This window comes from Onychostoma macrolepis, chromosome 16, assembly GCF_012432095.1.
Source record: "Onychostoma macrolepis isolate SWU-2019 chromosome 16, ASM1243209v1, whole genome shotgun sequence".
Classification (NCBI taxonomy): Eukaryota; Metazoa; Chordata; class Actinopteri; order Cypriniformes; family Cyprinidae; genus Onychostoma; species Onychostoma macrolepis.
Genome location: NC_081170.1, coordinates 6,158,525 through 6,230,613, shown reverse-complemented (window position 1 = coordinate 6,230,613; position 72,089 = coordinate 6,158,525). Strand labels below are relative to the sequence as shown.

The 72,089-nt window shown below is 34.8% G+C and overlaps 5 protein-coding genes across 12 annotated transcripts in view; 2 read left to right on the top strand and 3 right to left on the bottom strand.

Moving 5' to 3' along the window:
- Nucleotides 1-15,077: 15,077 nt before the first annotated feature.
- Nucleotides 15,078-32,770, bottom strand: hpn (hepsin). Of its 2 annotated transcripts, none has more exons than XM_058746656.1 (13): nt 32,567-32,770; nt 31,764-31,870; nt 25,804-25,905; nt 25,589-25,630; nt 25,204-25,333; nt 24,962-25,078; nt 24,433-24,473; nt 24,184-24,349; nt 22,862-23,058; nt 22,009-22,104; nt 17,300-17,442; nt 16,990-17,154; nt 15,078-16,909 (listed from the first exon to the last, which is right to left on the bottom strand). In XM_058746656.1, the coding sequence occupies exons 2-13, from the start codon at nt 31,780-31,782 to the stop codon at nt 16,856-16,858; spliced, it is 1,272 nt and encodes a 423-aa protein (XP_058602639.1). In that variant the 5' UTR covers nt 31,783-31,870; nt 32,567-32,770; the 3' UTR covers nt 15,078-16,855. The 2 variants fall into 2 exon arrangements, with proteins under 2 accessions (XP_058602639.1, XP_058602640.1); XM_058746657.1 differs by having other exon boundaries at nt 32,573-32,770.
- Nucleotides 32,771-32,863: 93 nt separating this feature from the next.
- Nucleotides 32,864-37,784, top strand: LOC131521704 (sialic acid-binding Ig-like lectin 14). Of its 4 annotated transcripts, none has more exons than XM_058746662.1 (4): nt 32,864-32,918; nt 34,471-34,866; nt 35,980-36,079; nt 36,165-37,778. In XM_058746662.1, exons 1-4 carry the CDS (start codon nt 32,909-32,911, stop codon nt 36,187-36,189), a joined length of 531 nt encoding a protein of 176 aa, XP_058602645.1. In that variant the 5' UTR covers nt 32,864-32,908; the 3' UTR covers nt 36,190-37,778. The 4 variants fall into 4 exon arrangements, with proteins under 4 accessions (XP_058602645.1, XP_058602644.1, XP_058602643.1 ...); XM_058746661.1 differs by lacking the exon at nt 32,864-32,918 and adding an exon at nt 34,248-34,317 and having other exon boundaries at nt 36,165-37,776; XM_058746660.1 differs by lacking the exon at nt 32,864-32,918 and having other exon boundaries at nt 34,254-34,866; nt 35,983-36,079; nt 36,165-37,784.
- A 43-nt stretch (nt 37,785-37,827) lies between these two features.
- si:dkey-33i11.1 (B-cell receptor CD22) lies at nt 37,828-46,907 on the bottom strand. Of its 2 annotated transcripts, none has more exons than XM_058746653.1 (12): nt 44,351-46,907; nt 44,217-44,266; nt 43,640-43,996; nt 42,599-42,856; nt 41,860-42,129; nt 40,509-40,778; nt 39,489-39,758; nt 39,033-39,114; nt 38,899-38,947; nt 38,716-38,814; nt 38,062-38,186; nt 37,828-37,970 (listed from the first exon to the last, which is right to left on the bottom strand). In XM_058746653.1, exons 2-12 carry the CDS (start codon nt 44,257-44,259, stop codon nt 37,844-37,846), a joined length of 1,950 nt encoding a protein of 649 aa, XP_058602636.1. In that variant the 5' UTR covers nt 44,260-44,266; nt 44,351-46,907; the 3' UTR covers nt 37,828-37,843. The 2 variants fall into 2 exon arrangements, with proteins under 2 accessions (XP_058602636.1, XP_058602637.1); XM_058746654.1 differs by having other exon boundaries at nt 38,085-38,186.
- A 312-nt stretch (nt 46,908-47,219) lies between these two features.
- Nucleotides 47,220-52,765, top strand: dnase2 (deoxyribonuclease II, lysosomal). The gene is given in 7 exon segments (XM_058746658.1): nt 47,220-47,259; nt 47,262-47,310; nt 48,369-48,528; nt 48,959-49,052; nt 49,157-49,321; nt 50,839-51,051; nt 51,847-52,765. Coding segments are annotated over 7 exon segments (1,119 nt in total). The 3' UTR covers nt 52,245-52,765.
- Nucleotides 52,766-55,242: 2,477 nt separating this feature from the next.
- The window catches only part of rgl2 (ral guanine nucleotide dissociation stimulator-like 2), a 31,345-nt gene continuing 14,498 nt past the window's right edge, over nt 55,243-72,089 (bottom strand). For all 3 annotated transcript variants that reach the window (XM_058747071.1, XM_058747072.1, XM_058747073.1), the window contains 17 exons: nt 71,699-71,782; nt 71,452-71,618; nt 70,645-70,698; nt 70,367-70,560; nt 69,240-69,349; nt 68,850-69,065; nt 68,671-68,774; nt 67,190-67,274; nt 66,528-66,587; nt 62,942-63,028; nt 62,685-62,717; nt 62,479-62,600; nt 62,301-62,390; nt 60,561-60,654; nt 59,072-59,299; nt 58,752-58,866; nt 55,243-57,987 (listed from right to left, as the gene is read on the bottom strand). In XM_058747071.1, the coding sequence (XP_058603054.1) occupies nt 57,806-57,987; nt 58,752-58,866; nt 59,072-59,299; nt 60,561-60,654; nt 62,301-62,390; nt 62,479-62,600; nt 62,685-62,717; nt 62,942-63,028; nt 66,528-66,587; nt 67,190-67,274; nt 68,671-68,774; nt 68,850-69,065; nt 69,240-69,349; nt 70,367-70,560; nt 70,645-70,698; nt 71,452-71,618; nt 71,699-71,782 (2,025 nt within the window). In that variant the 3' untranslated portion in view covers nt 55,243-57,805. The remainder of the gene's footprint in view (nt 57,988-58,751; nt 58,867-59,071; nt 59,300-60,560; nt 60,655-62,300; nt 62,391-62,478; nt 62,601-62,684; nt 62,718-62,941; nt 63,029-66,527; nt 66,588-67,189; nt 67,275-68,670; nt 68,775-68,849; nt 69,066-69,239; nt 69,350-70,366; nt 70,561-70,644; nt 70,699-71,451; nt 71,619-71,698; nt 71,783-72,089) is intronic.

Here is a 72,089-nt window from a genome sequence, read left to right as displayed (position 1 = left end):
GGCCCGACTTAAGTTTGCCAATGACCATTTGGATGATCCAGAGGAGTCATGGGAGAAAGTCATGTGGTCAGATGAGACCAAAATAGAACTTTTGGTCATAATTCCACTAAACGTGTTTGGAGGAAGAAGAATGATGAGTACCATCCCAAGAACACCATCCCTACTGTGAAGCATGGGGTGGTAGCATCATGCTTTGGGGTGTTTTTCTGCACATGGGACAGGGCGACTGCACTGTATTAAGGAGAGGATGACCGGGGCCATGTATTGCGAGATTTTGGGGAACAACCTGCTTCCCTCAGTTAGAGCATTGAAGATGGGTCAAGGCTGGGTCTTCCAACATGACAATGACCAAGCACACAGCCAGGATAACCAAGGAGTGGCTCTGTAAGAAGCATATCAAGGTTCTGGCGTGGCCTAGCCAGTCTCCAGACCTAAACCCAATAGAGAATCTTTGGAGGGAGCTCAAACTCTGTGTTTCTCAGCGACAGAAGATAGAGAAGATCTGTGTGGAGGAGTGGGCCAAAATCCCTCCTGCAGTGTGTGCAAACCTGGTGAAAAACTACAGGAAACGTTTGACCTCTGTAATTGCAAACAAAGGCTACTGTACCAAATATTAACATTGATTTTCTCAGGTGTTCAAATACTTATTTGCAGCTGTATCATACAAATAAATAGTTAAAAATCATACATTGTGATTTCTGGATTTTTTTTAGATTATGTCTCTCACAGTGGACATGCACTCACGATGACAATTTCAGACCCCTCCATGATTTCTAAGTGGGAGAACTTGCAAAATAGCAGGGTGTTCAAATACTTATTTTCCTCACTGTATATATTTTTTATATATATATATACACACACACACACACACACACACACATACACACATATATATATATATATATATATATATATATATATATATAGCCTATATATATATATATATATATAAATACATACACACTGTAAAAACTATTTTATATACTGTAGATATAGAGCATAATTCTCATTACAATATTTCAATATTCTTATTTTTTCCATAAATGTGATCAAATTTCTTCAGAAATGTAAACAATCTCACATATATCTTGTCTCTCTACACATTCATACATATTTATGTATATACAATATATTGCAAAATATTTATAATATTTTATAATGTATAACATTATTATAATTTTTATATTTCTATTTATTTGTTTATCATACATAATATATTATATTTAATTACATATTTTGTAAAAAAAAATATATATTAGTGCTGTCAAAGTTAACGCGTTAATGCAAATTAATTTTAACGGCACTAATTTTATTAACGCACGATTAAAACTCTCATCCATCCCTCCCGAACCGATGACAAAAGTGTCCCTCACGGGTCAAATTGACCCGAAGACCCTCAACGTTATATATAGCCTTTTTTTTTTTTTTTCAGTCCTGAATTTTTTTTTTCTCTATTGTTTTTGTTTTCTAATTATTTATGTAGGTTTTGTTATTATTTTTGGTGATTTTTTATTTTATTTTCCTTAAATTCCGGATTTTTTAATGAAAATTAGCATATTTTCATATATTTTTTCACAAAAAACAAAAAAAACAAACAAAGACACAATTTCTACTTTAAACAACATTATCCATCAGGAACTAGGTCACTGAGTGTCTCTGAGGCCATCTGGCTGGGAAAAATGACAAAAAACTGCATTTATAGTTTCAGCCACTAGATGGGCCTATTGAACCCTATGGAGATTCTCAACTGAGCCCAAAAAGTGAAATCTTGAAAACTACACCAACTTGAGGCTTCATTTAGCTTTCAGATATATCTCAAGGCTTTCAGATATATATAAAAACATTTTAAAAACAATATTTTGTAAAATATATATATATATATATATATATATATACTGTATTTTAATCCAAACACATGCATATCCATACATTTTCATAAATATGTAATAAATATAAAAGATAAATTAAAAATATAAAATGATATAAAATCATTGGTCCTCACCTCATCACTCAAATTTAACTGTTTTTTTGTCAAAAAAAAAGTCAAAATGATATTCATTTCCCAGCAGAAACATTATTTATGTTATAATGTATGTCTATGGGAGTGAGTGTACCATGTGTGTGTTTGTGTGTGTATGGGTATGTAAGTTTTTTCTGCATTGGGGACATTCTGCCGTCTCAGCCCTTCGTTTGAGTATGCATCTTTCCTGTGTCAGATTTTGTAAATAACACCCCCCACCCCCACCCCCAGATTAACTTTTGTGCAGATTAACATCTTGAAAGGAGAACTGGTTATGTAGTCTCAATGGGTCGCGTTTCAGTCGCTATTTCATATTCATTCCGTTGTCTGACAACAGAAGCAGTGAAATATATCAACGAAAACAGTTTTATTGAGAATTTAGCTGTATCAAAATACAGTATGTGGGCACAGAGAGGCAAACAATTTTGCATGTTCAGAATAAGTGAGCTGCCTTGTCATGCAAAAATGTAAACAGGTTTGTGTAAGTAAATTTCTCAGTGCAAAGAAAGAGAAGTAATGGGAACCTGGTATTTATTTTTTCATGTGCCTAAAAGACATGAACAAGTTATTTGAAAAACATCTATGACCTTTGAAACATGTCTAGACTTCATGCTCTATGTTGACTATGGTTTCACTAATAATAAACATATATTGCATAAAGCATCCATATTTGTCCATGTCCATGTTGATTAGAGTATTACAAACCTGAAAAGTATTCATTTAAGGTACATTTAGAACAAATAAAAATGTGCAATTAAGTTGCGATTAATCGCAAGTTAACTCATGCCAATCATGCGATTAATCACGATTAAATATTTTAATCGATTGACAGCTCTAATATATATACATATATATATATATATATATATATATATATATATATATATATATATATATATATATATATATATATATATATATATACAGGTGCATCTCAATAAATTAGAATGTCGTGGAAAAGTTCATTTATTTCAGTAATTCAACTCAAATTGTGAAACTCGTGTATTAAATAAATTCAATGCACACAGACTGAAGTAGTTTAAGTCTTTGGTTCTTTTAATTGTGATGATTTTGGCTCACATTTAACAAAAACCCAAACAAATTAGAATACTTCATAAGACCAATAAAAAAACATTTTTAGTGAATTGTTGGCCTTCTGGAAAGTATCTTCATTTATGTATGTATATGTATATGTACTCAATACTTGGTAGGGGCTTCTTTTGCTTTAATTACTGCCTCAAATCGGCGTGGCATGGAGGTGATCAGTTTGTGGCACTGCTGAGGTAGTATGGAAGCCCAGGTTTCTTTGACAGTGGCCTTCAGCTCATCTGCATTTTTTGGTCTCTTGTTTCTCATTTTCCTCTTGACAATACCCCATAGATTCTCTATGGGGTTCAGGTCTGGCGAGTTTGCTGGCCAGTCAAGCACACCAACACCATGGTGATTTAACCAACTTTTGGTGCTTTTGGCAGTGTGGGCAGGTGCCAAATCATGCTGGAAAATGAAATCAGCATCTTTAAAAAGCTGGTCAGCAGAAGGAAGCATGAAGTGCTCCAAAATTTCTTGGTAAACGGGTGCAGTGACTTTGGTTTTCAAAAAACACAATGGACCAACACCAGCAGATGACATTGCACCCCAAATCATCACAGACTGTGGAAACTTAACACTGGACTTCAAGCAACTTGGGCTACAAGCTTCTCCACCCTTCCTCCAGACTCTAGGACCTTGGTTTCCAAATGAAATACAAAACTTGCTCTCATCTGAAAAGAGGACTTTGGACCACTGGGCAACAGTCCAGTTCTTCTTCTCCTCAGCCCAGGTAAGACACCTCTGACGTTGTCTGTGGTTCAGGAGTGGCTTAACAAGAGGAATATGACAACTGTAGCCAAATTCCTCGACACGTCTGTGTGTGGTGGCTCTTGATGCCTTGACCCCAGCCTCAGTCCATTCCTTGTGAAGTTCACCCAAATTCTTGAATCGATTTTGCTTGACAATCCTCATAAGGCTGCGGTTCTCTCGGTTGGTTGTGTATCTTTTTCTTCCACACTTTTTCCTTCCACTCAACTTTCTGTTAACATGCTTGGATACAGCACTCTGTGAACAGCCAGCTTCTTTGGCAATGAATGTTTGTGGCTTACCCTCCTTGTGAAGGGTGTCAATGATTGTCTTCTGGACAACTGTCAGATCAGCAGTCTTCCCCGTGATTGTGTAGCCTAGTGAACCAAACTGAGAGACCATTTTGAAGGCTCAGGAAACCTTTGAAGGTGTTTTGAGTTGATTAGCTGGTTGGCATGTCACCATATTCTAATTTGTTGAGATAGTGAATTGGTGGGTTTTTGTTAAATGTGAGCCAAAATCATCACAATTAAAAGAACCAAAGACTTAAACTACTTCAGTCTGTGTGCACTGAATTTATTTAATACACGAGTTTCACAATTTGAGTTGAATTACTGAACTAAATGAACTTTTCCACGACATTCTAATTGATTGAGATGCACCTGTATATATATATATATATACATAATATGTGTGTGTGTGTGTGTGTGTGTATACAGTATACCGATGCATTATGTACTATACAGTATGTACTGTACATTTAAAAAAAATATTCTTAGGACCTTTCTACAAGAATGTACAGTAATGTATTAAATTTTATATATAAAGTCATATATTAAGTCATTTTGATTTTATATTTGGCAGCTTGAAAAAATAATTATTCCTCAATGTATTTCATATAGTTGTGGAAGTCTCTAGAAAGGCTTCAAGTGAAGTAACCAAGTAACCAAAGCGGTGGTTATAAGCAAAGTAATGTCACTTTTTAGAGTGTGTGCTTGAGAAATCATCTTTATCACTGCAAAGACAATTTTGTGAAATTTTTAAGTCCAGGAATAGTTTATTTATTTTTTTTTTTACAGTACCAATTACAGTCATGAACATAGAGAAGAAAAATCTGCCCTACTGCACCATTACAGAAGAAATTATATGTCCTAACCGCAGTATTCAAGCCTGGACAGGCAGTCAGGGAGGAGCTGCTCTCTGGGGCATCTCCAGCAAACACATGGATCAGGAGCAGTCAACCGAAAAATTACAGGCAGAAACTCTCAGCTTATGCGACTCTTTCATCATTATTTTGCTGTGATTGGCCCAAACACCATAAAAAAAATAAAACTAAATATTAAAAAATGTAACATATACCAAGACTTACAAAATATTAAGATATAAATCTGCTGACTGATTTGAGCATAACATTTTCAGTTTAGGGTGACTTTTCTGAACCTTTTAAGAACTGGTTATGAATAACATTTGAACGTTAAAATTCTCCATGAAAAACTATTATCTATCAGGGGTCTTAGAAACACCTTTAGTAAACGCAATGAATTTTCACATTTTATTTTTTTAGTTGGTGTACACACCGTAGAAATACACACCTGCCACTTGTTGATTTTTATTCATTTTATTGTATTATTCTAAAATATATTTATACCGAGGTCAAACTGACCCCAAACAAAAGTCTCTATACAAGATAATCACCTTTATGAAAGTACATGCTGATAAAACAGAGAGTAGAAGCCTCAATAATATCTGTCTACTGGGTTTTGATAAGGTCAGTGGAACATATTACAAGAATTTGAAATGAAAATAATAGGCTAATTCAATTACTATGATTATTTTTACACAAACAGCGTTGGAATCTCTCACGAGAACAGAAAGCATTAAAATAAAATCAAAATTAAACCATAAATAACATAAAATAATTGTTTTAGATTTGACTGTCTAATCTGATTTGAAATGCTCTCATCTACATTTCAGATGTTTACAAGGACGTTTACATTTTTAATTGATATGAGCACATTCTGAAAATATCATACAACATTAAACTTAAGTGTGACTGTGAGCTAAAGCAGATGGTTGTTGTGCGCTGTAATGTGACTTCTTGAGTGTTTACAAATGCCAGAGCACATATGCAAATTGTCAAAGCTTCAAAACAGGCTTAAATGCATAGTTTCTGAGCCTTTAAAACTAAATGCTCACAGACTGATATCTACAATGAAATGCGTAGTAGAATAGAAACACGGCCGTTCCAGGGTGCAGCAAACCACCTGTGTCAATATTGACCCATCTACTATTGATCTACTCAACGCAACCCAAAAGCCTCATTTGTGTGCTGTGAATTTTGTCATTTAGCCTCTTAAAGCAGTATGAAATTAAATTAAATCAGTCAAAATTGTGCGTAATTTACATTACACTGAAAATAAAAAACAACTAACTAAACTAAATGCATATTGTAAGCAGCATGACAATGACACAGAGTACTTGACTATTCATTAAACAGCAGATCTACGATTAAATAACCCTATCTTTGTATTTGTATGATAAAGCTTGATGCTTAAAGCAGATTAGCCAATAGAACATATTCCTGGATCATATGCCTCTGATTTTAGTGTAAATTAGGGTTAGTTATTGAAATATAGTTATGATAGTAACTTAAAATGTTTCTCTATGACCAAAAAAATTTTGAACCAGGAACATGAGAAACTAAAACATTAATGGCGGTGAACAGAGAAGTGAAGGCGCCCTCTACTGGACAAGACTGAAACTTGAGAAACACAGGCCTTCATTCAAATCTATAGAAACTAATTGTATGCTGTATATTACATATATTATATTACAATGTTTGTGCTATGTTATTATTAGCCCTTCAAATCCACATTTGTTGGTAAGGAGCATGTGAGGGGTTTCAATATTGCTTAGATTGTGGTGATTGCACATCATCTTGGATTCCACCCACTGACCCTAAAAACGCAGAACAAGACCAAACTTTAGAAACTATCTGTCTTTATCTCTTCCAGTGAGTAAAACATTTAGAATCTAATGTGCAAAGTACATGAGAAATGAGAAACTTACTGAAGCAATGCTGTACTTTCTCTGATCTTTTCAACAGGACATAAACCACAACGATGGTAATGAGGGCAGCTAAAAATCCTCCAATCACATATCCAATGAGCTTAGCATAGTATGAATCATTCTCTGAAAGAAACACAGAGAGACCGAGACTTGAAGGCAAGTGTCTGTTCACATTGACACACACTTTTAATTGCTAGTAACATACCGTACACGTAAAGGTGTCCGATTGTTTCATCTGCACCACTGACTTTGCACAAAAAAATAGTGCCATTGTCATCTTCTGATGTTCCTGCGACTTCCCAAGCAGCTACGTCTCCATTAGATTTTGTATAACAGTAGGCTTTCATTGACTGAAGAAAAGAGGAAGATTAATGGTTTAATATAATTTAAGGGCACTATGATTTTACAACTGAGAAATGAAAATAACTCTATTTCTTAAATAATTGTTTAAAAAATATATTAGATATTATAGTCATACAAACATGTTATGTAATTTTTTTTTTTAAAGTTCAAATATATAAAATATATACAAAAACGTGTTAAAATATGTTATAAAAATTATGAAATTTTGATTATGAAAAATATTTAAAATGAAATTATTAAAAAAATATTAAAATTAAATTAATAAAAATTCAATATTTCATTTTTATATTTCATTTACAAATTACACATTCCATAAATTTATGACACTAAGGAAATGACAGTAAATAATATTTTCTTACACAATTTGTTGTGTTCAGCAGTTTTTGTCAAGCTCATCCATTTACACTCGTTATTGTAGAAAAATGATTTTTTTTTCCCCCTTTGACTTAAAGTTTAATTCATATGTTCATTAATAACTACAAATTATATATATATATATATAAATAATAATAATAATAATAATAATAAACAGTTTAGACTTTACTGAGGTTAGTTTGGAATAATTGTAATGATTTTGAATTTTCTGAAGGTAAAATAAGTAAGTAAATAAGTAAATAAATAGAGTGTTGAGCCCTATTTTCATGGAAGTTCATTCAAAAAGTATCCTTGGATGCACCATATGACTGTGCAGAGACGTAATCTACACTCTTAAAGATAAAGGCTCTTTTTGGCATTGATGGTTTCATGAAGAACTTTCAACTTTTCCAGAACCTTTCCATTCCACAAAAGGTTCTTTATAATGGAAAAAGGTTCTGTATTTTATTAAAATGTTTTTTACACCAAGAAAAAAAAAATGTTTTTTTAAGAACTGATCACCGAAATGTTTCTTTGGAGGAAAAATTTTTTTTTTTTTTCTATTTCACTGCTATGGATACACCCAATTGGAGCCTTTATTTTTAGGAGTGTAGGCAAAGTCTGGCTAATTTATCATCTGGTTTCGATTGTTAATCACTCCATTTGTGTTGTTTGAAGAGAGTCAAAATGATAGGTGTCCAAACTCGACTGCTAGTGTACAGTGTGTGCACCACAATAGTTTAAAGAGAAGTCACCTGAGCAGGCAAGTACTTGGTTTTGCCTCCTGGACAAGACACAGAATCATTGACCTTTGAACCCATAATGTAAAACTGGATTTTTCCCCCATTCAATTCACCAACACCACATTCAAAGGTGACAGTTTTTCCGGTCTCCGAGGTCAAATTCTGAGGATGTATAAAGTACTTCACGCCTAAAGCAGAGCAGAGAAGCAAAAGTGTAAGGAGGAGGGTTTCACTCATTTGACTAAGAAATGATGAACTTGACTATTCTAATGACCACACCTGTCAATAAAAGTCCAAATAAAATAAAACACTCTCATTTTGAGCCATTGAACAATACAAAAGATTGAAACATCCTTCTTTACCAATAGCTGTTTGTATTGTTCTATTAAACGCAACAGCATATTGAACTTAAGTTTAAAAGTCTAGGAATGTGAATTATCCATATCTATCATAAAACAGTCAACTGTAAGCAAATCTAAAAACAGACCTTTTGTAAGCGAAGCAAACTGTAGCACTGAAATCAGAAGCCACATCAGATGGACAGCGGTTTGGGTCTTCATCCTTCTCATTTCATCAGTTGTCACAGGGCCAAGAAAAGCCCTCTCTGCTGGTCCAGTCCCTCGGGCGATATCTCAGTAGCGGAGCGGATGAGAGCTGTGCTCTTTCTCAGTAGACAATGTGCTGAAAAACACCCTGTCGGATGGAGGATGATCATTTGCAAGGAGCTCTTCCAAGAAAGTTTTAGGCTGGGCTGGAACATACCCTGTACCAACCTTTACTGCCACGCGCACGCTCTCTTTACACTTCCTTGTGTGCTTAGCACTGATTTCTTTATGCTTTCCCTTCCTCCTAGCATTACTGGACTGCCATTTGAGTATAAGGCATTTTACTGCCAAAACTAAAATTTACATCAGCCAGAAAGACACATTTTTTCCACCCAGCAATGGGTGATATGTGTTGCATTCATTTGTACAAACCTTTAATAAAGATTAAACAGAATTTAAAAAATAATAATAAGAAGAGTCTAACGTTAGAGCTGTTAACAGGATTGCAATAACTAAAATACACATATACCTTATTATTATTATTATTATTGTTGTTGTTATTATTGCTTCTACAACTGCATTAATAACAATATTAATAAAAAGCAATTAAGCAAAGATTAATATAAATATATATATATATATATATATATATATATATGTGTGTGTGTGTGTGTGTGTGTATATATATATATATATATATATATACAGGGTTGCTGCAGGATTTTTAAGCTCAAATTTAAGACTTTTAAGACCTTTTTAAGACCTAGGAAATGTCTATGGTAAACTGTAAAATGAATGTAAAAAGCATGATTTACAGTTCAGATAGAAGTTTTCACAAAACAAAAAGTTTTATAAAATTATACACTTCATATTTCAGCCTTTAAACAATTTTTTAAGAAAATGGATGAGTCAAAAGTATTAATTATATTAATTTAAACAATTATCAATAAATTATTATATGTGACCCTGGACCACAAAACCAGTCTTAAGTCGCTGGGGTATATTTGTAGCAATAGCCAACAATACATTGTATGGGTCAAAATTATAGATTTTTCATTTATGCCAAAAATCATTAGGACATTAAGTAAAGATCATGTTCCATGAAGATATTTTGTAAATTTCCTACTGTAAATATATCAAAAGTAAATTTTTGATTAGTGATATACATTGCTAAGAACTTCATTTGGACAACTTTAAAGGCGATTTTCTCAATATTTAGATTTTTTTGCACCCTCAGATTCCAGATTTTCAAATAGTTGTACCTCGGCCAAATATTGTCCGATACTAACAATGGAAAGCTAATTTATTCAGCTTTCAGATGATGTATAAATCTCAATTTTGAAAAATTGACACTTAAGACTGGTTTTGTGGTCCAGGGTCACATATTAATTAAATAACATACAAACACATTTTAGTGTTTAGATTTTTATAATGAATTATGTCCTTATCGATCCACCAGTTCACATTTACATCTCTGCGTGTTTACAGGGTAAAAACATGGGTCGATTTTTGCATTGGTCTGAACAAAAACAACCCAATGTTCCTGCAATACTGGAGGCTGCAGTTCTAGGACTGCATAGGACCCTATTTTTTGGGACAGCACCATCTATTCCAACAGAGGAGACCTGATTCAAACATCAAACAAACAGATGCAAACAAACAGCACATCAGACGTGAAGCACTGCAGCTAATTAACTGAATTAACTAATTAACTCACACAGACACAAGTCTTCTTTCCAAGAAAACTGAATTTTAAACCAGAATATATTGAATATTGAAATAAATTAGGTTAAATATTTCAAGAGGGTTACCAACGGGTATGTTTAGAGTTAGGAGTTGGTTAGGACAATAATTAAGTGTATACAATTAAATAACTACATAATTCCTTAAAAATAATAATATACAGAATTGAATACCAAGTGCTATAAAATGGTATGAGCCACTAATATTCAGTCATTTAGCAGATGCTTTTATCCAAAGCGACTTATAAATGAGGACAATGGAAGCAATCAAAATCAACAAAAGAGCAATGATATGCAAGTGCTATAACAAGTCTCATTTAGCCTAACGCAGTACATGTAGCAAGAGATTTTTTTTAATTATATAATAAACAAAAAGAAAGCATAGAATAGAAAAAGAATAGAGAAAGCTAGTGTTAGAAGCCTTTTTTGCTTTTGTTAATTGTATAATAAATAAAAAGAAAACAGAATACAAAAAGATTAGAAAAGCTAGTGTTAGTTAGTTTTTTTTTTTTTTTTTTTTAAAGAATAGAATTAGAATAGAGAGAGGTGTGACGTTCTTCATTCTCTCTTAAATTCTTTTTGGCTCATTAAAAAATAATCTTGCTGCCACGTTCTGGATTAATTGTAAAGGTTTGATAGAACTGTCTGGAAGACCTGACACAATACATACATGCAAAAAATAAATAAATAAAATAAAACAATTAAAAAACAAACAAACAAACAAAAAAACTATAGGGTCCTAGAAATCCAGTTCTGAAACTACAGCCTCCGGCTACTCATAACAACAGCCCTATTGAACATGCAGATTCATTCTCTGCCAGCAGGAGGCGCGTTCGAACGGTTTCCCCGGTAACAGCAGAACACAACGCAGCGCAGCACCGGACTTTGAAACGTGCAGCGCTCATATTTATTTATAGCCTTTTGAAGTTTAATCGTCACATTAAGCTGTATCGCGATTCTGGTCTGTACCCAAATTTAAGACCTCTTGAAATCATAATTAAGACAATTTAAGACTTTTTATGACCTTAAATTTGATAAAGTAAATTTAAGACCTTTTAAGACTTTTTAAGGACCCGCGGGAACCCTGTATATACAGTGGGGCAAAAGTATTTAGTCAGCCACCAATTTTCATCATAGGTATACCTCAACAAAATGAGAGACAAAATGAGAAAAAAAAAATCCAGAAAATCACATTATAGGATTTTTAAAGAATTAATTGGTAAATTCCTCTGTAAAATAAGTATTTGGTCACCTACAAACAAGCAAGATTTCTGGCTCTCACAGACCTGTAACTTCTTCTTTAAGAGGCTCCTCTGTCCTCCACTCGTTACCTGTATTAATGGCATCTGTTTGAACTCGTTATCAGTATAAAAGACACCTGTCCACAACCTCAAACAGTCCAACTCCAAACTCCACCATGGCCAAGACCAAAGAGCTGTCAAAGGACACCAGAAACAAAATTGTAGACCTGCACCAGGCTGGGAAGACTGAATCTGCAATAGGTAAGCAGCTTGGTGTGAAGAAATCAACTGTGGGAGCAATTATTAGAAAATGGAAGACATACAAGACCACTTATAGTCTCCCTCGATCTGGGGCTCCACGCAAGATCTCAACCCATGAGGTCAAAATGATCACAAGAACTGTGAGCAAAAATCCCAGAACCACACGCGGGGACCTAGTGAATGACCTGCAGAGAGCTGGGACCAAAGTAACAAAGGCCTCAAATCCTGCAGTGCCAGACGTGTCCCCCTGCTTAAGCCAGTACATGTCCGGCCCGTCTGAAGTTTGCTAGAGAGCATTTGGATGATCCAGAAGAGGATTGGGAGAATGTCATATGGTCAGATGAAACCAAAATATAACTTTTTGGTAAAAACTCAACTTGTCGTGTTTGGAGGAGAAAGAATGCTGAGTTGCATCCAAAGAACACCATACCTACTGTGAAGCATGGGGGTGGAAACATCATGCTTTGGGGCTGTTTTTCTGCAAAGGGACCAGGACGACTGATCCGTGTAAACGAAAGAATGAATGGGGCCATGTATCGTGAGATTTTGAGTGAAAACCTCCTTCCATCAGCAAGGGCATTGAAGATGAAACGTGGCTGGGTCTTTCAGCATGACAATGATCCCAAACACACCATCCGGGCAACGAAGGAGTGGCTTCGTAAGAAGCATTTCAAGGTCCTGGAGTGGCCCAGCCAGTCTCCAGATCTCAACCCCATTGAAAATCTTTGGAGGGAGTTGAAAGTCCGTGTTGCCCAGCGACAGCCCCAAAACATTACTGCTCTAGAGGAGATCTGCATGGAGGAATGGGCCAAAATTCCAGCAACAGTGTGTGAAGACTTACAGAAAACGTTTGACCTCTGTCTTTGCCAACAAAGGGTATATAACAAAGTATTGAGATGAAATTTTGTTATTGACCAAATACTTATTTTCCACCATAATTTGCAAATAAATTCTTTAAAAATCCTACAATGTGATTTTCTGGATTTTATTTTTCTCATTTTGTCTCTCATAGTTGAGGTATACCTATGATGAAAATTACAGGCCTCTCTCATCGTTTTAAGTGGGAGAACTTGCACAATTGGTGGCTGACTAAATACTTTTTTGCCCCACTGTACATGTCAAGATTCTAAAGCACAAACAAAAATTACTAAACTATAAATAAAATGAATTTTATATTTGTATATACTTCAAATTGAAAATGAAGTACTTTATTTATAATATATAAATGTATTTGTTTATATATATATATATATATACACATTTACAGGTGCATCTCAATAAATTAGAATGTCGTGGAAAAGTTATATATATATATATATATATATATATATACTGTGTGTGTGTACATACAGTCATGGCCAAAAATATTGGCACCCTTGGTAAATATGATCAAAGAAGGCTGTGAAAATTCACGAAAATCTAACCTTTCATTGGATAATAAGAATTTAAAATGGGGAGGGAAATATCATTATGAAATAAACGTTTTTCTCTAATACACATTGGCCACAATTAACGGCACTCTTTTATTCAATACTTTTTGAAACCTCCATTTGCCAGTTTAACAGCTCTAAATTTTCTCCTATAATGCCTGATGAGGTTAGAGAACACCTGACAAGAGATCAGAGACCATTCCTTCATCCAGAATCACTCCAGACCCTTTAGATTCCCAGCTCCATGTTGGTGCTTCTCTTCAGTTCACCACTCATTTTCTATAGGGTTCGGGTCAGAGGACTGGAATGGCCAGCAGAAGCTTGGCACCCATTTTTGTGTTGTTTTTGAGGTTTGTGTTTGGATTATTGTACGGTTGGAAGATCCAAACATGGCCCATTATAAGATTTCTAACAGAGTCAGTCACTTATTGATTTTTTTTATCTATTGGTATTTGATAGAATCCATGATGCCATGTGTCTAAACAAGATGTCCAGGACCTCCAGCAGAAATATAGGCCCACAACATCAAAAATACAGCAGTATATTTCATTGTACACATGGGATACTTTTTATCCCTGTGTGCACCAAACCCATCTTGAGTCTTTGCTGCTAAAAAGTTCATTTTTTAGTTTCATCTGACCATAGAAGCCAGTCCCATTTGAAGTTCCAGTCGTGTCTGATAACTGAATATACTGGAGTTTGTTTTTGGATGAGCGAGGAGAATTTTTCTTGAAACCCTCCCAAACAACATGTGATGATGTAGGTGCTTTTTGACAATTTTTTAAAAGCTTTTCTGACCCAGAGACTCAACTATTGTCTGCAATTCTCCAGCTGTGGTCCTTGGAGAGTCTTTAACCACTCAAACTCTCCTCCTCACCGTGCATTAGGACGATATAGACACACATCCTCTTCCAGGCTGTTTCGTAACATTTTATGTTGATTGGAAATTCTTAATTATTGCCCTGATGGTGGAAATGGGAATTTTCACTGCTCTAGCTCTTTTCTTAAAGCCACTTCACTAATTTGTGAAGCTCAATTATCTTTTGCTGCACATCAGAAATATATTCTTTTTTTTTTCTCATTGTGATGGATGATTAAGGGAATTTGGGCTTTGTTTTCCCTCCTATTTATATTTCTGTGAAACAGGAAGCCATGGCTGAATAATTTATGTTCATAATCACCCTGGAGTGCTCAAAATTGTGAATATGAATGGGAATATACTTCAGAGATATTTTACAATAATTGTGTCCACCATGTATTTGAGAAAAAAAAACATTTATTTCATAATGATATTTCCCCCCATTTAAAATTCTTATTATCCAATGAAAGGTTAGATGTTTGTGAATTTGTAAAATAAAAGATCAAAAGGATTTATTTATTTAATATATCTATAAGTATATATTTAAATGTTTACATGCTTAGATGATTTTATGTCAAGTTTCTAAAGCACAAACAAAATAACCAGAAACGATTACTTTTTTTATATAAAAAATTAAGTCTTTATTTCAGCATTTAAAAGTAATATTATGGATGCAGCATTTGTATTTGGTTGAAAAGAACTGAAAAGAAGAAGTAGTGAGATTACTATATATCAAAAGTCAGAATTTCTGTATTGTACATATATTCATAACAATTTCATGAACATGAAAACAGAAAATAAGCATATTTATAGAATAAAAGCTAAATGCTGTTTGAGTTTTATTGTTGTCATATTCAGCAGTCCTAAAGAGCTACCAAATTATTACATAATGTAGGTTATGGTACAAAATCTGGATAACAATATAGCAGCTTAACATACAATTAGATATAAAATTGAATTAAACAGTGCATCGCATAGTATGGAAGCTATTCATATGTACAACAATATAAGCAACAATACTGACTGCCACAGCGATGAGTTTATTTATACTGCTTTCTAAACCAGTCTTTGGTTTGTATCTTTACATTTAGTGCTCGTCACATCAATGCTTAACCCATCTTTCAAGAAAAAAGAAGAGAAAATAAAATATATTACATGTAAAACACATGAAAGTGAGGTTTTCATGAAGCATTTTCAAATGTCACCGTTCTGGCCATTTCAATTTATAAAACCTATTTAAGTACAAATTTAATCATGGCACATTTCACAAAGGCCTGTATTATTCGGCAAAATCCTTCTTATAAGTTCATGTACTACAGATTTGACTTATGTATCATACTGTACTGTACCTGTGCCACTAGTAAACAAATTGAGATAAATACTGTAGATTGATATAAAGTTGAGAGTCCTTGTCAGATTTAGGAATGTGCTAAAAATAAATTGTATGTTTTGTGTATGTTGCTGTCTGGAGACTATATTATGTATTTTCGTATAGCATTGTATTATTTAAATTAACAGAAAAATATGTTTTAATTTTTTTTTTTTTTTTTTTTTTCTTTTAACTGTTAAATGAATAACAGCATTTTTGCAATCTGAGCAGAACATGACAATGCATTTAATTTGTTTTGCTACCATACATTCTGTACAAACCTGTAATAAAGTAGGATAAAAATACCCTATACTCTAAAAATATCAATTTTTTGTTTACGTTTTTGTGTCTGGAAATAATATATATATATATATATATTAGTGCTGTTAATCGAAAAGTTTTCGTTTACATAATATATGTATGTGTACTGTGTATATTTATTATGTATATATAAATACACACACATACAGTATATATTTAGAAAATATTTACATGTATATACATTTATATTTTATATTTTATATTATATATAAATATATTTAATATATAAACATAACATATTTTTCTTAAATATACACATTCATGTGTTTGTATTTATATATAAATAATAAATACACACAGTGTACAAACATATTATGTAAACAAAACTTTTATTTTAGATGCGATTAATCGTTTGACAGCACTAATATATATTTAATGAGTGTTTTTGGGTTCAGTCAATATTGCTAATTTGATTACTCTATCTTATTATACTGTATTTTGGTATTTTGGTAGATTTTCAGAGAAAAATTGCATATTCTATGTTAATAACACATGCTACGTTCATAAACATATTTAACCAAAGTACAGCATCAGAAATGGTTCTTGGCCTCCATGAGTCAGATATTATCCTTGGGACAGGTTGATCATCACAGAACATCTGATCAACACCAGACGTCTGATCTCAGACTGATCCGAGCAACACATCTGACCTCAACAGGCAACATTTCAGTCTCATATTAAACATTTTTCCACTCTGAATGGCTATGGTGTAACCGCCCGTGCCATTTTGTGCACTCCTGGGGAGTTTTCATACATCTATGGAGGCAAACATGAGAGGAAGTTTGCTTTTATGTTATATAGACATGCTGTTGAAAGTTTGATCCTGCATCACTTACCCTCATGGCTGTGGATATCCAGGGCAGAAAGCGTGACACACGCGTGTAGACGCCGGGCTTTTTGGCCATGGCACAGCCTGTGCCCCAGCTCACCACCCCCAGTAAACGATAGCGGCTGGTCTTAGACAGGACATCTGCAGCTACGAAAGGACCACCACTGTCTCCCTGACATCATATGAGAGACAGTATCTCATATCACTTCATTATACACACAGCCACATCATGCACACTAGTTAAGAATATCGCCCTCTAGTGGACATGTGCTGCTCTGTCCACTGGACTGATGATGTCAGAGCTGAGTGGCAGATACCTGGCAGGAGTCGGTTCCTCCTTTCTCATAACCGGCACAGAACATGGTGGTTGTGACCTGGTTGTCATAATAATCCGGGCCATTGCACACCGCATCGCTGATGATGGGCACGTGGGCTTCCTGGAGGGCATTGGCTTGAGTGCCTGCGAGAAATCAAGTGACGTGAAGGAGGGTGAAACTGAAACTTTTCTGAAAGTCTCTAGAGTCCTTAAAGGCATATTCATGCTTTTCAAACTAATGCAACATGATCTCACAGAATTCCGTGTAATGTTCACGGATCCGAATCTGTGGTGGCATCACGGAATCGCCGAAAATTCCGTGATGGGCTCACAGAAGTGATACCAATGTAAGTCCGTGACAGGCTTCAGCCGTGCTGCACGCACGGAAACCCTTAGCATCAATATGCCGACGCGATACTGGGAAATTTATCGTCATCATTATTGTTCAGAACTGGGTAGGTTTAGGGTAGGGATAGATTCGGGGTTAATTAAGTCCGTGAACATTACACGGAATTCTGTGAGATCAGGTTGAACTAATGTCTATTGCTGACTTCATGTCATGTTGAAATTGTCATATATAAAGGGACTGTACAACCCAAAATGAAAATTGTGCCATCATTTACTTTCTTTATGGTTATGTGGAACATAAAAGAAGTTGCTTTGAAGAATGTTGGAAAAATAAAGTCTTACATGTTTTGAATGAGTAAATGAAGTCAGAATTTTAATTTTTGGGTGCACTATGCCTTTAAAAGCATTGTAATTTGTTACAAAATTACATTACTATTATAAAAACAATTAATCACAGTTTCTTTTGAGTGACATAGGTACATCCAGCTAACAGGAAATGTTCTCAGAACATTGCTTTTTGCTAAATTTTCTCAAAATTATGAACAAATGTTCTTCCAGTAATGTTAGTAGAACATTTCTTCAAAGTAGGTCTTTAATAACATTCTCAATATTAGCACAAAATGTGATTTATGCATCATTCATGGAACTTTTTTCCTTAAACATTTTATTTGAAGGTTTTTTAAATGTTACTACTTGTGTCAGATTGTTCAGTCAGCATTCCCATAATGTTTGCAAAATAATAATCCTTTAATGTTTTTGCTAATGCATAGCCAACAAAAAAATTTTTTTTTTTAAATATTTAAAAAAAACTGGACGTTTTGAACATTAAGAGAACATAAAAAAACAAAACATTTTCATAACTTAATGGAATTAAGTTAAAATATGTGTTTGTTAGCTGGGAATGTATATATAATTGACCAAGACCAAATGGTTCATGCATGATTTGCACCAACACGTTTTCCATTTGTAATTCAGTTGCAAATTGGCAATGTTTATGTGCACTTCTTCTCTGGAATATGATCTTTCTGACATGACATGAAGGCAGCCAATATATCACATGCTGTCAATTACTACACAGACAATTATACATGACCCTCAGTGTTTATGAACAAACAGGAAATGTGTTTACAGTAAATGAAGGCTTAGTAGGTAAGTGGACAGAGTCATGAATAAATATTTAAAACATGCAACTTTTCCAAAAAACAATATAACTATATTTTGTACAATTTCCTAAAAGTATAGCCATCATAACTGAAATACGCTAGAATGATAACAATGCAGTGCTATTTAGTATTATATACTATCATAGAATGTATTCATATTTCAAATAGGCTTTTCTTATTCTTCTTTTTGTAGTTTATTTTTATTTATTTATCTACTTTTTAAAATTCTGTTAAGATTTTATTTTAATTTAATTTAAATTTTTTCATCTAAGATTTACAGTATATTTTGCTTTATTTATTGTATTATTTTAATTAGCATAATTTTAGTTAATCTTGTGGAAAAAGTGCACTCTAGGATACTTTATAAAAGAATACTTATTATGGAAAAAATATATATTTTGTTATCAACTTTTTTTATTTTCATACACAACATCATAACAACATCCATTCAAAATAAACAAAACAAAACAAACAAACAACAGACATATAATCGATACTTTAAAAGTCCAGTCAAAAAGGAGAAAGAGAGGGAGGGGGAAAAAAACAATATAATATATAATATTTATATAATCGAGTATGTTAAAGAAAAAACCCTGCCAAGCATCAATAGTAGAAGGCTTGGCCCCATTAATTCGCGCTGTTGTACATTCACAAGTCACTATTTTCAGGAGGCTATGGATCCAATATGTTTTTCCACACATGTGCAGTGTAAACCAGTTCTGTATTATTGTCTTCTTCGCAGCTGTAAAACCAGCAAACAACATTCTCTTTTGTATTAAGCTTATACAGAGACCAGATTCATCATTAAGAAGACATAAACCTGGGTTAGCAAACCAATCAATTTGTAGTACGGAGGTTAAAACCAGGTTTACATGTGTCCATAGATTAATGACGATAGGACACTCCCAAAACATATGAAGAAAAGTACCTGACGATGTAGTATTACATATATGGCAGTTAAAATTTGGTTGTAGTTTCATTTTCAATCTTTTGTAAGGAGTTATGTATGCTCTATGAATGACTTTGAAGTGAATAAGACGATGAGCCAAGTTTTTAGATGTTAAACTGAGGTTAGACCACACTCTCTCCCAGTCGACAGATAAATTAAGGTCAGATAATTCCCTATTCCAGATAGATTTAATAGAAAGAGGTTTTGTAAAGCAATCAATAGTTTTATTATATATTAAGGAAACAGATGGCCGACCAGAAGATGGTGCAATCCAATCCCGCATAGGATGAGAATGGGAGATGCCCAAAGAACTTGAGAGCAGAACGTAATTGAAGAAAGACAAAATATGCGGATGCTGATAAGGAAAAAATATATACTTTAAAAGTAAATACTTAAGTGTGAATTGAATGTTATGCTTCAGACCCTTGCATGTTATTTACAACCCGAATTCTGGAAATGTTGGGATATTTTTTTAATTTGAATAAAAAATTTTAAAAATCACATGAGCCAATATTTTATTCACAATAGAACATAGATAACATAACAAATGTTTAAACTGAGAAATTTTACAATTTTATGCACAAAATGAGCTCATTTCAAATTTGATGCCTGCTACAGGTCTCAAAATAGTTGGGACGGGGGCATGTTTAACACAGTGTAGTATCTCCTCTTCTTTTCAAAATAGTTTAAAGACGTCTGGGCATCAAGGTTATGAGTTTCTGGAGTTTTGGTGTTGGTCCCATTCTTGCCTGATATAGGTTTCCAGCTGCTGAAGAGTTTGTGGTCGTCTTTGACGTATTTTTTGTTTAATGATGCGCCAAATGTTCTCTATAGGTGAAAGATCTGGACTGCAGGCAGGCCACTTCAGCACCCGGACTCTTCTACTACAAAGCCATGCTGTTGTAATAGCTGCAGTATGTGGTTTTGCATTGTCCTGCTGAAATACACAAGGCCTTCCCTGAAATAGACGTCGTCTGGAGGGGAGCATTATGTTGCTCTAAAACCTTTTCAGCATTCATAGCGCCTTCCAAAACATGCAAGCTGCCCATACTGTATGCACCCCCATACCATCAGAGATGCTGGCTTTTGAACTGGATGCTGATGACACACTGGAAGGTCTCCCTCCTCTTTAGCCCGGAAGACACGGTGTCCGTGATTTCCAACAAGAATTTCAAATTTGGACTCGTCTGACCATAGAACACTTTTCCACTTTGAAACAGTCCATTTTATATGAGCCTTGGCCCACAGGACACGGCGGTGCTTCTGGACCATGTTCACGTATGGCTTCCTTTTTGCCGTTGAGGAACGTTGTTTTTAAAGTATTCCACAATCTTTTTACGCACTCTTTCACAGATTGGAGAGCCTCTGCCCATCTTTACTTTTGAGAGACTCTGCCTCTCTAAGACATCCCTTTTATGTTACAGACCTGATGTCAATTAACTTAATTAGTTGCTAGATGTTCTCCCAGCTGAAACTTTTCAAAATATCTTGCTTTTTCAGCCCTTTGTTGCCCCCGTGCCAACTTTTTTGAGACCCGTAGCAGGCATCAAATTTAAAATGAGTTCATTTAGTGGATAAAAGTGTAAAATTTCTCCATTTAAACATTTGTTATGTTCTCTATGTTCTATTGTGAATAAAATATTGGCTCATGCGATTTGAAAGTCTTTTAGTTTTCATTTTACTCAAATTTATAAAACGTCCCAACATTTCCGGAATTTCAAATGTACTTTACAGTTATACATTATAAAGTACATTATAAAGTGCACTTTTTTGAAGTGTGCTATGGAAAAAAAATCATGAAAGTGTACTCTCTTTAAATACACTTAAGTAGCATTTTATTTATTTTAATATTATATTAAATATATATCTGCAACAGTTTTTAAAAATATACTTAAAGATTTGTACACTAAGATGAGTACTTTGCAAGAGCACATTCAAGACTATTAAGCACACTTCTTTTTCACAAGTAATAACAACACTTGAATGATGTGATAAGCCTGTTAGGCTTCTATCATAAGTGTACTTGTAAGGGAAGCTGAAATTATTGTCTGATTATCGATATCTGGTCATGCATGCGGTACATTTGAGCACAACAACACTCACTCAGGTCACTGACACAAAGGTCAAAGCCAGCCAGACAGACAGACAGACAGACAGAGAGTCTCCAGTTCCAGGTAAAGTGATTATAAACACTGGAATGCAGCACTTCAGTGACCTTTAATTAAAGACACAGAATGAGACATTACTAACCATAATACTCCACGTTACCCCAGCCGGTTACTGTACCCATCTGCCCATCCGCCAATCGCTGGCCATAGGTAGGAAGACACACCGGCTGGATATAATCTAAAACACCAAAACAAAAGATGTCAACTGAGAGGAAAACACACATAGTCAAACGCAATACTGTGAAACGACACTAGAGGGAATGAGGAGCGATTTTTAGCTTCTCACACTCAATTTCCTTCGACTTACAATGAGAAACAAATGCATTTCAGAATCAAATCCATCATATTTCCGCAACATTCTGGTTAATGGTTACAGAAAACTGTGGATATGAGGAAAAGCTTTGTCCTTCTGGAAAATTCTGCCGGCATTGTCTTTTGTTTCGACTCAAGGCCCCTTGGAAATAGAGGAGCTTTGTTCTCAGGATGAGCAACCTGAGACCAGAGCGAGGTTTTACTATAATGCTGTGTTCAGACAGACAGGCCTGTAACATACCAGTACCTAATGAAAAACACCTCAAAACAGACTCTGATTAAACTGCTGCCAGTAAAGACTTGTCCTTGTTACACAGAACCATTTCCTTTATGAATGCATTCTTTTATGACCATACTTTTGTATTGAAATGCCTTAAAATACTGCTCACAAAAAACCCAACATGACATTGACAGTAACATTTAAAAGATACTTTTATTCAGAGAGCTAAAAACAAACGTTTCCAGTAATTTTTATGTCCAAACTGAAAGCGAACATGCATAATCACAGCCAATCAGAACATATGTGATGTTTGCTATGCATCTATATAGAGCAGGATTTCTGCCAATGAAGTTTCAGTGTGGGCGGGGCTATGTATTTCCTGTTGCTCTGAGTTAAAACTCACCAGTGAACTGCAGAGGTTTTGTCAGCGCCAGGACTGCTATGTCCCGACTGTTGTCATCAATGTTGGCGTCGACGAAGGGCAGGTAGCTGCTGTGGTAGACAACTGTCTTCACTTCAGCGATCACAATGTTTTTACGGATGGGAGTGTTGTAGATCGATCCCATCAGAACCCGCCAGCGTGACACATGACGATACCTCCTGACGATAGAGGCAGAAAATCAGCATATTAGAATGATTTATGAAAGATCATGTGACACTGAAGACTGGAGAAATGTATCACAGGAATAAATTACATTTTAAAATATATTAAAATAGAAAACCATTATTTAAAATGTAGTAATATTTCACAATATTACTGTTTTTACTGTATTTTTGATCAAGTAAATGCAGCCTTGATGAGCATAAGAGACTGCTTTCAAAAAGTTTTCAAAGGTAGCATATAGTTTTGTAAATTGTGTGTTGCATATTTTGCAAATGGATTATATTTGTCTAACTGTCACTAGAAAACAGCAAAACCCTCTAGTGTGGAGGATCCACAAGAAAATAAATGTTCTTAACGCTGTTGTAAGAGATGTTTTTAAATACTGTAAATTGCCAATTCACATTTAACACTTTAAATTGCTTAAAGCTTCTTTGAAGTGACAAAAAGTTTTTTTTTGGTTTTTTTTTTATCTTTCTCCAAATTTTATAAAGATTGAAGAATTCAATTTTGTCAGACTTAGAGGTGCATACTATATTGTAAAGTCTGTAGACAAATTTTGATGTTGGCTAGTGAAAGCCTAGCCCGAAAGTTTGAAATAGTTTAAAAATATATACTTTTAAGATTAAAGTAATTTAAAACCCTTTAATTTCAAGGTTTTAAAGCAATGCAATCTGTATATACAGACATTGCTACCATATTTAGGGTGAAACTAATAAGTTTTAGCTTGGTTCTAGATGTTAACATGTTGCCAACATGTTTTAGCATATTTGCTAACATAAGTTAAGATTTTGCTAGTAGGTTTTTAGCATGTATTACTATGTGGCTATGCATTCCATGTTTTTAACACATTTCTAGCATGATTTAATGTTGATAGCATGTTTTAGCACATTGTTTCTCACATGGTTTAACACACTGCTAACATATTTTTACCATATTTTCTAGCTTATTATAGGACACTGCTAGTATGTTTTAGCACATTGTTAACATGATTTAAGATGTTAGTTGTGTCCCAAATGAAGTAGGCTTCTGTATGAAGTAGTCTGATAGCCTCTCGCCCTCCATTAGATAATTAAGTTGATAGCATGTTTCTAGCATGTTTTAGTAAAAAGTGTGTCACTCACTCAGGAAAGCAGTGTGCGGCACTGACGATCCAGCGATCTGAAATGATGGATCCACCACACTGATGAACTCCATCATACTGTAAGCTGACCTGCCATGGCCACGATCCCTGACGAGCATCCTCTCCCCCCACGATCCGCTCCTCAGGCAACATTCGACGACCACAGTCTACGGCGATCGAGCAAACAAATCATGCATTTGCAGTGCAAATATTCAATATACTACAAATATGCATGATTTGTTGCACTTACCCTGACAAATCACCTCAAGTATCTGACCTTTGTCACATTTACTGAAACAGAAATGAAACAACAGAATGTTTTAGAGAGGTTAACAAAATTGCAACTGTTTCGCTTTTAGTTAGTGTTAATTTTTTTGTTTGCCAGATTAAAACGCAATCTGATTCACTGTTAAAGATGAATTGTGTGATTTCTGCACCACTAGCGAAACCAAATGAAACATTGGCTCTTTTCAAGGACTTTTGAGTCTCTCATGTTCATCAAGGCAGCATTTATTTGATCAAAAATACAGTAACAACGTTAATATTGTGAGATATTAAAATAACTGTTTTCTATTTTAATATATTTTAAAATGCAATAAATTTTTTTGTGATGCAAAGCTTAATTTTCAGCATCATTACTCCAGTCTTCAGCGTTACATGATCCTTCAGAAATCATATGATCAAATGAATACGAATACATCTAATATGCTGATGACCTTGATGACCATTCAAAATTAGTCCATGGTGCATATATTTCGTTTTAATGGTATGTAGCTTACCAAGGATAAAGGGCTGTTTTTATCTTCTTCCCATAAGTTAACTCACTCTCTTTCACACAGAAAAAATCTCGGTCACCACCATTATCAGGAGCACACGTCACTGAGAAGTTCACTGCTCTGAATAGAGAGTAAAAAGCAAATCATGTCTGAAATAATGATGAATTCCATAAAGTCATATTTTAAATTGACTTTAAATTTCTCACAGTTAGCTGTGAGCCTGGTATGTCTCGTGTGTTTGTTACCTGACGAAGCCCATCTCCTCACAGCTGATGTTGGCGATGAGCTGGTTGGCGTTGGATGAGCAGACGTGTTTCCACCTCCGCTGGGTGGAGTCAAACACTCGCAGCCTCTGGTCTGCTGCGCTCACCTGCACTGCAGGACATGATCGACACAGTGAGAATGTTCATACTATTATAGATGACCCAATGCACTTTCTATGTCGCATGGGAATACAATATACAAGCAGAATGCACTGTGCTGAATACTGCATGATACAATGCAATGTGTTCGACTTGACCTTCCATCTATCTATCTGACTCTGTCTATCTATCTATCTATCTATCTATCTATCTATCTATCTATCTATCTTATTTTAATTAAATATGATTACAAATGAACAATGCTTACCATCAAACAATCCAGTATCTTCTGTTGTTCTGAGATATGTGACTGAAAAACAAACACAGAAATCAAGTCAAGTCAAGTCACCTTTATTTATATAGCGCTTTTAACAATACAGATTGTGTCAAAGCACTTAGCAGTATCAAATTGGAGGAATCGAGTGTAAAGTGTCTCTGAAGTAGCTGCAGTATTCCATTAAATCAGGAAGCAGAAAGTCTCACCAAGGGCCCAGATGGCGGCTCCCAGCCCTCCCAGTATGATCAAGATCAGAGCTACCGCAGCGGCCACCCGACACCAGCTGAAGATGCTCATCCCTGGACTTCCTGTAGGACAGAAACCTACACTTTCAGTAAAGGACGAAAGCGTATACTTAAAGAAGTAATGTAAGATTTTGTGAACCTTACAATACATGCCTGTACGCAAACACATAAATCATGACAGACCTGATGAAAAGAACAGAACCATGAACGAGATCAATAGTCCAAAGTCATCAATTCCTCACTGCTAAAGTAAACGTGGGACTTCATCTCAGTGCCATGATCAGCTCGCTCTCTCCATGCACACACACGCACACACACACACACACACAGACCAGTGTCAGCATGTTCCTAGAGATGTAACCATGTCAGTGGTAAGTGATCAATGCCACAAAGACAGTCATATCCAGACCTGCATGCACTGAGCATTCACCACAGCTACTGTTTACACGCATTTCATTCTACTAGACCAGTATTGCTCATTCATGACCATTACCATCCTAGATAAAACACATAAACATTTTTAAACAGACTTTAATATACACATGTGGTGTCCTGCTTCTCAGATGTTTATCCTGAAATAAAAAGACCCTAATAATCTCACAAGTGTTTCCTATAAGATGTTTAGTTTCAGAGAAAATTTCAAGTTTATAGTAAGACCTCAAAGATTTCGATTTATTATTAATTATATATTAGCAGCTCTATTCTTTAAAGGATGTATATTTATTTAATTTTTAATTTAATTTAATTTAATGTATTACATAAATGAAAATAATTTAGGTATATTATAAATATATTAAATAAATATAATATACTTTTTATTTATATGAATATGAAAAGAATTCATATACACATCTGGGATCATAAATTCATCTATATACTGTTCTTAAGTTTACATTTTGTTTTTAGTTTTATTCAAAGCTAACGATATGACAGTATAAGGAGAAAAGATTGTGGATTTCCTGCATGCGCCTGCATGTGTCAAAAATGCCGCTTCTGTCAAAAAGAATATTTTTAAGAAAATAATGTACAAGTCTTGTGAGCTAAAAAAGGGCAACCTATACATGCCAGATTTGAACCAAAATTTGCAAGCACATGCATTACTGTACCAATGAGCCATGGCTTCAACCAAACTACATTCAATGACAAGACTCAATATAGTCCACTTAAAATGAGCAGGGATCAGCAGAATTAACTTTCTATGGACTTTTAAAAATATATTTAACAAATAAAAGGAGACGAGGCAAGTGTATAAGATTTTGTGATTGATGGGTTTCAGATTCTGGTGAAATGCACAGGGGTTTCTGCACATGCGGCTGCCATGTGGATCCTCACAAAATGTGTTTTCCTGACTGAGGAGCTTGTGCAGAAGCTCTGGTGTGATGATTAACAGTCGGCCCATGCAACATCAGACTACAGCAGAGACTGTGCTGTCTGATAAGCCCAGAGCAAACAAATACACAAAAAAGGTTGCTGCAGCTCTGCATCAGGACTGAACGCACAAGCCTTTGGGTCATAGGGACATATTACGTAGAAACATCTCTTTACAGTAGTTAAAGGCACTTACGATCCTCATGACCCAAACAAGCACAAAAAAAATAGAAGAAATCTGTAAATCCCTGAAGGTTTTAAATTACTCGGTCTACACAAAAATGAAAATTCTGTCAGCGTTCTTTCTTCTGTGGAAGACAAAAGAAGATATTTTGAAGAGCATTTCGGCTCCCATTGACTTCCATAGTATGGATATCTTCTTTTGTGTTCTACAGAAGAAAGAAACTCATCCAGGTCTGAAATGACAAAGTAAGTGAATAAATGATGACATAATCTTCATTTTTGGGTGGATTGTCCTTCAGGGAATGATGTGTGATGTGTTTGCTGGGAAATTCGTTCATGCCAGAGCTTGATGATTCGTGTTCTCATCAGCTCTGAGGGAATTGCAGGTCATGGTTGCAGATAAATAACACAAGGAAAGAGATGTTAGACTGATATTTCTCACATAATGAGAAAAATGGTGGTGGGCTGCTGTTTTTCCTTTTACTGAATTTAATTTTAAACACCAAGAGCCGAGACCTGAAAGTCACTAACATTATTTCTTACATACACTACAGTATTTCCATTTCAAATAAATTCTTTTGAGCTTTCTAAAAGAATCCTGAAAAAATATATAATTGTAATAAAGAGAAATTAACGGTAAGAAAATAATAATATGAAATGTTTCTTGAGCGCAAATCAGGAAATGAATAAATTACATTTTACAATTCATATAAATAGAAAACAGTTATTTGAAATTGTAATAATATTTCACAATATTACTGTTTTTGTTGTATTTTTGATCCAATAAATGCAGCCTTGGTGAGCATAAGACACTTCTTTCAAAAACATTTAAAAATCATATGCCGACCCCAGACTTTTGATTAGTAGACCTTAGTCTATTAGACTAAGAGAGCATCTAATAATACAACAAATTGTATTATCTAGATTAAAAGTTGGGCTGAAATGTCTGTAAGCTGATGCAAGCTGTTAAACAATGGGCATGAAACATATCAGAGTATCAAGTGAAAATGAGACCACCCATATCTCACCTTGACTCTCAACTGACTGGTGACGTTTTGTCCAAGCCGAGCTTTGAACAGTTACATTAGAGTTCAGAACAAAACTGAAACAGTGTGATGTTTGCCTGTTTGCTCTCTCTGGTTGCATTCCTGAGGATTTCCCCACTGGCTCAGACCGTTTCTACAGCACCTGCAATGACCCATTTGACCGCAGAACAAGAAGTACTTTTGTCTGAGTGGGGGTTTGTATGAGACAGAACTTCTTCATGGTACACTGCTCTCTCCCCCTCCCTCTCTCTCTTACTCAAGATGGTCATACCTGGATGATTCATGTTTTGTAGCCAAATTAAAACATCACAACGGCCTTTAGCTCACGGCTCTAAAATGGCCTCTACAATGAATTGCATTGATTATGAAAGACTGTTTTGGTCCAGAACATTCCTTTAAAATAATAAACTGCTAAACTACATCAAGCAAGCAGCATTTATGAAAAAACTGAATAAAAAAAATACAAGAAAAAAATGCATGTTTTACTGTACATACATAATGCATAATCCACAAAGGCCGTAAAAAGTTCTTAAATCAGAACATAAAGTCTTAAACAGTAAAGGTTATTTTCATAATCTAGTTTTTTTTTTTTTTTTTTGCAATGGAGAGCTGTTGCTGTTGGCTAAAACTAAAACCATTCAAAAAAATAAATAAATAAATAAAAAGCTCAGCTTTCCAAGAGTTCTTGATTTCTTATCCATTTAGCCAAGGGTGTAGAATTTGTACTACAACTACTAAATTGTCCTTAACAATAATTTTGATCAAACAATTAAATATGTATATGTAACCACTGTTGTTGTAATTTCGGCCATACGTAATACCATTGATATCACCAGATAAGTTTAAGTATATTGCTAACTTTATGTTATTGCACTGTTCTGTATTCAACTGCTTCTCCCATTTGCTCTTTTTACATTGACTATCACTCTAGACTAATGAAATAAGATACAACGATTTCTCAAATAGTTATTATAATATTTACTGACAAATTTGAACATTCACTTCAGTGTATGAGGTGACTGGATGCTTTCAATGATTTCCTCTTGAACTGTCACCAACTGAATTGCAGGAGTCAAACCATTCAAAATATAGTTAATTAAGCTACAAACTCAATCATAATGCACAGTGTTTCCATTTAACATGTATTCTGAGGTGCAGCTCGTCATTTTGTGTGTTTTTCCTAGTTAGCAGAAAAATGGATACTTCACCTGAATATGTTCGTAATTTTGTGTTGGATTTTATATTTGGGATAGAAATATTAATATTTATAATGGAAATATTGAATATTAATATTAGATCAAAAGGGCTATTCATTTTCGAATTTTGACATCACTTGTAATTTTAAAATGCATGTACAGTGGGGAAAATAATTATTTGATCCCCTGCTGATTTTGTAAGAGTGCCCACTTAAAAGAAAAGAAGGGTTTATCATTTTATGGTAGGTTTATTTGAACTGATAGAGACAGAATTTCAAACAAAAAATCCAGAAAAAAAGTAGCAAACAAACGTTAAAAAAACATTTACATTTTAGTAAGTATTATTTTCCCCACTGATGGGTGATGGGTGAAACAACTGAATCAGTTAAACCATTGCGTCGCAAAATGATTTAGTGATCTGAAGCGCTCCAATCGGATCGCGTATTTCTAATCATTTGATTTAGGGACTTCGGAGCGGGTTTGCATTAGATCGGACCTTCGGAGTGAGTTCTCGAATCATTTAGTATTCACGCTTTTAAGTCCAGATCTGAAATGATGGTTTATGAATCATTATTCAGATCGGGACTTCGGAGTGCAGATCATCAACCATTTGATTCAGATCGGAACTTCAGTTCGCGAATCATTTGATTCAGATCGGAACTTCGGAGCGCGGATCGCGAATCTTTTTTAAATGTTTATTAAACAGTACAAACCATCAAATCACTAAGGCAGTAGGAAATTAAGGAAATTAGTCTAACCATGTCATTACACTAAAAGTGTAGTAACCATGTTTTTGTATAACCACAGTTTTACTATATAGTATAATAGTTCATTTGTCGTTATGGTTTAGCTATAGTAACCTTTTTTGCAGTAAAATCATGGTTAATTTTCGTAAGGGATGCGTTGACAGGTTAACCAAAAAAAAAAAGTAATTCACCTTAAGAGGACACATAGGATGAATATAGAAGCAGTTGTCATTGTTTTAGCATTAACAGAGCTTTGGATAGTTTCCATATACTTGTCTAGATCAACATTGGATCCAGATTTTTGTTTATGCATGTGAAATTCATCTAGCAGGAAACAAATTAATTAATTTATATTTTCCTTTATTCTCTTTTGGGTACTCGAAAAATCCAAAGAAAACATCTTTAAAAGAGAAAGAAAAGTCAAAATGAGGCGCCAGTGCGCTCACCACACACCAGCTACAGGTGGAGAGGAGAGAGAGATAGAGCCAATCAAGTGGATGGGGATTATTAGGAGGCCATGATTGACAAGGGCCAGAGGAGTTAGCCAGGACTTACATTTAGGGGTTACACCCCTACACTTTACGATGAGTGTCATGGGATTTTTAATGACCACAGAGAGTCAGGACCTCGGTTTAACTTCTCATCCGAAAGACGGTGCTTTTTTACAGTATAGTGTCCCTGTCACTATACTGCGGCATTAGGACCCACACAGACCACAGGGTGAGCACCCCCTGCTGGCCTCACTAACACCTCTACCAACAGCTACCTAGTTTTCCCAGGAGGTCTCCCATCCAGGTACTGACCAGGCTCAGCCCTGCTTAGCTTCCATGGGCAACAGGGTGATATGGCTATGCATGTGGTACATTGCCAAACAAGTGAGTGACATCTTCCTCATACGAGTGACAAAAACAGCAACTCACTATAGTTATGTCCATCCAAGTTTTTGTGAATCATTATTCTGTTGTTTGCCCTCTTTATATTTAAGGAGAGAACTTTAGTTTCCAAAGTTGGACTGTGTTATGATTTAGAATGTTATGTTATGTTTGTTATGTTTTGCTATGATTTAGGCTGTAGAATTAGTCCCTACCAATATCCAGCAACTACTAAATAATCATTTTTATCAAAAAATGAAATGTCTGTTGTCTGCTGTTATGTCCCCACTGATGCCAAAAATCAAACCTGTACCCTTGTATTTTTCTGTGCAGGTAAACAGCTGAATGGCACATCACGTCATGTCATGTCTTGACACCTTTTGGCCTTTTGTCAAAGTAATACACAGATCCAGACTGACCAAAACAAATCGAGTACATGACCCATCACTGTTAATCTTTAACACGGCAGTCGTCTGATGTCAAAAAGGAGAGAAATAGCTCAGTACTCACCAATCTTCTTCTCTGGCATCTTTATCCAAAACAGAAAACTGAAAAATAAGCTTGGAACAGATTCCAGTGATTCCTCCTCAAAACCTTGATTTGTTGCTTCTTCAAACCTGAAAATGTCGAGGAAAATGCTCATAAAAAGTAATCCGACCGCTGTCATGGACAAAGATGGGTTAAGCAAGTTAAATAAACCAAAGGGCAAACTGAGAAAAAATGCAGAGGGTTACAGTCTGTGCTGTTATTAACAATCACTGTAAAAAAAATATTTTCAACATAATAGGAACACAAACTAATTTTGTTGCCCTACATTTAATTTGTGCATTTATTTATATCCTTGATACTAACTTTTACATTTTTTTAATTAATAAATAAATTCAAACTGGTTGAAGCATAATGAATTTATTACTGTGACTTGTAACTTTACATTTGGTTGAATGTCTTTAAAATTAAACACTTTTAGAGAACTGAAAGGTGTCTAGTGTTCTATAACTTGTGTTCAGCATATTCACTTTTTTTTGTTTTCCAAAAATTCACATTTATTTTAACTTTTGTTTTTCAATTAAGTGTAAGTTAAAAGTGAAAAAAGTTCCATCCAAGAATGAAAAATCCAATTCTGTCGAATTTTATCCTGATTGCCCGTTACATAAAGTGGAAAATATCTGTAAAAATAAATAATCTCACAAGTAATTTTTGGCATCATTATTGGGTGGAAAAGATCATATTGGGAAGAAGATAAAAGATCAATGTCTTATTCGTTTACTTCCAGTTTCATCAATGCTCTTAATAGTAAAAACCAAAGTTCTCACCTGTACCTCTCCACTGCAGGTTCTTGGACAAATTCCTGAATAAGAAACAAAGAGGTGAAGAAGTAAATCAGCGGTTTCTTCAGGATATTCGCGCTGACATTTCACTTTCCCCGGAGTCCTTCGCTCTTTTATTGTGTTTTAAATGAAGCTATTCTCCGGCAGGCAGGACAGCGCTTCTCCTCACTTCACTCTCTCTGCTCGTTCTGCGCTGCTCGCTGGAGTGAAAACCTCCCTCTTCCGGTCAGCAGCGAGTCTCAGGAGAGCGCAGGTGGACAGGTGACTCTGTGAGCGCGCCACTCACCTTCTGATGAAGCACTCGTGAGCGAGACGACTGCGAGATACATGACGCCATGTATGTTTTTTATAGATTTTCGCATAAAAACTAATCATTGAAGGCGATCAATAATAATAAAGACTTTTATCATATTTATAATATGTTATTCATTATTAAGCCCTTTAGACTTAATAAAAATGCATAAATATGTGGTCTATGCCAAATTTATTATTTTTCAACAACAATGATAGTAATTATTACTAAAAGCAGGTGTTATTAGTAATGTAATATTAAATATAAAATAATTAGTATTTAAATTATTTATTAAATAATATTATTCTCTTTTAAATATTAGTAATAGACTGTTGTGAATTATGTGAATTATGTAGTAAAACATCATGAAACAATATATATATAAAATGAAAACATAATTTTATTTAATATAATACTCATAATATAACATTATTATTATGCTCTTTAACTCTGTAAATTGGTCAAAAATACCATAAACCATGCATGCTATGTGCCCATTTTATTACTTTCTAACAATAATAATAATATCATCATCATCATCATCATCATTGTCATGGCTATTATTATTTTTAATATAATAATAATAAAATTTTTAAAAAATCTAATATTTAACATTACGTATTCATTCATTACATATTATTGTTCATTAAAAACATTGGGAATTATGTAGTAACAAATATTTTTAACAAAATCATGACACAGCGGGGAAACAAATGAATAATATAATATCAATAATTAATAGCAATATTCGTAATATATTATTATTAATATTATGCTCTTTAGTTTATAAGATTATCCATAAATACCATAATAGTATGCTCTATGCCTAATTTAGTATTTTACTATAATAATAATAATAACAATAATCACAGCTATTTTTATTAATAATGTTACAAATTTATTTTTAAAAAAGTAAAATTATGACTAATATATATATATATATATATATATATATATATACACACTCTAAAAAATGCTGGGTTAAATACAACCCAGCACTGGGTAAAATATGGACAAATAATGGGTTACTGCCCAGAAGGCTGGGTTAAACATTTAACCCAACTGTTGGTTGAAAACAACCCAATCGCTGGATTTGTCCATATTTAACCCAGCATTTTTAGTGTGTGTGTGTGTGTGTGTGTGTATATATATATATATATATATATATATATATATATATATAGATAGACAAGATTGTGTTGTTGTTCATAAAATAACATGGGAATTATGTAGTAACAAAAAAATCATGCAAACAAATTTTTAAAATACGTGACTGGCAACATGCAGGAAATAATGACATAATAAATGACGAAAAGGGAGAAGGAGGAACAAAAACCAGACAGGGTGATGTTTTCACATCTATTTAAGGAAACACTCAGGGCTGCAACAATGTTTATGAATCTCCTTGCAAGCATTTGGACCCTGATGCCTTTGATTCTGTCGGGTAAGACTCACTGCAGAAGTTTAGCTTCTGCTGGTGAATTCTCTAAGACTTAGAATATATAAGTCGTCTAAGCATGCAGAAGAATGTTGTTTAGACTGTTGAACCAGCTGTTTCAAATTAGATTCCTTCAGAATTGCTATGCTTCCATTTCAGGCGCTCTTGCTGCTGACTGGATAGTGCATGTTTCCATGGATCCTGTCTATGCTCCTCTTGGTTCTTCTGTAGTTCTGCAGTGCACCTATGACTACCCTGAAGAGTCCGACCAGGGAATACCGAGCAAAGTGCTGTCAGAGATGTGGTGTTTGAATGAAAGCCACTGCGTTACTTCAAGATACGTGTACCACAGTGCAGGGATATTCCCTGAGCCCTCATACCAGGGCCGAGTCAAGTACTTAGGGCAGACGGGGAGCAAAAACTGCTCTCTGATGATTTCTGATGTGAGGTCAGAAGACAGTGGCATGTACGTTTTCCGGTTCATCACTGACCACCTGAAGGCCAAGCTACCAGGACAGAGAGGAGTGAATCTACAGGTCACACATCAGACAGAAAGTAAGAACAGTTTCTTATGCTCTGGACATGCAATATTTTAGCTCATATTGCACAAAAATAAAGGCTTCAAAAGGAGGATGTTGCACAGAATAAACATTTTGGGTTCCTCAAAGAACTTTTCAGTGAAGCATTTTTTCTTAGTGTAAAGATAAAACTTTTGTGCATTTGAATGATTCCATGGATGTTAAAGGTTCTTCACTGAACTATTCATATATATATATATATATATATATATATATATATATACTCTGAGTGTGAGTAGCGCATTTATTTAAATTGCTCATTTTGATCAATGAATTTCCAAAGTTTTCAGTCATTTGTCAGTACCTTATGATTTAAAAATCATTTTAGGATGACACTTTAAACACAGGTCTTATTAGTTACTGTTTGTTAATGTATTAACTAATATTAACTAAAAAATGAGCAAATAAATGTTACAGTAGAAAGATTTATTAACAAAGAGTTAATAAAAATACAACTATTTATTGCTAGTTCATGTTAGCTCAGGTCTATTAAATAACATTAACACATAAAACTTCTCATTTTAATAATTTATTAGCAGATTCTGAAATTTTTATTAAGATTAATTTAGTACTAATATAGAAGGATACTAATATAAATGGTCCCTTATTTTATTTTATTTTTGGCATTTTATTGTTTACCAACAGCAATCTCTATAGTTTAATATATCCAAATCATATTTAAAATTAAGAATATTGAGAAAAAAAGCCAAACCAAATGAATTGGTCAATACTGTTTGTCTGTCTTCTGTTGTTCAACTCATAGAGTAAAAGCAAAACTTCCTTTTTTTAGTCCATAGCAAATGTCAGCTCTTCACAAGAAGACATGTTTCCACAAAGCAGAGGCACTTCCTCAGATAAATTTGTCTTGCTTTCATAACCTTTACTGCGGGAGGTTTATTTCGAAAACTGTAACCAGTTAACATGACATTATTTAGCACAGTTAAACACATTTGTCAGTCACGTTAATGACACTTTTAAATGTGTGAATACTGTGGTATAACCAAGTACACAGGAAGTCATTGTGTGCTTGTAAACTAGCCTGTTAATGTTTTTCTAGATGATATGTTGTAATAATAATGATTCTTCACAGCAGGAAGTGCATCTTCATCCACTACCGGCATTGTGCTTGGAATTATAATCATGGTTATCATAATAGCAGGCATTGTGATATTCATCAGACGGAAGTCACGGTAAGCAAAGCATCTACTCAATAAGTGTCTTGTCTGGCGTCATTCCTGGTCTTAGAAACTAATAGAATATGGCTTTGTTTTTCAGGGGAGAGAGGACGAGATCACTTTAAACAAGTTATTACCACAGAGGATGAAAAAAAACATTTTGCGACTCTGAACAAAACAGAGATGTAAACCAATAGTTCTGCTTTTTTTTTCTGTTTGTGCGCAACACTTTACTTTTTTTTTTTTTGCATCCATTACAGAGTCTATTATTTATCTATTTATATTATTTTCTGCATATCAAACGGCACGTTTCATTCATATTTTTTACTTTTTGTATTCCTATTTTACCTTTAGTAGTCTACTGTATTATCGTATTGTATCTTACATTTTGCAAGCCACTGCCGCTGTGTTACATATCAGGGTTACACTGCCCTCAGCCACTGAACTAGAGACTGAACAACACGTTTTCTCCACAGTGTCTGTAAAAACAGAAAATAATGGTTATGTTTAGATAGTGAGGAATGTATTAAGCCAGTGGATTCTCACATTGTAAATCATAGAAAACTACCTCTTGTTCTACCTTCAATTTAAAAAAAAAAAAAAACACTTGGTATTGTTTATAATCACCTCACAAATGAAGAAAGGTTCATTAAGGGAAAAGTTCACCCTAAAAAAACATGATTATCAATCTGTTGTTATTTACTCACCCTTGAATCTGTAAAGAATCTTCACACAGTTGCAGGTTGTTAAAAAATAAATAAAATAACAACCGAAATCCCATGTGGTCTCAGTATTCCGAAATGCCAATAATGCCAAAAATATGCATATAGCTATGCATATAGTCTTTTTTTTTTTTTTTTTTTTGAGTGTGTGACAAGGTCAACAGTAAATTTTCTTGAATAGAAACAGCCCAGTACTTAGTATTTTAATTTAATTTTGAGCAATTGCAATAAATTGTGCATTATTGCCAGAAAATGTATGAAAACAGACTCTTTGTTGCCATTGTAAGAAATTATTATTTATTTGGCGCTTCGCATGAATTTATCATGTCAATTAAATTGAATATTTAAGTGGGATGATTTTTTTTATGATGCATTTAGTCATGTCACACTCAAACATATAATGGATACACTACCTTTCAAATGTTTGGGGTCAGTAAAATTAGTTTTTTGAAATAACTTTTTTTTTTTTTTTCGCAAGGATGCATTAAATTGATCAAAAGTGACCGTAAAAACATTTATAATGTTTCAAAAATTTCTATTTCAAAAGTTCCTGAAAAGAATGTGTTTCCACAAAAATATTAAGCAGAACAACTGTTTTCAACATTAATACGAATAAGAAATCAGAATATTAGACTGATTTCTGAAGCATCATGTGACGCTGAAGACTGGAGTAATGATGCTGAAAATTACATTTGAAAAATTAATAAAAACAGTCATTATAGATTTTAATAATATTTCACAATATATCTCTTTTTGCTGTATTCTCGATCAAAAGAAATAAAAAAGAGCATAAGAGATTTCTTCCAAAAATATTTTTAAAATTCTTACTGACCCCAAACATTGAAACAGTAGTGTGTTGTTTTGAGCAGCTGGATTTGATTAGGGCAAACTGCAGCTGGACACAATTAAACAGAACATCCAGTGTGGATTTTTTTTTTCTATTTTCAAGTCTCTGACATTCAGGCTACATCAAGTGGTCCATAAGTGCATATAATAAAAATAAAATAAAAAAAAAATCCCTGTGTGGTTTTACAATTTTTTCCATCAGTTGACCGCTTTAGACTCTAGATTCTTCCATCTCCTCTCTGGTTTGCTTGGCGAGAACAGTATAAACAGCATTAGGACCATCTTTGAGCTTCTTGTCTCCATCTAGAGGTATGTTTGTGACCTTCGCCTGGTCCCGACTGTAAATAAAGATGACACAGTAACTATGGCATTAATATGACAGAGGACTGGCGTAAACCAGCACACATGGACTGTGTAATTGTGTTTAACCTGGGCATGCGAGAATAATGCACCGTAATGTAGTTGATTTTTCCCTGTTCCTCAGCTCTCCGAGCGGCTTCTTTCAGGGGCACGATGGAAGGGTGGCTAGTTTCATAAATCTCCTCCGGCTCCTCCTGAACCAGGCACAAAATAAAACACTTAGAAGTTTAGAGAGTATGACTCAGTTCATATACTATCCATCCGTAATATCAAGACTACAATTAGCGCATCACAAATCATAGAACATTATAATAAAACGTACTGAATAGTGCCTGTCGTGCAATACTATTTCTGGTAGATTTTCAAACACATGCATGATTGTTTTTGGGTTAATATTGTTAACAATTAATTGTGCAATGGAAGACAATGAGGCAATGAGAGTTTATAAAAGTATAAACCTAAATGTTATGTAATGATGAATTCTAAGCTAAAGATAATATCCAGTGGTATAAATATTATTTTATATATAGATATAGTACTATTTTACTACACATACTGAAAAGTATATCTTGTTTCCAGTGCACATACTTTTAGTGTGTTGTATAAATATGTGAATTTGGACACAGTGTATATACAGAACATATAGGCTGTGTTCCAATTCACACATTTATACTACAGAGACTGCCATAATAGTGAAGGAAGATCTGAGCAAAGAAAACTCACCGGAATGTCTGACATTTTTGTGCTCTTGAGGAGAAACGTCTCTGAAGTTGATTCACTAAACAGAGTATTGTCCACTGGCAAGTCAACTACTGGTGAACACTGTTTTTTAGGAGAAACATCGCATTGGATTAATATGATAAATATAGATTAGATTCAATGCATACGATGACAGAATAAGATGACCTGTTTTTCTTCCTCAAAATTTTCAGTGTCCACGCGATGCATGTTTTTACTGCAAAAGAGATGTGAAATGATGTGTGTAAGATCAGCAGAGAAGATCAAATATTTACAATTAAAGCCAGTAAACGTAAAATCACCTGATCATGACGACCACGGTCAGAGATATTAATCCGACAGAAACGCCCACTGCAGACGCCAATGCGATCACCTTCAGTCGGCCTGAACATATAAACCACAGCAGCTCAGTCATGGGCAGACAGTACATGCACATCATTCTTCTGATAAACAGTAAGCGACACCACGGAGCTACTATATTAGAAGTTCATCTCTTTACACACACACAACTGCAGTTTAAATGTTCATGTTTTTGAAAGAAGTCTCACCGAGGCTGCATTTATTTGATCAAAAATACAGTAAAAACAGTAATATTTTGAAATATTATTAAAATACAAAACTTTTTTTCTATGTAATTTATGTAATTTTATATAAAGCTGAATTTGCAGCATTTTTACTCCAGGCTTTAGTGTCACATGATCCTTCAGAAATCATTCTAATATTCTGATTTGCTGCTCTGCTGTGTGTTATGCACTGACCTCGAACTTTCACCGTCAGAACCGGGGAGCTGTGCGCTCCAATGCGGTTGCGGGCCTCGCAGTAGTACTGGCCGCTGGCTCCAGGGCTGACCTCAGCAATGGTGTAGCTGGGACCCGATCGAGTTTCCCAGGCGTCAGCCGCATTGATCCGGTGCCAGGTGTAGTTCTCCACCACCGGATTGGCCTGACTGATGCAGGTCAGCGTCAACGAGCTGCCCGCTTCGATCACAGTGGAAGGCCGAGCCAGCACAGAGGTGTTTTTGGGGGCATCTGAGAGAGAGGGAGAAAGAGAGTGGTGGGGAGGTTAAATAAAAGAAAGAAAAAGATGGGGATCCTTAGACAACTGGAGGACTGAGGTATAAAAATCCAATAAATGTAGAAGTTCATAGAGGTACAGTATCCACCTTATTTTGCAATGTGGAAGTAACCTATTTTCTGTGAATGTGTGAGACTTCTGATTTATTAGCCACTACAAAAAAATAACTAGAATACATGCGTTAAATGGTCTGATTATTCACAGTTCAAACCAGTGTGTGATAATTGCGAATTTTTATCTCACAATTCAGACTTTTTTTTAATCTCACAGTTCTGAGTTATATATAAACATAGGGATACAGAGATCTAAACTCAGATTTGCTAGATATTAAAGATATTAAGAATAAAATCTGAATTGCTTGATATAATCTCACAAATCTGAGTTTACATTTTGCAAAAAAAAAAAAAAAAAAATCTGAACTGTGAGAAAAAAGTTTGAATTGTAAAATAAAAAGCTGCAATTTTGTATTTTTTATATGGTGGCAAAAACAGGATTCCATAGAATTATAAAGTGTAAACTTGCAATTCTGAGGGGTGAAAAACTTCCAATTCCAAGTTTACATCTCGCATTTCTAACTTTTTTTAATTTATATCTCTAAAACAACTGGAAATGGATGACACCAGAAGCAGTGCACATTCAAGTTACAAAACTCTTAGACCTATGTTAAAACTTTATAATATAATTTATAATAAGTATAAACTTACAAAGTACTATAAGAGAAATAGTGGGCGATGTCCCCATGCCGAACACATTCCACGCAGTGCAGTAGTACTGTCCGGCATGATGGGAACGCACACTAGGAAAGGTGAGATTTTGCGCAGTGCCTTTGGTCCAGGGCTGACCGCCGTTCACTTTGTACCAGGCGTATTTCTGCACGGGAGGGTTGGCGTTGCTGCTGCAGGTCAGATTGACAGCAAACCCTTCCTTGATGTCTCCTTTAGGACTGATAAAGATTCTTGTGTTCTTTGGGGAATCTGGAAACAAATATAGTAACATTTTACAATACATCAAATTCTCACAAATACACTAATGATGATGATGAATGAGTGAATTTAAAATAACCGTTCTTTATGCAATTTATTCCTGTGATGTAAATCTGAATTTTTTATCATCATTACTCCAGTCTTCAGTGTCACATGATCCTTCAGAAATCATTCTAATATGTTTCTATGTGGTTGCTAGGTCATTCTGATTAGTTGTAAACTCATTGCTACACTTTTTAAATTTATGTCATTCACCAGGTGAAAATTCAAAATTTTAAAAAGCGGTAGCATAGTTGTCCTACATAAACCAAACAATGTGACGTATCGGTCATTCCCATGGCATAAATAATGTGGGACAAGTCACGTACCAAAGTTTAATATTGAATCATTTTAACACACCCCTAACCCTAAGCATGACCAATGCTAGTAGTGATGTTCAACTTAGCAAGTGAAAACAGGAAGTAAATACTCCTTTCATGGCTGAGCATCATGTGGTTTCCCGTTCTGCCCTATATTTGTACACTTGATTTGAACTTTGATCTATTAGAGGGTGGCAGACAATGTGACATAATGTCCTGCCAAAATTAAAGTTATTACACAAGATCCAGCAACTAAAATAAATCTTTGCACTCACAAAGACATCAGATCAGCAATAATAAAAATAAATGTCTAATTGGGGAAAGTGAAAAGTTCAAATGTCTGGTGACATTTTTCAAAACAGGCTGTCATTTTGACCTATTCACTGATAAACTGCATATCCTGCCGTTTAAAAGCTGCAATATTTAGAGATGCATGTTAATAAAATTGGTTATACACTTAAAAATAAAGCTTTTTATTGGTATTGCTTGTTCCATGAAGAACCTTTATAATCCATGGAACCTTTCAATTGCACAAAAGGTTCTTTGTAACGGAAAATGTTTCTTTAGATTATTATTATGAAATGGTTCTTTTAAAAACTGTTCACTGAGAGGCTCCTTGGGGAACCAAAAATGTTTCTTCTTTTCAAAACTCCCTTTATTTTTAGAAATGTATGCAAACAGACTAGCAATACCTAAATTATTAGGTAACCTACAGGTAACATTAAGTAAAAGCGGTCTGGACCGGTCTGTGCCGAGTGGGTTGCGGGCCACACAGAAGTACTCTCCATGGTCCCTGTAGTCCAAACTCCACAATCTCAGCTCAGGTTTAAAGCTGTCTGGCACACTGCCACTCTCTCCTTCTTTAAACCAGGCAAAACTTTCTGCTGGCGGAGCTCCATCACTACTGCAGGTCAAAGTCACCGAATCGCCCTCCCTGACTGCCTCTCGAGGGGTGATCTGTACCGTGGTGTAGCGAGGAGCATCTGAGACACAGGAGAAAGAGAGAGATCAAATGCAAGTTCTAATGGGAGAGGGCAGCTAACGGTAGGATTCAATTGAACACACTGCTTTAATCACTGTATTTACAAGTTTTATGTATTTAACACACAATATTTAATGCACAGTTGAATCCTTGAGTGGCTTTTTCTAATAATACATGTGTAAAATCAGCCAATTTAGATGCAGCACATTTTAGACATGTTTATAGTATATCCAGTAAAGTATATGTACTATTCAATTATGTTTTGTTGAATGTTTATTTCTGTTCTTATGCTCACCAAGGCTGCACTTATTTGATCAAAAATGCAGTTAAACAGTAATATCATGAATATTACACTTTAAAAGAACTATTTTCTCTCAATATATTTTAAAATGTAATTTATTCCTGTTGTGACAAAGCTGTGTTCAGTTACACATACAGAACTATTGTCTATATGCATGCATAATACTCACATCCAAGAGCCAGGGTGACTCCTGGTGACTGAACGTTTTGAGGGGGTATTGGACGGCAGGTGTAGGTACCTGCATGCTGACTGTCAAAGTTATAGATGGCTGACAGCTTGTTGGACTGACCCAAGTTGATCCCATTCCGATAAAGGGCAAAGTTCCTGCCAGGGGCGGCACAGCCTCGTGCCACACAGCTCAGGAAGACCGTCTCGCCAGCAGCAAACATGTTTCCTATTCTCGGTGGATGTGCATGAACCTGAAGCTCTGGAACCAGGACAACATTTCACAACATTAGCTCCATGCTCCTTGCTAAATTATTTTAGGGACAGTTTTCTCTACAGTTATATGCAAATAAACAACAAATATCATTTTAAATTATTACCTAATTACTAGATTTTCTACGGAAAATGTGAGGGCAAAACTGCTACAATTAGAAGGTGTTGCCAGGCTGTTGCTTTGTAGTTACTAATGCGTTTCTAGGTGGTTGTGTAAATAACACTCCATCCACCATTGGTCGAATAGTCAGGTAGCCCCGCCCCCCAAAAAACACTTGGTTATATACGCTAACATTCCATTCAAAAGTATGGGGTCAGTAAGATTTTTATTAACGTTTTTAAAAGAGGCCTCTTATGCTCGTATGATAGGGGAAAAAAACAGTAACAATTTTTTTTTTTAATTTCAAATTGTAGTTTGTATTTGAATATATTTTCAAATGAAATTTATTCCTTATCTAAAGCTGAATTTTCAGCAGCCATTACTCCAGTCTTCAGTGTCTACATGATTCTTTTTATTATCAACATTGAAAGAACTTGTGAGGTCTGTAATATTTTTTGTAGATTTGTTTTCACAATTATTTGAACATTAATTTGAAATAGATTTTTTTGTGTGACATTACGAATGTCTTTACTGTCACTTTTGATCAATTTAATGAATAAAAGAATTGTAAACAGTACTGACCCCAAACCTTTGAACAGCAGTGTATAGTTGCATATTAAACTTGTTTTTATATTATTTAACATAAAAATAACCTTTAAAATGTGGCCTCACCTGTGACGGACAGTGTGATGGCATCAGGAGAGGTCCATCTGCCCTGCTGGTTGTCGGTCTCGAATCTGAAATGGTACGTTCCCGCATCACTCAGCTTCGCGTTCGTGATCTGCAAACTGCATCTTTTGTGGCCCCCCATGTATTTGATCCTGTCCCTGTATGAGGGACTCAATAGATTCCCATCAGTATGGTAGGCAACCTCCCGTCGGCCCTCTGCAGAGATGTGAAACCACATGACCCGTGTAGAGCTGTAGGGCGAGGGGTAATCATAGCGGCACGGCAGCGTTACCGTGGTCCCGGCCCAAACGCAGATGTCCGTCCTGGAGAAATACACCAGCCATTTACTTGCCCCAACTCCTATAAAGCAACACAAGAGTAATCAGAGGCTGGTATTGACCTTAGCAAGGAGGGCGCTGTCGACGCCAAGGATAAAAAGAGGAAAAAATACAGATCAATACAATATAAATACCCTGTGCACCAAGGGCACTCAGGTAACATAAGAGCACAGATAAGTCAGAGTAGCAACAATCACAACCATTTTATTGTATAAATACCCAAGATAGCTGTCCAAAATTACCTGACAGAAGAAGCACAGAGGTCACAATTACACGCACCCACATCTCAGCCCTGTTTGTGCATAAAAACAAGAAAGACTATAAGTAACTTCAAGAATAATCAAGAAATTGGTACCTGGTTTTGCTCTAACACTACCTGGTTCTGATGTTCCTCAGCAAGCGCTGCCAGCCGTCTGTGGACACATGGACACGCACATGTGTTGAAGAGGGAGCCGAATGGCACCAGACGCACGGTGTAGGACGCTGAGCCAGAGAAAGCAGAAGTTGAAGGGTGGTGATAGGCTGGCCATCCCACTGTCTCACCTCCCGTCTCTCTGAGCCTCTAAACTCTGTCTCTGTCTCCAGTGAAACTCTACGCCACCTTCAGCAAGGTGCACGAGGCAATAACCACAAGTTGCTGACATCCACATATGTTCACACACACAAAAAACATGTTAAGGGTAACTGGGGAAGCACGAAGCATGTCACTTTGCCGCCTTCCTTAATCAAAAAGGATATACAGTTTACGCAAAGTCAATCTTTCCTTACGTTAAAGGCTCACAATGTTTTCTTTGCCCTGCCATTTTTCAGACAGTTGTTTACAGTTTTATGATGTAGGGAACATAGGACGTTTTTAGGCTTAAATGATAAATTATTAGCATAACTTCAAAGAATCTGTTTTGGAGGTGTCAAGAGAATTCAAAAATATTAAAAACCAAAAGTAACCACAGCTTTTTATGAAAGTTAACCATGGGTTTACCGCAGCACTCGTTGTGTAACTAATGTATTCACACTAAAACAGTAACCACAATCCTTCACTAAAATTGGTTTTACTACAGGAACAAGGGGTATTTCATGTAAAATCATTGAAACAACAAGTGAAGCTACCTTTTACTAGAACAATATTTTACCTGTGGTGTTTATTGTGAAAGCATATTAACCACAAGTAAAACCGAATTTTATTGATATCTAGCCTACTAATATTTTACTATAATATTTTACCAATTTAAATTGAAGGATTTGTTGAAAACTCTTAGTAGCCACAAGTAAAACTATCTTTTATTTAAATAAATTATGGTTTTACTTCAGGGACAAGAGTTGAAATGTAGTTTTTGTTGTAAAAGCAGTAACCACAAGTAGCCTAAATCTACTGTGGTGTTACTACAGGAACACGAGTTAACTGTAGTATTTGTTGTAAAATCACAGTAACCACGAGTAAAACTTTATTTTATAGAGATTAACTGTGGGTTTACTACTGGAACAAGAGTTTAACTGTGTTATTTGTTGTAAAATTGAGTATGTTTCATGGAAATTAACCATGGTTTTACTACAGGAAGAAAGGTTTAACTGGTGTTTGTTGAAAACCCATAGTAACCACAAGTAAAACCTCCTAAAGGAAAATTAATTTTGCTACAAGAACTATAGTGTAACTGTATTTGTGCTCATGGTTGTGGATTCATCAATGTAACTACGATTACAGCCTCAGGGAGGTATGAAGATATAAGATTATGTTTTTAAAACACAAGCGACCTCTTGAGGTAAGAAATTGGAAATGCAGCAGAAAATTAAATCAAAAAATTTCTTTAAGAGTTCTTTTAGTTTTACATCAAACCAATAGAAGTTATTAATATGAAAAGCAAAAACTGTTAGACATCTTACTTGATTAGTGTAACCTGAATTGCAAAACTATCTGGTTGCTGACAACATTTTGCATTAATAGGTTAACAATAAATAATAAAATAGTAAACAAATCACTAGCAGCTCAAAAATGAGTGTGACTTTAAATCTGTCATTAGGACACTGATATATTTTTTTGTCTGCTTACATCAACTGGATATTCAAATTTAGGCATATATGTTTTTCTTAGTCTTAAACTACAATAGCAGAAAAATACAGGCCAAAAGCAACGTGATTCGTTAAAAGCAGTGACATTAACGGATTGAAAGGGGCCAAACAGACGTAGGAAAGATGGTGAGATGGGCTCTTCTTTGTAACCTAAAGTTAAGTACCCTTATTAATATTCATAAACGAAATCGTTTCCGGTGTTTAGATGCGGTTATTTCACGTGTGCTTCATTTATCTGTATGGCAGTAAATAAAAAGTTAAGTTTTCCTTCAGGAGGCGCACTGGCGCTCAGGATGCCGAATACTCCATTGAGCGCCATTCAAAACTCAGGATATTTTAGAGCTTCGTTAGAGACAATTGCACAGTAAAACATATGCATATTTTAAACACATAAATTCCAAGGATTGTCATCTGGAATTCAAATAGAAATCTGCCCCAGCAATCGCTAAAAAAATGATTTTTCAAAATACCTTATTAAGTCAACACAATTGACTGTGATTGGTTCTTCCTGAATGGCGCTGAGAAAATTAACACTTACCTCGTGACAACATCTCATTTGCGCTGGTTTACTAGCGCTGTTATTAAATATAATAACAATGACACTGAGAAGTTACAAAAGTACTGAATTGAAAATGCACAATGGAAACTTTATAAATAACTTTTACCCGACCAATAAAGAAAACAAATGCTCAGTCATTAGTCCCCTCCCTTTACGATTAAAGCTCAATTCCATTCTATCTACTTGTTCTATGTCTGCATCTGAAACTAATGGACCTGCTACATGTGACAACACGAGGAATTGAAGTTTCGCTCAGCGATGGACTGACATGATCCACGTTTTCTCTGTCAATAGCACGCCTGTCTTCCGTTGAGGTGGAGTTAAGATTTATGTCAAACTTGTATAGCGATGCTAATTTATTTTCTGTTTGTAGTTCAGTCATGCAGTTTGTTATTATTAGATCATAAGCAATATTACACGTAGCCTACATTAAAACTATAAAGTAGGCTATTAAGTGCGGTGAACCACTATGCCAGAGTTAGGCTAATATTCAGATTGTTGACCTGCAGTTTTGCAACCGTTTAAAAGTGATTATGAGAAGGTTTGTCATTGTATTTGTACATTTGATTAACCCTGACAGACAAATGAATGTTGTACTGTTTCAGGTTCTTTCACTTCCATCATGTTGCTTCATGTTCTGCTCCTCCTTCATGCATCAGGAGGAGCTTCTTCTCCATCTCCTGTTATGATGATCAGGGGAAACCTGTAGACTGGTTTGTATGTTTTTAAATGGCCTAAAAACAGAAAACATTCAGCATACTGAAACACAGTTGTAGAGGCAGCAGTTCATGTATATAGGTTTTATTCAGTGTTTTTGATACCATATTCCATATTAAAGTCCTAGTGCTACAGTATCTTTTCTATGGTTATGATGGGTAGTTGACATGTCAAGCAGTGTATACTACTGTTCAAAAGTTTGGCATCAGTAAAATGTGACAGGAAAGACATTTATGATGTTAGAAAGAAATTTATTTCAAATAAATGCTGTTCTGTGAACTTTCTATTCATCAAAGAAAAGAAAAGAATACTGTATTACATGAAAATATTAAGCAGCACAATTGTTTTCAACAACATTGATAATAATAAGAAATGTTTCTTAAGCAGCAAATCAGCATATTAGAATGATTTCTGAAGGATCATGTGACACTGAAGACTAATGATTTTTTGAAAATCAAAATTGAATCTTAATTGAAAATTAAGCTTTGCATCACACAAATAAATTACATTTTAAAATATATTAAAATAGAAAAAAAATTAGATTGTAATAATATTTCAAAATATCACTGATTAAATTAATACAATCTTGTGACCATAAGTCATAAAAAAATGGTATTGTACTTCAGCTAAAACTACTTGAGTAACATTTTTTATTATTTTCTAATTATTATATATGCAGTTTCATGACCTTATATCACAACAGAACAATTTAAGTAAATAAAATGGCTACTTAATGTAACGTATACACCTGAAAATATTTGGTGTAGGATTCACAATTTTCACTAAGAAATTAATAGTACATTTCACAAATAATTACACAAATATTAAGTAACGCATTGAATTTAAGATGAAAGTTTGAATTAGAAAAACTGAAGTGGTCTATTTTCTTGTAAAACATATTTCAATAGTCTTTGTTTTATTTACAACTTGGAGAACTTTTTTTTTTTTTTTTTTTTTTTTACAGTGTAGGTTAATACATAAAATAAATATAGTGTATGTAAAATGTTATCAATGTGAAGGGTCATCTTTCCCTCTTTTCTGTCTTTGCTTACAGGTTTTACTTGTACAAACTTCCACATCCTCCTCATAAGCCTGTGCAGGAGGGGCTGAAGTATCTTTTCATGGATGGAGAGAGTGAAGGATGGATGGATGGGAAGACTTTAGTTAATGACAGTCAAAGTGCTGTTGGTCGAACAGTAGGGCCTTTATATGAGGTACAAGTCACGTTCTATAAAATGAAACGTTCAGTTTTGCTTAAACCATCTTCTGTTCTTCTTTCATTAGTAATTTTCTGGCTGATTTTAGAGAAGCTTACTCAGCTTATCCTGTTCTGTAGTCTGCACATTTTTCCAGTTTTGCAGAAGTATAAAAACACTGAGTTTGCATTTACATTTAATTATAAATCTATTGAGATTTAGAACCACATTTAAAAGTGGCACAAATCGGATACCAAACAAGTTTTTGCTGTTTACGCTTATGCAGCAAACTCAAAAGTGTATTTGTAGCTTTAGGTGCACATGCATATTTCATAATAAAAGAGGAACTCATACTTTAGATCACATGCTCATCATAAGGGCCTCTGATCTGCTGTCTCATACAATCATGTTTATTATGAAAAAGCTTTGAGCTTTAACTTTCTTCCAGGGCGGTGATGTTGGATACATTTTATATAATGATCAGCCACCGCAACAACAGAATCTTTTTGGAGATGCAACCAGGTCTTGTGGCCACACCAAAGGTGCAGTTTGAGAATAGTTAACTGCTTGAAATTATATTAATGGAACACAAACAAACATTTATGGAGGATGGAGTGTTAATGTATACTCTTTTTATTTGTTCCAGGAGTTGTTGTCTTTGATAAACAACAGGGCTTCTGGTTGGTCCACAGCACGCCTCATTTCCCCCCTCCTAAATCACAGGGACAGTTTTCATACCCCAGTTCTGGCATAAGTAATGGACAGAACTTCATCTGCGTCACATATCCTTTCGAGCGCTTTCAGACCATAGGTACGACTCCAATACATGTAACGAATTAGTGATGGTTAAAAATGAGGGGGTTTTTTTGCATTACACAGGGATAGTCCACCCCAAAATTTAAATACTCACCCTCATGGTGTTCAAGACCTGTAAGACTTTTTTCAACAGAAGATAAAAGAAGATATTTTGGAGGATACTGGTAACCAGTTTTGGCTCCTATTGACTTCCATTTGCATTTTTTGTCCATGTTTGGTTACCGACATTCTTCAAAATATCTTCTTTTATGTTCTGTGGAAGAAAGAAAGTCATGCAGGTTTGAAATGACATGAGGGTGAGTAAATTTTGTCAAAATTTTTATTTTTGGGTGGACTATCCTTTTATGCTATAGTTTGTGACTACAAGTATGAATCAGGTGTGGTAAAGTGAACAGGATTAATATGATCGATGCATGTTTTACATTTTCATATGCTTGTTTTAAAGTGAGTCTGATGTTGGCAAAGCTGCTTGAAATGCTTCTCACCTAACCTTTTCATGTGCAATTTCTAAAGACAAAACATTTATGGGATGCAGTTGCCATAGTGACTGTTAGAGTAATCGTCTGACACCGTAACCATAGTGACAACACCTCTCACTGAGATTCTCTTTAGGTCCATTTAGTCTTGTGTTTGTAAATCACGGTGTTATCAGACTTAAGCAATAAGCTAGCGTTTCTCTGTCCTGTTCCTGGAGACACACCAGCAGTACACATTTTGAAATATTCCTAAACAAACACATCTGATTACGCTCAGTGGAGAAACTAAGGCCTGAAATGAATGGGTCGGATGAGGGAGACATACAAAATGTGAATTTTAGTGTGTCTCCAGGAACAAGGTTGGAAAAGTTTGTACGAATCAAGGCTGTATGTTTCAGACATGAAGTAGAGTGCCTTAAACTCCCTTTACATGGCAGCTTATAACAATAATAATAATGAATGCTATTGTTATTATTGTTGTTGTTGTGGATGTTGTTTATTTTGATGTTATTATCTTCTGCGGTTTTTCATATAATGTAATTTATTTATCTGTAATATATTTCCTTATTATTAAAATAAAAAATATTAACAGTAATAATAATTATAAAAACAACAACAATAATAAAAAATACTTATTAGTAGTAGTAGTACTATTATGTTGTAGTTTAATTTAGTTGTATTTATTTCATATCCACTGCCATTTGTCTTTCTTATGGTAATATAATATAAGTTTGTGTAATTTAAATTATTTCTCCGTAATATATTTCCATATTTTGGAAAATAATATAAATATAAAGTAATAATAATATTAATAATAATAATTGTATCAACATTTTTAACAACAATAATTGTGGATTGTCTTTTTTATGTGGCAGTGTAATGTATTTTTATTTAATGTAATTATTTCTAAGTAAAGTGCACGTCTATCCATCTATCTATCTAGCTATATATAAATAAATCGGTCTGTCTGTCTATATATACAATATATATATTATCCTTAAATGTTCTTATCATGAATTTAATTTGTGTGTAACAGGTGAGCAGTTGACAATCAATCAGCCTCACATATACGACTGCAGCATCCCTGCTTCTTTGGCCGCTGCTGTACCTGCTATGGCTCAGCTCTGCAAACACACACTGGGCAGATGGGACAACACTTCCTCTTCGCCATCCAATCGCAGTATTTCACTCCTCTCACTGGCTGGAACAGAGTTCATTAGCTTTGCAAAAGGTGCATCATTTGCCAATGGTAAGACTCCATTTTAATACTGATGTAATGGTGATAGTGACACTCTTAACGTCAGCCAGTCAGTGTTAAACGGTCAAGATTTAAACATTTAGCTCTTTTTGTTAAACAAATATGTTCTGGTCATAGTGAGGATGGGTTCTTTCATCCGTTTGCACTGTTGTTTAATCGTTTTTCTATGCAAATATGTACTAGATTGACAGTTGTGATGCACATTGCTGTTATTTTGTTCCATGAAACACGGCAAGTTAAAAGAAGTTCAACTCGTTTTCCATTTTCCGGTTTTCCCAAATTCTTTTTTTTTTTTCCAGTTTCAATTTTTATAGATTCTGTTTAAGTTTTCATTTTTCTGGACTCTGAATGGTCAAATAAATTCCGAATTAATATAAAGTCAAATAAACAAATAAAGTCTAATTATTAATTGAAATCATGAAATGTCTATTTTTATGACTGGATTCCCCAATTCCATCTGCGGGTTTTTTTTTTTTTGCATCACAAATCATACTATACTGTCAAAAAACATTTATGTAGTATTTACTGAAAACAATTTTCACTCAGAAATTGCTAGTAAATTTCACAGATAATTACAAAGAAACTGCAGGTAAGATTGAAGTAGATGTGAAATTTTGAAAAACTTCAAACTTACCCCAACTTACCCTTATCAAACTTACCCCAACAGTCTCTGTTTTATTTACAAATCTGAAAAGTATTATTTATTTATTCTTTTTTTTTTTACAGTGTATGCATTTTATAAAAAATAAGTAATCATGACTTTTTCACTGTTTCATTCATAATCAGACCTGTATCACTCCTGGGTTGCGCCTACGCTTCAGTCCGACCTGCTGGTTCAGTTCTGGCGTCGCTCCACGGGAATCCTGCACTCTGACTGCTCTCCAAGCTGGAAAGTCCTCAACATAGATCTCATTTCCCCAGGCCAGAGCATCACATTCAAGGCTACAGAGGACCACTCAAAGTGGGCCGTCAGTGTCGGCGGCAGCAGCACTGGAAGTGGGACGTCTGGCGGCTGGGTCTGTGTAGGAGATATCAACCGCGACGAGGCGGAGGAGAAGAGAGGCGGGGGTACGGTGTGCCGTCAGGATGCTGCGGTGTGGAAGGCCTATCGCTCGGCCGCCCTGCAGTGTGAGACCTGCGGTGGAGAAGTGCAGACGTGTGATAAATCCGCACGGTACCACTGACCAAGCGGGACACAGCAGAAAGAACAACAAAATCAGGGTCATGCAGAACTGCCTGTGTAGGTGTCACACAGGTTTGATTATTAGGTCAAATGCTTTTTTTTATATATACATGTAGCAATTTTAGGGGAATAATATGTGAGGTAATTAATTTAAATGCAAATGCAACAAGACTGTACATTTATGATTGATGTCTTAAAATCGTTTCATGTATAACTTCAGGAATACAGGCTATAAATTTGATTTTAATGCGGTACAGCCTTGTTTTAAATGTGTATATAGAAATATTTTCTTTTGCTTTGATTACATCATTTTTTTTATTTTCTATTTTAACAAATAAAGGGAGTTAGAAGGTGAAGTGTGTAATTTCTGCAGCATTATTACACACATTACCTTGAACCTCAAGAAGCCAGAAGTGCATTATGGGCATTAGGCTGGGATGTGTATGGTAGGGATGTTTTTAATCCTTCAGATTTTGTTGCTGTATTACATTGAGGAAATAAAAGCACTTCATGTGTCTGTAATTACATTTTCTCTGCTTTAGCTTTGCACAAATTCAGGGGTAAAATATGCTGAATAACTCAGGGTGGCTAAAGCAAAATAGGCCTACAGTACATTAAATAACATATTGTAATTTATAATATTAATGTTAATATTGATCATTAATAATAATATTAATATGTACAGTATACACTACCAGTTTTCAATCAAAAATAAAGGAAAAAATATTGTGAAATTTCTATACAATTCCTATATTTATGTACTGTGTGTGTGTGTGTGTGTGTGTGTGTGTGTGTGTGTATACGCACATTTATATAATATAAATATTGTTTTAATAATAAAATATATATATATATATATATATATATTTTTTTTTTACATTTTGCATGAAATATATATATATATATATATAATGGGGAAAAATAGAAAAAAAACCAGTAACATTACAAAGAAGCAAGTAACACTTTTTGAAATTTTGATGTAGAAAAGCTGAAATAGTATTTTCTTGTAAAATATACCCCAATAATCTTACAACGTCTTTACAGGTTGATTAGAATAATCTTTGCAACTTTAAAAAAAAAAATTTTTACAGTGTAATAATTGTAAAATTAATTTATTTAAATAAATAATTTACTGCAGAGCATAAACGAATAAGCAGGGCACTAATAAACCTGCTAGCCACAACATCATCACATCTCTTCTACACCAACGCAGCTGCTCATAATCAGCACTTAGGTGTTCTCAGTGGTGTAGGAGGAATAAAAGTGCTTAAGCAATCAGAGAGCGATCATTTCTCTGACTGCAAATAATAATAATAATAATAAACTTTATTTTCTATAGCGCTTTTAAATGGAGATCTCAAAGCGCTTTACAACAACAAATAAAACCATACACAATAACAATCAAAAACACGACAAATAAAAACAAAAAATTTTTTTAATTAAAAGCTACCCTAAAAAAATGAGTTTTAAGACGAGATTTAAAAGTGCTAAGATTTTTAGCTTGCCTTATCTCAATCGGTAAAAAATTCCACAGTTTTGGAGCTAATGATGAAAAAGCCCTATCGCCCATCAATCTTAAACGGGTTAAAGGAACGGTTAGAAGACCAGTTTCAGAAGAACGAAGGTCACGTGTTGGAATATAAGGAATTAAAAGCTCAGACAAATATTGAGGTGCCAACCCATGTAAAGCCTTGTAAGTAAGCATCAGAATTTTAAAATCAACCCTAAAACTAACAGGAAGCCAATGCAAAGACTCCAAGACTGGTGTAATATGATCTCTCATCCTAGTTCTAGTAAGGATTCTAGCAGCCGAGTTTTGCACGACCTGCAATTTGTTTAGGGTAGCTTTTGACGCCCCAGCCAACAAGGCATTACAATAATCGATCCGAGTAAACACAAAAGTGTTAATCAACCTCTCAGCAACAGGAAAAGACAGCATTGGGCGTAGTCTGGCAATATTTCTAAGATGAAAAAAAGATGTTTTAACAGTGCTTTGAACATGAGGTTCAAAAGTTAAATTGAGTCGAAAATAACCCCAAATTCTTTAGTTTTGTTTTAAACTCCATAATTGAACCATCAACGGACAAAGTAATCGACCCAGCTTTACGTAATTGGTGAGGTGAACCAATGAGCATAACCTCAGTTTTTTCACTGTTAAGACAAAGAAAATTTTGTGACATCCATTCTTTTATCCTAGAAATACAAGTGGAAAGAAAATCAACAGACACAAAATCGTTAGGTTTAGTGTGCATATAAATCTGAGTATCATCTGCATAAAGGTGAAATTTTAGACCAAGAGATCTCAAAAGCTGACCAAGTGTAAAAATATAGATGTTAAAAAGCAAGGGCCCAAAATTGATCCCTGAGGAACTCCAGATTGCACAACACCAATTTTAGACCTAAATCCACCCATGGCAACAAATTGCTTACGATCAGAGAGGTAGGACTTAAACCAATTAAGTGCAATACCAGAGACCCCAAAGACAGTTTCTAAACGAGTAATTAAAACCGAATGATCTACAGTGTCAAAAGCGGCACTGAGATCAAGCAGGATCAAGATCGAAAGATAACCAGAATCTGCAGCAATTAACAAATCATTAGTAACCTTGACCAGTGCTGTTTCAGTACTATAAAATTACACACACAATGCTTTCTCTCTCTCTGATGAGACAGCCTCAACAAGCTGTGGTTCATGTTCAGAAAGTTGTATTACTGTGGTACCTTTTAGTCACTATTTTTTAGCAACATTTATTCAATTATTAAAATTTCCAGTAATATCAAAATGATAAATACATAAAAGCCTCAAGGTGTCAGGGAATCGATAGAATAAAACAAATCAGACATTTTTAGTAAGAATAAATGTTTCTATTTGTGCTTGTTGTGAGTGCAGTGTCTACAAAACTATTTTAAACGACAAGTGACGTCTAGTTTATGCAGTAATTGATTTTCACAGGTAAATGTAATGAAATCTCAAAGGCATGAATCAGGTCTGAAAGCTGTCAGTCGTATCAAAATTAAAGTTTATTACAAGAATAGGAGGTATGTAGTGCATAAAGTTGTCAGAATACAGATCTGACAGTACAGAACTGAAGCTGTAACATGCTTTTCACTGCGCAACACACCAGAACAACAATCACACACGAGCACCTGATAATAAGGCACTTAACAAACAAGTGACCAAAAACAAAGACTATGATCGGAATGGAATACTAGCTTACTGCTTACTCAATGTATACTTTCCACTGTTTTCTTTAAAGGGTAATTGAAACAGTCGTCATTTTTCCAAGATCTCAAACAGTAGTATGCTACATCACATCACATTGCATGTGACGTCCAGTTATCATCTTAGAAAAATAAAAGCTCTTTTGAATACTGCACATTGTAGTAAGTATACAGACCATTGCATACTATATGTAAGTGCAGTATGACAGTATCCTATTCCGAACATAACCAAAGACTGAGATGAAACAGACCCCTCTTCCTTGCTGTGAGCTCTCACATGCCTCAGTTCCCACAGAGACGTCAACAGCATACGAGACAGAGAACGCAAGGTTCATTAGGATACGAACAACTGTGTTGTTTTCTATTTTTGATGATCGTAGCGTATGAGGCACAGCTTTGTTGCATTTTTTAAAGGAGTTGATTTGGTATCGGAGAACAGCCAGAACCGGAGACCTTCAGTTCTACACACTGTTAGCTCTGTCCCAAAACCTAGTCAGCTGCCTACATAGACAGTGCTACACACTCAAAACCTGTAGCCTGCATGATAATGCTGCCGCCTTAGTCACTTTTTTTTGGCCTATTTTTATGCATGTATCCTTTGTGAAGAAGGCACACCCAAAACGTGGAAACGATTACAAATACATTTCATTCAATACTGCAATTTATTAAATTAAAAAATAGGTAAATACAAATAAAATTTAGTATATTACCCAATATTTTTGTGCTACTGTACATACATTACCATTCAAAAGTTTGGAGTCTGTAAGATTTTTTTTTGATGTTTTGAAAGAAGTCTCTTATGCTCACCTACAGTACGCTGCATTTATTTGATCAAAAATACAGTAAAAACAGTAATATTGGGAAATAATGTTATAATTCACAATGTATGTTATATATTTTCATATTTTAACATTTAATTTATTCATGTGATGACAATACTGAATTTTCAGCATCATTACTCCAGTCTTCAGTCACATGATCCTTCAGAAATCATTCTAATAAGCTGATTTGTTGCTGAAGAAACATTATTATTATTATTATTATTATTAATGTTGAATATTTTTGTTGAATCCATGATACTTTTTCAGGATTCTTTGAAGAATAGAATGTATAAATAAAAAATAGAAATAGATCAATTTTAGATAAATCTTTTGATCAATTTAAAGCATTATTGTTAAATGGCCATGGTATTTTAGTATCATTTAGATACAATTATTGTTTTTATGAATATTTTGAATCAGTTTTTATTTTTATAGTTTCAGTTTTTATTTTAATTTTATTTATTATTTTCGTTTTAGTATATTTGTTGTTTTTGTAATTTGTTTTATACATGTCTATGCAATTTTTATTAATTTATTCAAATGAGAAATGTTGCTTTGGCAATTACCTGAAATAACAAGATATTTTTCAGTTAACGTTTAAGTAACAATTTTTATGGTTTTAGATTTAGTTTTAGTTAACTGTAATAACCTTGCGGAATAAAAGTGTTAATTACTTTTGAAAATCTTACTGGCCCCTAACTTTTGGAAAGTAGTGTATTATTATTCTTAGTATATTATTGTGCTGTTAGCTTAGAAAAAACACCAAACTGTATTGAAATCAATTGTAAAGTCTCCCATGTGCGGCCTAAGAGTTGCTGCCAATTTAGAGTGATTCAGATCGGTCTCTTTTGAAGATCCGTTTCAATTCATTTCCTGCCTTAGATTTACACGAACTTTATACTAGGTTTTGGAACAGAGTCTCGATATTACCATAACCATAATGAATTCTGTATAAATATTTAAAGAGAAAGCACACAGCAAGCAATTATCAGTTTGCATACTTGGTAAAGACATTGGAGAGCGGCAGTGTTTTTGCGACTCGTCTTCAGGTAGGTGGGTGTTTTTCAGTAGCTTTTTGCCCACGCAGAACAGCTCAGTGTTTTGAAATGTTAGACAGGTGTAAGTACCTTCTGTAAGTGTTTATTTTATTATGCTGGGATCTTTTAGCTGCTCTATCTCCGTTTGATGTTCATTAATAATGCAGAATATTCTGTAACCAATGGACTGCAAGATTTAGAGGTAGACGGGGGAAGTACTGGAAATGCTGGCATCAGCAAAAGGTATGTGAATCGGTCTTGAAATTCATTTTGGATTTATGAAATGCAAAAATAGTGCAACGTTTAGCAGTAACTAACATCTTAGAGCCATTTCAACCAAGCTTTCACTCAAATTACTAATATTAGGACTTATGAAAATTACTTATTTGAGTCAATTCTACAGTTACGTCAAAGAGCTCTGAATGAAATATTTTGTGTCTTTTCTTTTGAAAGTACTTGGATGTGAATATCCTGTTTTTATGTTAAAACAGTGTCCGGACTAGTCTTCTGCCCTTGGCTTTGATTCGTGGAAAGGTTGCGCTGGTTTCGTTGCCGAGAGTCGGAGACCCTGTTGGTGTATTTCCTCCTCTTCTCCTTAACAGGAAGTCGACGCTAGATGAAGACATGGCATAGAAGGCGTTTCCTGTGGGAGGTATTATTAACTCTGTGGAGAGAGAAATGAAAGACAAAGAAATACTGTGTGAAAAAAGTGTGTTTTTCTTAAATAATCAGTTTAAATAATTTTGTTAAAATATTTCATTTAAAAAAATATATATTTCTATAAATAAATAATTTACTTTGGATTAAATATAAATTAATTAAATATGTTTAATATGTATTTATATACAGTATGTTTGGGGTCTGTTCAAAAGTTTGGGGTCAGTAAGATTTTTTTGGAATGAAGTTCACTTTTTTGAATAAAAACATTTACAGTAAGATAACTCTTGTCTATTTGAATATATTTTAAAATTTAATTTATTCTTCTGATGCAAAGCTGAATTTTCAGCATCATTACTCCAGTCTTAATGTCACATGATCCTTCAGAAATCATTCTAATATGTTGATTTGCTGCTCATTTATTATCACTGTCCATGTCTAAAACAGTGTTTGATGAATAGAAAGTTCAAAAGAACAGCATTTATTAAAAATAGGAATCTTTTGTAACATTATTAAATGTCTTTACTGTCACTTTTGATCAATTTGTGTCCTTGCTGAATAAAAATATTAATTTGACATGTGAATGGTAGTGTACGTATAAATTCATTTATATTTTATTTCATTGTTTTATTCGACTGACAGCTGCCTGTTTATATTTCAAATCCATAATGTCACTACGTCCCATCTGTATGCCCAGAATAATGTTTTTCACATTTTATGCTGTGCTTTCAAAAAACGTACAGCACATTGACATGAAAAATGTGACATCACCTTTCCCCTCCGGCAGCAGTTGGATCAGCTCGTATTTGGAGGCTTCTTGAGAATTCTGGTTGTGCTTCTCTAATGCAGAACTGATTACTGTGGGTGTTTTATCATTACTGGTGACCTGAGGCAGCACAGAAAAGAAAGCATGCATTAAAACAAAGAGCGACTGCATTCATATTAAACAGGAGCTGACGTGAAATGCCAAAGATTGTCTGATGTAACACTGGACTGGTGCTGTGAAATACAGGGGTTTCAAAGCCCCAAAAGTGGGAGCACATTGTGGTTTTTCATTTGAAAATTTCTTGTATTTGTGTTTGCTAGACTACCAGAATGCTTCTGTATAAGTTGCCGTCATGTAAATCCATCCGTATCCTGACAATTCTCATATCAGGCCCCGCCTCTGGCTTATTATTGGTGGGGTTATTGCCGCAGGAGACAGACCGCCGATGTGATTTGACAGCTGTAGTGGGTGTGGTCAGAACAGAGGGCGTGGCATCGTTGGGCGGCGGTGACGAATCAACATCCAGACAGGAAACGGATGGGGATTTCACATGCTGAAATATAGGTAATTATGACAGTACTCTTAAGAATAGTTCAACAAAAAAAAAAAAAAATATATATATATATATATCATATATACATATATCATCTTTATGTGTGTTATTTTATCTGTTTTGCTCTAAAATCTCATGCTTGCTCACACAAATTCTTAAAGCTCAGACATTCTGCTAAATATCCGCTTTTACATCCCACATAAGAAAGAAAGACATTCGGGTTTGGAACAACATGAAGGTGAGTAAAAGATAACAGACTATTTATTTTTAGGTGTCAAAAGATAGAATATTGGTCATAAAAGGCAAGTATGAAATTACTATAATATATTAAAAATAAATTGTTCTACACTACCAGTCAAAAAGTTAGACACATGATTTTTCAAAGTTGTGAATAAAACGATTAATAAAAGATTATTGGATTATTGTTTACAAAAAAAAAATACTATTTCAATCTTTCTATAATTCCATGTTTAATTCAATTTTACTTGCAGTTTCTTTGTTATTAATTGAGTGAAAATTGTTTTTAGGCGCATCCTACACCAAAAATTTCATTTTCAACAATTTTCACTCTGAAATTGCATGTAAATATCATAATTAATTACTAAGAAACAGCAAGTTACACACTGAATAAACTTAAAATTTTAAGTAGAAAGACAGTTTTTCTGTAAAACATGCTCTAATAGTGTTTTATTAAATTTTTTTGCAGTGTACAATCTTAATTAATAAATGTATTATTATTTAATTAATTAATATTATTGTGATTAGTATTAAATGTCTACGTTTTAGAATAATAGTAAAGTCGTCAAATCTATGAAATAACATGAAGTATGCTCATCCATTAAAAATACGATTAAAAAAAAAAAAAAAAAAGTAGTTTATAATAAATCACAAGTAGTCAATATATCATTATCTTTAACTAATTTTAAGCATTTAAGCACAGGCCTTCAGATTAAAATGTTTTTGGATCATGAGTAACATAAATTCAGTCCAACGTGTAAACACTTTTATCCGGTAGTTTGAATTTTCATGCAAAAAAAAAAACAAAAAAACTTTAATCTGACAGTGTGAATTTTCATGCAAGAAAAAAATGTCACATGATAAAAGTGTGGCATGGTTCAATGCGAAAAAGCAACTTTACATGCTATAAAGATCCTCAGTGAGCTCTCAAATAATAAATCTCTCAAAGTTGCTGATAACAGCCGGGCTTTTAAAGACCCATTACTGCAATGTAATCAAAATGAAGCTCTTTATTCGCCCTTACCTTGTAAAGCCTGGAGAGCAGGTGATTGACAGGAGACGGGAAGTCAAATATGCCATCAGCATCCATTGTCGTATTTGCCATGGCTGAGAGTGCGCTGTAACGGGAGAACAGAGCAATCTTGTCACAAACTGGAGGCTCTTTGCCATGTGCTGCTTATGACATTGATTCTTTCTGAATAGACTGTAACCTAGAGTATAAATATAAAACTCCAAACCAGCAGCAGCAGTAGCTTTGAAGTCAGACGCTAACTGCAGACGACAAGTGTGTCTTTGTCCTGCTTTAAAACTTCATTTGATTCAGCTCAAGCAGCATTACGGCGCTTAAGAGCTCATGAAAGAAACATCTGTGTGTGCATGTCAAGGACTGAGTCTGATCCTCAGCATAGCCAACAGGAAGATTGTTATTTGAATAGTTGAAAAGTTGAGCCCAGGATTCACAAAATTAGAGCAACACATTTCATACTATATAGTAGTGTTTCTAAGCTGGTGGGTCGTGACCCAAAAATGTGTTGCAAATCTGTTCAGCAGAGAAAAAAACAATGCCGAATGCAAAAAATAAAATAACGTAATCGTGTTTAGCACATGCAATTCTTCCCATTTCTTTGGCAATGTCTGTGCATCCAGTCAAATCCTACTGTATTTTGGTGCAAATGCATCTGTCTCTTGTTAACACTCTTGGACACTAACATGGACAGGTTTGCTGTCCTCATAGGAAATGAATGGGTTACCATGGTAACCAGGATTCCTTTTCCCTGATGCTAAATTGCAGCATCAGTATATGATGTGTTGTTGATTGTAAAGTACTTAAAAAAAATAAATAAAATTTGTTCAATTTGATATGCATTTTTAGATAAGTTTATCTTAGTGAATTCTAATATACATATACATTTATATTTCCCCTACAAATTCTAAATATTTAATGAATTGTCCTGAGACCAGTGTTATTTTAGTATTATTTATATACTACTATGGTGTTTTATTAATATTGTAAATTAGCTTTTAGTTTTATACTTTCAGTTTTAATTTTAATTTTAGTTCAATTTTACTGTTATGCGTTTTTATTTCAGTTCTATTTTATTTTTATTTTTTATTTTTATTTTATATTATTTCCAGTTAGCAATTTGAGTGCATAAACTAAACGAAAATGAGAGATGTTGCCTTTGGCAACTAACTAAAATATGTTTAGTTTTCAATGAACTTATTTCAATGAACAAAATTGTTTTAGAAGTTTTAGTTAAAAATAATAACCCATCCTGAGACAGAATAAAGCTTTATGAGAGGTGGAAAATATTTTATTCTAGTAAATTTTCACTTGATGTGCAAAATGAATAATGAGCGTTAAAATTAAAAACAGATGCATTTGTGGTTAATATATTTAAAATTAATTTGAACTTTTCTTTTTTATATGACATTCTTTTCTTCACGTAAACAATGATGCTGCTGCTTTTTTTTTGTTTTTGTTTTTTTAAAAGCTTAAAAATTCTTGAGATAATTTAAATATCCAACTTAAGTAAATTAAAGTTAACTGAACTTATCATTTTTATTCAAGCACAAACACTTTAAGTTAAAACACCTTATTACTTATACTAATGCTGAATTTTAAATTACTAATTAACTAATCACAGCAATCATTTTCAAAAGTGTAGCAACTGTACAGCACTATATTTTGATTCGTGCTGATTTTGGACTCTACAGTAAGAAATGCTGTGTGGTTGTTGATGCAGGACAGTGATGTTCTTACTCTGGACACTGTGTGATGATCACTGTAGGGTTCAGGCCACGGCCAGGACTCGGCTCGCCCGGTGCTTCAATCTGATTGGACAGCTTGTAGCTATTAAAAAACACATGGGCATCTTATTATATAGTTAATCAGTGTGTATCTGAGATGATCAGAATAGAGTAACAGAAATGTCACTGACCTTTCCTCTTCTCGCAGAGTAGGTACGCTGTGATACCACTGAACAAACGTCTCATCCGTTCTGAAAATGCTGTTTCTACACGAGGACTGAAGGAGGCGAATTTGAGCAATTACTTCAAACTCCTGAAATCAAGAGGATGTGGTGTTAATATTTTTTTAAACAACTTAAAAGAATGACAATCAAGTATATAATCACCATAAACTCACCCGTCGTCTTTTATCGAAGTTGATGAAGCCATTCTGTAAGAGACATTAGATTTTGGTTTACATTACACCCTGCCAATGCAACGTTGACTTAGAGTTTTGTTCTGACACATCTTGATTCTGTCAGATGAGCTTTGACAAACATTGTGAAACCACTGCTATTTTTATACTTCACAGCTGGATGTGCTGATACTGTCTTTTGCCCCTTGTTTTTAGTTCTGTTTGTAGTGTTTCATGGCAGGTTGTGAACTGAACATCACCTCTAATCGGTCTTTGACTGCAGTGTCCAGCATGGTGAGATCTCTGAGGAAGATGCCCAGGTACGGCACAGTGCCCTGAGCGCACGACTACAAAAGAAATACAGCTTTCAGATACATCCAAGATTATAAACACTACATCACACCATAAATATATGCATATGTTTGGTATACACGCACATTAGGGTGCATCAAAAAACACAATTCTTGAATTTTGATATGGCTGGGTGCTAAAAGTGTTCCAATATATGTAGAAACAACACATGCAAAATATTTATCCAGTACATGATGATTTAGGGGTGCCACCGCACATCTGTTTTTGTTGGATAAAGTGGTCGCCATTGAGATCTGAGGTAAACAATACTACAGCTCAAGAAAACTGAGGTGATCTTTCTGTTTGAGGTGATCTTTCTGTGTTGGGTATGTATTATTACATATTACTATCATATCTGTAGTTGTGTCTTTGTATACTTATTTATCATAAGTCATTTAAGTCATATTTATAGGTATTTGGTGCTCATTACATCTAGCTAACGTTAGTTTGCCAACCACAGTTAGCTATCTATGTTAGCTAAGCTTAATAGCTTAACATCAACAGTATTCTAGAGTGGACAATGTCATATTCAGTGTATACAGTGGGTACGGAAAGTATTCAGACCCCCTTAAATTTTTCACTCTTTGTTATATTGCAGCCATTTGCTAAAATCATTTAAGTTAATTTTTTTTCCTCATTAATGTACACACAGCACCCCATATTGACAGAAAAACACAGAATTGTTGACATTTTTGCAGATTTATTAAAAAAGAAAAACTGAAATATCACATGGTCCTAAGTATTCAGACCCTTTGCTGTGACACTCATATATTTAACTCAGGTGCTGTCCATTTCTTCTGATCATCCTTGAGATGGTTCTACACCTTCATTTGAGTCCAGCTGTGTTTGATTATACTGATTGGACTTGATTAGGAAAGCCACACACCTGTCTATAGAAGACCTTACAGCTCACAGTGCATCTCAGAGCAAATGAGAATCGTGAGGTCAAAGGAACTGCCTGAAGAGCTCAGAGACAGAATTGTGGCAAGGCACAGATCTGGCCAAGGTTATAAAAAAATTTCTGCTGCACTTAAGGTTCCTAAGAGCACAGTGGCCTCCATAATCCTTAAATGGAAGACGTTTGGGACGACCAGAACCCTTCCTAAAGCTGGCCGTCCGGCCAAACTGAGCTATCGGGGGAGAAGAGCCTTGGTGAGAGAGGTAAAGAAGAACCCAAAGATCACTGTGGCTGAGCTCCAGAGATGCAGTCGGGAGATGGGAGAAAGTTGTAGAAAGTCAACCATCACTGCAGCCCTCCACCAGTCGGGGCTTTATGGCAGAGTGGCCCGACAGAAGAAAGCCCGCATGGAGTTTGATAAAAAAAACACCTGTATAAGATTCTCTGGTCTGATGAGACCAAGATAGAACTTTTTGGCCTTAATTCTAAGCGGTATGTGTGGAGAAAACCAGGCACTGCTCATCACCTGTCCAATACAGTCCCAACAGTGAAGCATGGTGGTGGCAGCATCATGCTGTGGGGGTGTTTTTCAGCTGCAGGGACAGGACGACTGGTTGCAATCGAGGGAAAGATGAATGCGGCCAAGTACAGGGATATCCTGGACGAAAACCTTCTCCAGAGTGCTCAGGACCTCAGACTGGGCCGAAGGTTTACCTTCCAACAAGACAATGACCCTAAGCACACAGCTAAAATAACGAAGGAGTGGCTTCACAACAACTCCGTGACTGTTCTTGAATGGCCCAGCCAGAGCCCTGACTTAAACCCAATTGAGCATCTCTGGAGAGACCTAAAATGGCTGTCCACCAACGTTTACCATCCAACCTGACAGAACTGGAGAGGATCTGCAAGGAGGAATGGCAGAGGATCCCCAAATCCAGGTGTGAAAAACTTGTTGCATCTTTCCCAAAAAGACTCATGGCTGTATTAGATCAAAAGGGTGCTTCTACTAAATACTGAGCAAAGGGTCTGAATACTTAGGACCATGTGATATTACAGTTTTTCTTTTTTAATAAATTTGCAAAAATGTCAACAATTGTGTTTTTCTGTCAATATGGGGTGCTGTGTGTACATTAATGAGGAAAAAAATGAACTTAAATGATTTTAGCAAATGGCTGCAATATAACAAAGAGTGAAAAATTTAAGAGGGTCTGATTACTTTCCGTACCCACTGTAGATGTCTCATGTTTATTGAGAGTAGCATTGTATTTGTTACAGTAAATTAACATGATGTTGCTCATTGGAGCAGACTCTGGCAAAGACTGAGCAATTAAGTTTTAAGTTTAGTTAGTGTCAGCTCTTACCATTTAGGCCCTGTTAGTTGCCAGTGAGTTAGCCACTAGAGAGGGTTTGTTCTTTTAAGTGTGTCAGTATCGCCCCTTGTGTTTAACAATAAAGTCAATTAAACTTTATATGTGTGTCTGACATCCATCACTGCTGCACAAAATTCAGGGTAAGACCACGTGAACATGTCCCATTGACCTCCATTCATTTTGTCTATAGGACAAATTAATGGAGAATCTTGGAAGTTGAATTATGAGAAATGCCCAAGTTGCACAAAGGGCAAACAAACAACTTTTACTTTGATAACCCTATAGAACATGTTACTGTATAAAAGTTCACTGTACTCAACATTTCCAGGTCAACCTTTTGGCAATTAGACAAAAAATTGCACATTTTTCGAAATTTCGCCAAAGTTCATGTGTTAGGTGGCACCCCTAAATCTCAGTGAAATTCCTCAAAACTTTGCAAAAGTAATTTTTATGTTAATTGGAACAAAATGCAATGCCAGCCAAATTGATATTTTGAAATTAAAATTTCCCATTCAAATTTGATGCACCCTAACGCACATACTACCAAGTTTGGGGGAAGCTTCTTTAATGTTTTTGAAAGAAGTCACCAAGGCTGCATTTATTTGATCAAAAATGCAATAAAATGTTATTATTATTGCAATTTAAATGAGCTGTTTTCTATTTAAATATATTTTCAAATGTATTTAATTCCACATCATTACTCCAGTCTTCAGTGTCAAATAATCCTTCGGAAACCATTCAAATATGCTGATTTACATTACACTGGGAAATTTTTTTGCTGCTTGATATTTTTTTGGAACTTGTGATACTTTTTTCAGAATTTTTTTATGAATAAAAAGTTAAAGAGAACAGCATTTATTCAAAATAGAAATCTTTTGTAACAATATACACTACCGTTCAAAAGTTTAGGGTTAGCTTTTTGTTCTTTTTTAATAAAAATTAAAATAAAATATAAATACTTAAATTGATGAAAAAAGTGGCAGTAAATTTTAAATTGTAACTTTTCCACAATATGACTGTTTTACTGTATTTTTATTCAAATAAATCAGCCTTGATGAGCATAAGAGATTTCTATAAAAACTGATCCCAAACTTTTAAACAGTAGTATATATTATCATTATTTATTTATAATAATATTTATATTTCTATATTAATATATAATAAAAATATTATAAAATATAATATGTTACAACATTTAATGTACTATATTTATTTAAGGATGCTTACCCCTGTAAATCTCTTGTTGTTGATTTTAGTGTCAAGGTTTGAAAATTTGGAAGTCCCCTCCTGTAAAATTAAAGTGCTTTTATTACAGAAAACTTGAATCAACTCAAAGGAAAATAGTTCAGTTCCTGTGTTTGCAAAATGTCTCGGTATGATGCATTTAAATCTGTTATGTTGTGGAATCTGAATGTGATTTCAGAGCTTCAGAGTACTTGTATTATGATTTTATGGTTGTTTTTTTGTCCTTTTTGGACCTTCACAATAGTGGTCACTATGATCACTAAAGCTTAATTTCTCCCTTTGTGTTCCACAGAAAAAATAACAGCATAATGACAAGAGGATGAGTACATAATGACAGATTTTCCATTTTTGGGTGAACTGTTCCTTAAAGAACAGCAATAGATATTGAATTACACAACAAGTTTACAGAGTGAGGTTGTGTTTTTGCATGACTGAATCTGATATTACTCATTCATGGCCCTTTAGGCCATGCTGAATTAATGGAGTGCTCTACAGTGATGAAGCACATCCAATGAGAATTCTACACAGAGAGCCAGAGAACATCGATTGGCCTGATATTTTTCCATCAATGCATTGCCATGCTCTCTAATAGCATTAGAGAAGGCCCGTGTGAATTGGCTGCTTTGTATCGTAGTGTGACTGACCTCTTTGAGTAGCTCGCGGCTCTGGGAGTAGTTGTCTTTCTCTGAGAAGATGTCAGAAAGTTCCTCGTATCTCCTCACAGCTTCTCTGTCAGAGTAGAGGAAAGGATTTTAGGTTATTCTGCACTGCTGTTGTTTTTTTGAAAATGACCTTTCATGCAGTGTGTAACATAGCTCTAAGTGAATGAAAACATCCTACAAAGTTTTAAATCTGAAAGTAAACCGTGTATATAGTTATTGTCTCTCAAAAGAAAGAGTCGACTCTGAATCATTGAAACGAATCATTTTTAAAACGAATCTTAAGCCGTTTCATGTTGATGTCAACATGAAACATTAGCATATTGCCCGCCCACTTGTTGCCACTAGGTGCAGCTTTTGGAGCTTAAAAAAACGCGTTTCCCTGGTAACGGGTGTATACAAAGCAGCACTTCTCTCTGCTTTAAATGAAATCGACCAATCGGACCAATCACGGCAGATTTGCGTCATGCAAAGGAGGGGTTTGGAAAAATGAATCATTGAGCGAATCGTTTGGGAGTCGTTGAGCAAATAAGGTAAAAATAAATGCATATTGTAAGAAAATGACCTTGCATGCATGTCAACCTCTTGTTGGGGACTCTCAAAACCAAAATATGAACCTTTCATAACCCATAATAGGGGCACATTAAAAATTACGTTACCGTTTCATATAAAATGCATAATTTTTTACATTGCAATGCATATTGGAAATATAAATGTAAGAAATATTCCAGATTAAATACAACTAAAATACTATCATAGAAAATGTTTAAAAAAAAACAAGCAAAAAATAAATTAATAAAAAATGAATAAAGAAAAGTGTATAAGATTGCAAAAGTATTTTGAGCCTTTTACAATTTTATACAGCAAAAAAAAAAAAAACAATCTGACCAAATTATTTTTGAAATATACATTATATTCAAATGGAAAATCTATTATGTTTGAATCTTCAAATGCTAGAACATATTTTTTTAAATGTAGTGTTCAAAAGGGGCACGAAAATACATTTAATTCTAAAATCCAAATTTTAGTTAACACAAAAATTTATTTTTTATTATATTTTGGACAATATCAATATATTTTGATTGAAAATATATTAAAGTAAATATAAGAAACATAATAAATTAAATAATATAAATTAAATGTATCTAAATATGTGTGTGTGATATTACCGGTAATATTATATTAGTCTTATATTTAAAAAGGTATATCTGTATCTATGATTAATATACTAATAAAACATTTTATCATTATGTATATTTACCATTAATATATTAATTTTCAATATATGTTACATTAAATATATTTTAGCAATATGTTTTATATATTTAAAATGTATGAAAATATTTTTTGTCATGTTGGAGGAAAATCTGTAGGGCAAGTTGTACTGCACCACAAATAAATATTGACTTAAAAGATATTCCTTTAACGCATCGACGAGCAGTTTTCTAAGTACGGTAAATCCAGACCTGTCTGTCTCCTGCCAGGTCTTTCTCAGTCTGTGGATGGGGTTGCTCTGCAGCGCTGACAGAATGGCGTACAGTGAGGAGAAGTTCTTCCTGCTTCTGCAGGCCTGTTTGGGAAACAGACGCTCACGTGAGTCATTTATCCTGAAGGATGACATTATTTACAGTGAAACTGCTCTGACCTCTGCGACACTGATCCATTTCTCCAGCAGTCTGGCCCTCTGTTGGCTCTTCAGACCCGTGTTCCACAAGCACGAGGCTGTGATGGCGTTTGCTAAGCGATTAAACTGCTTGATAGTAGCTCTGACCGACCAGCACGCTCCTTCCTGGCCCTTCTTATCTCTCTGAGACCACAGAGACCCCAGACAGTGATAGGGCACCAGCTTCAGAAACAGACCCTTAAGGCAAAACAAAAGCATTTCATTTAAGGATGTTACCAACAGGTCCGAGATGTTCACAGACTTTAGAGAGTGAGGTAAACTGTAACTCATTTTACTTTTAGTTTCAAACTAATCTCTGGTGTTTTCTGCAGATGTAAAGGAAGCACTTGTGAGTGGTATGATCAAACTCACAGTCTCGATCCTGGTCAGCTGCTCTGCGATCACACTGGATGGAAATCCCAGGATGCTGGTGGCATCAAACTCCGAGGGATCAGGAGGAGATGTCACGCCTTTGGTAGGATCTGTAGGGAATCAATACATCAATATGGAAAAATGGACAATAAGTACTGCTGTGTCTATCTAACCTGGAACCAGAGTTTATAGTTAATGCTTGCTAAGAGGCAAATGTGTTTATAAGTTTAAAAAACTGGGGTCAGTAGTATTTTTTTATATATAAAATAAAACTTTTATTCAGCAAGGATGTTGTTCCAAAAGATTTCTATTTTAAATAAATGCTGTTCTTTTGAACTTTGTGTACATCCAAGAATGCTGAAAAAATATATCACTGTTTTCACAAAAATATTAAGCAGCACAACTGTTTTTAACATCGATAATAATAAAACATTTTTCTTCAGCAGTACATCAGCATATTAGAATGATTTCTGAAGGATCATGTGACACTGAAGACTGGAGTAATGATGCTGAAAATTTAGCTTTGCATCACAGGATTAAATTACATTTGAAAATATATTAAAATAGAGAGCAGTTATTTTAAATTGCAGTGATATTTTACAATATTACAGATATTACTGTATTTTTGATTAAATAAATGCACTATTGGTGAGCATAAGAGACTTCTTTCAAAAACATTTAAAAAATCTTGCAGACCCCAAACTTTTGAACACTAGTTTAGATAAAACTGAGTTTGTGACAATGACCTTACAGCTTTTTAAAAATCATTGTACAGAGCAATTTCTAGCCACTGATTGTTATTAACTATAGACATTTCTATGACTTTGTAACATTGTACTAATTTCCATTACTTTTCAATTACTTTTTCCATGAGTGTGTGAACCCTGGATATAAAAATGATCATTTGATCCTCATAAACAAAAGTCAGTAGAGTTTTTCAGAACTCCAGAACTTCATGTAGTTACATTCCTCCAACCAAAATGCAATACTGAGGTACAAATCCATGTTCTTGTGACAGGCGGGACAGGTGGTTGTTCAGAGAGACTATAGAATAACCTGCACTGTCTGTCATAAATGTACAAAAAACTCTGAAATGTGGCCTTTGTCAAAGGGACAAACAGCCTGACCTGAGAGTGAGCCGGACAGCAGGGTTTTCTCACTCAGCTCCTCAGCGATCCTCATCAGTCGGCCTTTGATTTCTGCGCCCGAGGTGTCTGTGGGAAGCAGGGGGGCCAAGCGCAGCAGGCAGGAGGGATCGTTCAGAGAGCGGAAATCCTCAGGATAGTCACTCAGCCATGTGCTGAACACCGTACACACCGCCCTAAACACAGCAAATGTGAATAAACACTCCACAACTTCTGTTTATAGCTTGTTGTAATAATATACATACTATAGTAGTACATACTTGTTGAACATCTGACGAGTGTTACTATTGCTCTCCCCAGGAGGATTTCCCAACCTAGAAAATAGTTCATATTGAAATTGGGGGTTCATTTACTGTAATGTCAGTTAGTATTGCAAATAATTACCACATTTTATTAGTAATAATTTTATATTATTGCAAATATATATGTGACCCTGGACCACAAAACCAGTCTTAAGTCACTGGGGTATATTTGTAGCAATAGCCAAAAATACACTGTATGGGTCTAAATTATAGATTTTTCTTTTATGCCAAAAATCATTAGTATATTAAGTAAAGATCATATTCTATGAAGATATTTTGTAAATTTCCTACTGTAAATATATCAAAACGTCATTTTTGATTAGTAATATGCATTGCTAAGAAATAATTTGGACAACTTTAAAGGCGATTTTCTCAATATTTTGATTTTTTTGCATCCTCAGATTTCCAGATTGTCCTATCCTGACAAACCATACATCAACGGAAAGCTTATTTATTCAGCTTTCAGATGATGTATAAATCTCAATTTCAAAAAATTGACACTTAAGACTGGTTTTGTGGTCCAGGGTCACATATGAATTATAAACATATGAATATGTGTGTGGACAGACAGACAGACAGACAGATAGATAGATAGTCGTCCTGCAAGAAGTCACAAAACAAGAAAGGAGCATGCAACTAATCTTAATTTTATGATTGTATGTTGCTGAATTTGAGATCACCAACAAAATCATTGCAAATGTGTCATCAGCATTTGATATCTGAAAGACAATGACTTTATTACTTTATACTTTACATGCACTGTACCTGTCAATCAGGATGTCCAGCACTCTCCGGGTGGAGGTGAAGGAGCGATAGGTGGAGAGGAAGATGGAGATGAAGGAGGAGTCGCCCATGGAGAAGGAATGAAGGAGATGGAGGACCAGCTTTTCCTCTGTCCCTGCTTTGACGTGCTGAGAGCGGGATGCTGAGGACTGGGAAGAGACGAGTGAAGACGTCAGGAGAACTTCTGGAAAATACAGCACTGAATGTTATTCGGGAAGATGGGGCTTACCTGTGGGCCGGGGGGGGAACTGTGCCCTTGTTTTACCACCACAGTGTAGACGATACCGTCTTCCTCCATTTCGGACACAGTGGACTGAAGCAGAGAGAGATCAGAGTAAGTAAGCAGTAATTTTGTGGATTTTTTTTCCCAAAGAGCCTTCCAGTTATTACAGGCTCTTGAGGTTAAGGGTCTTTCTCTTGGTCACAATAATTAAACCTCATTGCTTGTTCCCTGTGGAAATTAATTTAGTCTTACATATAAACAAACTTTTGATTAAAGGCATAATGTCTGCTCTGCTTCAGTTTATTTTGGCCAAGACCCACCCACTTTACTAACATGAGAAGTGACCAATCACAGTTTAGTTTTTACTTGCCTTTTTATATCATTTTATGCAGTAAAT

What these genes read in the sequence shown, in the direction of transcription:
- hpn (XM_058746656.1), bottom strand. An exon ending in AGCCGCCATCTGGGCCCTTG is followed by an intron (nt 25,631 to 25,803) that starts GTGAGACTTTCT and finishes TTTGTTTTTCAG; the next exon opens with TCACATATCTCAGAACAACA. An exon ending in AGATACTGGATTGTTTGATG is followed by an intron (nt 25,334 to 25,588) that starts GTAAGCATTGTT and finishes CATGTCCTGCAG; the next exon opens with TGCAGGTGAGCGCAGCAGAC.
- LOC131521704 (XM_058746659.1), top strand. Translation starts at nt 34,401, where the DNA reads ATGTTGTTTAGACTGTTGAACCAGCTGTTTCAAATTAGATTCCTTCAG. An exon ending in GGTCACACATCAGACAGAAA is followed by an intron (nt 34,867 to 35,979) that starts GTAAGAACAGTT and finishes GATTCTTCACAG; the next exon opens with CAGGAAGTGCATCTTCATCC. An exon ending in TTCATCAGACGGAAGTCACG is followed by an intron (nt 36,080 to 36,164) that starts GTAAGCAAAGCA and finishes TTTGTTTTTCAG; the next exon opens with GGGAGAGAGGACGAGATCAC.
- si:dkey-33i11.1 (XM_058746653.1), bottom strand. Translation starts at nt 44,259, where the DNA reads ATGTGGGTGCGTGTAATTGTGACCTCTGTGCTTCTTCTGTCAG. An exon ending in CATCACACTGTCCGTCACAG is followed by an intron (nt 42,857 to 43,639) that starts GTGAGGCCACAT and finishes TCCTGGTTCCAG; the next exon opens with AGCTTCAGGTTCATGCACAT. An exon ending in CAAAAATGTCAGACATTCCG is followed by an intron (nt 38,187 to 38,715) that starts GTGAGTTTTCTT and finishes TGCCTGGTTCAG; the next exon opens with GAGGAGCCGGAGGAGATTTA.